Source organism: Drosophila virilis, unplaced genomic scaffold, assembly GCF_030788295.1.
Source record: "Drosophila virilis strain 15010-1051.87 unplaced genomic scaffold, Dvir_AGI_RSII-ME tig00001657, whole genome shotgun sequence".
In the NCBI taxonomy this organism is placed as follows: domain Eukaryota; kingdom Metazoa; phylum Arthropoda; class Insecta; order Diptera; family Drosophilidae; genus Drosophila; species Drosophila virilis.
This window is the reverse complement of record NW_027212852.1, coordinates 703,650-775,738: the sequence shown is the minus strand read 5'-3', so window position 1 is coordinate 775,738 and position 72,089 is coordinate 703,650. Positions and strand designations below refer to the sequence as shown.

The following is a 72,089-nucleotide window of genomic DNA, read 5'->3' as shown; positions in this document are numbered from 1 at the left end:
GGAGGATGCACAGAATGGTCTGACTTCTCGTATATGTTCACCACGGTCATTGATAAGAATCCGTATTTGACCAACATTGAAAAACTTCAGCATCTACGGTCATGCCTCAAAGGAACAGCGCTTGATACAATTCGCTCGTTGGAAATGTGAAACGCTAATTATGCTGCCGCTCTAGAACTGCTTGATAAGCGTTTAAATTAAAAGCGTCTTGTTTTTCACGCACATATTGCTGAAATTTTGGGCTAAGAAAGGTGGATAAGGGTGCGACGACACAACTGCGCGAATTCTCAGATAAGGTCAACTCTCGAATCTCTCAAATCGATGAGCAGTGTGGAACAAATCGCCGCCACGCAAGCTAGCTGGGAGGATGATGCGCCGTTGGACGTCGTGTGAGCGGCTTACAGCTTTCATTGAGAAGCGTTGTCAAAGGCTGGAAAATGCGGATCACGTGAAGGCAATGTACACGCCTGGCTCCCAGGTGGGCCAGAACAACAGTAGTAGAAGAACGTTTGTGGTGACCAAGAATGGAACATATGCATGTGTATTTTGTGAAGCCGCAGGCCACTCTATTTATAAATGTTTGCAATTCGCAAAATTATCGCCTTCGCTGCGCCTTCATGAAGCCAAACGGCTTGCGCTGTGCCTTAATTGCCTGCAAAGGGGACATCAGCTGAGAGTCTGCGGTTCCAGCACTTGCAGAGTCTGTGGAAGCAAACATCATAGCCTGTTGCATCTTGGCAACACAAGCAATCACAGCGTTGCCTCTAGCTCACACAATGTTCAAGAAGTCGAAACTCATACGTCATCTCAAAACATCCTGCGGCAACTTCATCGTCGACACTCCCCATCGACCAGCATCTGAAGCATGATGTCGTCCTACTTGCCACTGCCGTCATCGATGTAAAAAGTCTGGATCTTTGGTGCGCTGCCATGCGTTGCTCGACTCTGGGTCGCAATTGCACATCATCACCTCTCGTCTTGCTCATCAGCTCCAATTGCGCAAATTCAAGTCCACAGCAGTCGTCCCTGGCATTGGTGATGCGGCGTTTTCGTCAGATGGTTTTTCGGTAAACATCAATTTCCAATCTCGAGTGTCTGAATACTCCACATGCATCCCGGCATTAATTGCACCATCCATCACCGATAATCAGCCTGGCTCACTCTTGACCCTGCATCATGGAACAGTCCGTCAAACATACAACTAGCTCTTCCTGAATTCTTCAAATCTCAGGAAAACGATATGTTGATCGGAGCCAGACTGTTTTTCGATCTGCATTGCGTTGGCCAGATCAAACTAGCCTCTGGACTGCCGATACTGCAAAAGACTCGCTTTGGTTGGGTCGCGACTTGAGGTGCTGCACATGCAGGAAAATCATCGCTTGTGGCTAGGCGATTAGTGATGAATCCAGATCTGCTGGTAGACTCGCATCATCTGCAGACGAATGCACAGATTGACGAATTAATTCATCGGTTTTGGGAGCTGGAATCTAGCACCGAGCCTGAGTCATCACCAAACAGTGCGGAGCGTGACTGCGAGGCACACTTTCAGGCCAATTTTTAGAGTCTGCCGACTGGGAAGAATTCAGTTCGCTACCGCTTCGACTAAGCTTGAATCAGCTGGGTGACTCCTATCAACAGGCGCAGGCCGATTCCCTCATTTAGAAAGGAAACTAGACCTCAAACCAACTTTCAAAACCCAGTCACTTTAAATCATATGTCACTTGTTAGCTTAGCTGCACTGGGCCAATGCAAATACTATCTGCAACTACAACTATACTATCTCTGAAGTAAGCTAGTACTACAACCAAGCTAAGGGTCGTGTTTGAAAGATCAGCAGCTACTACCTCTGGACACTCGCTGAATGATGCACTGATGGCAGGTCCTACCATCCAACCGATACTGTTTTCGATACTGATGCGTTTTCGTACATTCGCAGTCGCCCTCACAGGCGACATATGCAAAATGTATCGATGTGTACGAGTCGAACCAGAAGAGAGCTATTTTCAATGTATCCTGTGGCGTGATTCTCAGTATCAGAAGATACAGACTTACAAATTAGATACCGTCACCTACGGCACATAACCAGCATCGTTTCCCTCAGTGCGGGCTATGCACCAACTGGCCATGGATGAGCAGCAGGCATTTCCTATTGGCGCTGACATTATTAAAAGGGATTTCTACGTGGATGATCTCATCTCTGGTGGTAGCTGTGTTCCAGAAGCAGTCGAGATATTGAAGCAAACGTCTGGACTACTTGCCAAGGGCAACTTTAAGTTCATGGCAGCGATATCACGAAAACGTTAGGCCTCGTGCACTCTCATCAGACAGCACAGTTGAGATTTATGGATCTTGTGATGCCAGCCTGAGCGCTTATGGGGCATGCGTCTATACAGTTTCAAGGTGCCATGGCAACACAAGCGTACGTCTCTTGTGTTCCAAGTCGCGTGTCGCGCCTGTGAAAACCATCACTGTACCAAAGCTGGAACTCTGCGAAGCTGCATTATTGGCTGAGCTTCTCAGCGAAATCTGCCAACTGAACGTGTTTAACTGTCGTTATTACTGTTGACCAGACTCTGCTGTAGTTTTGGCTTGGATTCGCAATGATGCTTCCAAATTCAATATTTTCGTTGCCAATCGGGAATGGCATCATATTCCCATTGAATTAAACCCAGCGGATATAATTTCACAAGGAGCGCTGCCCAGTGAGCTTTCCAGGTCCCCGTTATGGGCCCATGGCCCGAGCTTTCTCAGAAAGGAAAAGGAAGAGTGGCTTGCCTCCTGTGTACCTGTCGAATCCTTGCCAGAACTCCGACACAAGGTATTATCGGAACTGAAGCGCAACTTGATCTGTCAATTGGCTGCAAGTTCATCAACTCGTTCTCCAAGCTGCAACGCGTCTTTGCTTACATTGACAAGTTAAAGCGGACGAAAAACTGGGCGGTGACAAGGATAAGGAGGACACAAAAAGGAGACCTACTTCTTCAGCTCAACCACTCGGGAGAGAATACCATAGCATTTGGAAACCTGGTAGGCGAAACGGTAGGCGAAAATGCAGATGTCCGGACGCTGTCCCACCGAGTGACCGTTGACTGCAAGGACCTGGACGAGATGACGACCAGAGAGGATATCTGTGAGGCACTGAGGGGTCAAATCCAAATACTGGACATAGCCCCTGAGAATATCAGCCTCCGAAAGGCGTACGACCAAACACAGACGGCAACGATGACTGCCAGCGGAAAGTGCGTAAAAGGCCCTTTCAGTAGGTTTCCTGAAAGTGGGCTGGGTTAACTCGAGAATCCGCGAACTGATTAACATCACTAGATTTTTTAGATGCCTCGAGGTTGGACATTTAGCAAGACACTGTAAAAGTGATCTAGACAGATCGAATCTGTGCCGACGATGCGGAGGAAAGGACTATCCAAATCCCATCAAAGCCAAGGACTGCAAACAAGAGCCACAGTGCATGCTCTGTAAGGAAAGGAATTCCGATTGCAAACACATTGCCGGCAGCGACAGATCCCCCGTGTTTAGAAGCGCCCTGGCCAACAGAAAATGAAGTGGACACAGCTGAACCTCAACCACTGCGAGGCTGCTCAGGCGCTGCTGACACAATCAATACGGGAAAGAAATACGGACGTCGCAATAATCTGCGAGCCATACAAGCCTATCGGTGGAAGTGGCTGGGTAGCAAGTAAATGTGGAAAAGCGGCCATTTGGTCGGAGCAGCAAACGACGGATTCGTGAGAGCAAAAATTAATGGAATCAACGTTTAGAGTTGCTACGCACCCCCAAGCTGGGAACTGCGGCAATTTCTAACCATGCTGGAAGAAATATCAGAAGACGCTCGCAATAGAGCTCCTCTCGTCATAGCCGGAGACTTTAACGCCGTGGAATGGGGAAGCAAGGAAACTAACGCGAGAGGGATCACCCTGCTAGAAGAATTCGCGGCGCTCGACTTGGGCCCTTGGCCAAACGACGGGCAGAAGCTCACGTACTGCAAGGCCGGTAGAGGCTCTATTATAGACCTAACTACATGGAAAGTCAGTAATGACTTCACATTCAGCGACCATCAAGCAGTGCATTTCGAGATCCACTGGAGAGGACGGAGAAAACAGCAGCCCAACGCAACAGGCCCCTAATGGAAGGACAACAGCCTAGACGAGGAAACCAACACGGACTCCTTACGTCAAGCTCAATGGACTTGGGCCACGGAGTTAGCAGATGACATGGCGCGGCAGCTCATGGGAAATATCTCGGACGCGTGCGACTTATTCATGCCCAGGAGGATGCCAAACAGAAGAGGAGCACCTTGCTACTGGTGGAATGAGCAAATCAGCGACCCTAGGAAGGCCTGCCTGCGCGCTAGAAGACGCTCTCAGCGTGCCCGAGGCCACCCAGACTTAGCATCTAGGCTGAAGCTCCTGCGGGCAGCCAAGCGAGACCTCAAGAGAAGCATTAACCGCAGCCAGGGAACAACCCAAGTGACCTGTCCAACCGCACTTGCCACTATAGTTGAGATACTGTTCCTCCAACACACACGACTGGAAGTAACCAACCGCTCACTGAGCACGGAGCTAGTGCAGCAGGTGTCGGCAGACGACGTGTTAGCGGCAAGCATAAAACTAGGCGAGAAAAAGGCTCCAGGACCAGATGGGGTGCCAAACAAAGCGCCAAATAAGGCGTAAGCAATGCTAAGGAAACCTGACGCCTTCGGCGAGACATATACTAGATGTCTACAGGACGGTGTAAGAGATGGAAGCGACAGAAACTAATCCTTCTATTGAAAGGGGACAAGCCAACAGAGGAACCCTCGGGATACAGGCCAATCTGCCTACTGGACACGGCGGGAAAGGTACTGGAAAAGATTGTGTATGACCGACTACTTAGTGTCATCGAAGAGAAAGAGGCCCTGTCCAAACAGCAATATGGATTTCGCAAGGCAAGGTCTACGGTCGATGCAATTAAGGCGGTGGTAGATATTGCCGCTAAAGCAATAGAGGGAACCAGATGGAGGTGGGGAGACAAGGAGTATTGCGCGGTGATTACGTTGGACATCCGCAATGCCTTTAACTCAGCAAGCTGGTCTCGTATACTAGAAGCCTTAGACCAAATAGGGATACCGTCCTCCCTTTTCCGTATAATATCATACTACCTGTCCGATCGGGTATTGAGTTATGACACGGATGACGGTGCTAGGAGTTACACGGTCTCAGCAGGGGTCCCACAGGGGTCGGTCCTGGGACCACTCCTGTGGAACATAATGTACGACGAGGTGCTCAGAGTGCAATTGCCCCAGGGATGCATAGTCATAGGATTTGCGGATTACCTAGCTCTAGTAGTGGTGGGAAAAAAAAAAGAAGACGTGGAAGCGGCTGCAAATGCAGCTATAAGGATCGTGGCCAGCGGGATGCGTGGCCCTAGCCTGGAGCTGGCAGGCCATAAAACAGAGGCGGTCCTCATCACAAGCCGCAAAATAGTCGAGTTTGCTAGATTTCAGGTAGACAGCGTTAGTATTGAGTCAAAGGCTTCCATTAAGTATCTAGGGGTCATGTTATACAACAGGCTTAGCTTTCGACTGCACGTAGATTACGTTAGCCAGAAAGCAGACAAATTGCAGGCGGCCCTTTCGTGGATGTTACCCAACATAGGAGGACCTAAAGCAGGTAGACGCCTGGTCTTCGCGAGAGTTGTAGCCTCCGTGCTGTTCTATGCTGCACCGATATGGGTTTCAGCGGTTGCAAGCCAGAAAGGCCTCCGAAGGAAGATGTCAATCCCCTATAGGCTCAGTGCTCTGCGCACCATTTCTGGATTTCGGACGGTGTCGAACGAGGTAGCCACAGTATTGGCAGGAATGCTGCCAGTAGATATACTGGCCAAGGAAATGGAGAATATTAATATGGCCCGAATAACCACGGGAAATGCTGTCTCAATGGACGTCATCCGGTCGGAGAGAGCATCATGAATGGCAACTTGGCAGGCGAGATGGAACACGGCGAACAAGGGGAGATGGACACATAAACTGGTCCCCAATATGGAGCAATGGTTTAGGAGACGGAGTGGCGAAATAAACTTCCACCTATCACAAACCCGCAACAAGTGCTGTACCAATGCTCGAGGGACAGAGAGGTAGTGAACTCTGTACCTCCACCGGAGGGACTGGAAGCGTTCATGGTGGAAGGAGAGAACAAGTGGAGAAATATAAGCCAGCTCAAATTGGGTATCCAGAGGGATCTGATACGATGCGAAAAGGAGCGACGACTAATGGATACTACCTAAAATAGCCAACCTTTCCCCGCGAAGTAACACTTTGTGGTGATCCCGCGGGGAATGTGGTGTGTGAGAGGGGGGTGAGTTTAGTACGTAGGGTCTGACGGAGTCAGCAAATCGTGCATACGGTTGGCCCGGGCCATAAGTATCTTACGAAGATTTTCAACTCCGTGCGGTAAGCAAAAAAAAAAAATAAAATATACACACACACACACACAGCCGTGTGGCAAGCGGCCCACAGAATACTACCACAGCTTATCATTGCTTGTCGTACGAGGCGACTGAAATGATACGGGGATGTAATTACTCGGAGAGGTTCCTTTGGCAAAAAGATCGATTCCGTTCCTGGGCAATTAAAGCAACTCGTGACCTCCGGCAGTGGCCAGGTATCCCCTTGGTAGGCGCTGCGCACCCAGGGGACGCACGTAGATAATGCGAGAAGGCGTCTAAAACTGAGACCAGTAACGACTTCAGTTGCAAGCTCTGGACAACCTTACACGACAAAACGACCCCTGGGCTGACGGCTGACAGTATTCTAGCATCTCAGTAAGCGGAGTGAAATCTAGCCGAAATGACTGCTAGGTTAATGCTGTTACCGCCCCCATCCCGTTAAAACATGGCATATCTACTAGCACGCTCCTCGAATCGTCGCCATTTAGTTGGTAGTATAGGTTCAGATGTGATATTCCTGATTAACGCGGACGTGGCTCTGATCCCATGAAGGCGGGTGTCAACCCTCGCATGGCCTCACTGCTTGCAAAGACAACCATAAGATCTAAACGCGACTGTACAGCGACCAAGGAAAACGACTTAGAAGTTAGGACTCAACAAAATTAGTACCAATGAAACCCCACAAATGAAGGAGAGCTGTGATGCTTTTGCAAAGATCAGCAGAATGGCGAGATCACCACTAGGTGTTCCAACAGCCGCCCCGACAGAGACGAACTCAGGACGGGAGCCAACGACGGCAAACCAGAGCAGCTCAGCACTACGAGAACTCGGGCAGGAGATATCAAAGCTGGTAGTCATGCTCGAAGATGGCAAGCAAGGCTCCATCCACCAGCCAATGCGAGAGTCGATAGAGAGCGTCAGAGTGCTCTACGAGCTGGCGGCAATCCAGCTGCAGGACGAAGGAGCCAAGGAGATCATCAGGACGCACCAGTCATCCCAAACATCGCCATTGTTCAGGACGACGATAGATGTCAAGCGGAAGCAAGCCACAGCACGGACATCACAAGCAAAACGAATCCGAGGACCAGCCGGTAGCCAGGCTACCGTATCAACGGCGCAGGAGACACCGAGCCCCAAAGCGGATGGCGACAAGTGGAATAAGGTAACAAGAAAAGGAAGGAGGTCATCAGGAAAAACAGAAGGGATTGCTTAAGGAAAAGGGGTGACCGGATGCTATAGTCATCGGTGACAAGGATAAGGAGGACACAAGAAGGAGGCCTATTCTCCAGCTTAACCACTCGAGAGAGAATACCGTAGCGTTTGGAAACCTGGTAGGCGAAACCACCGGATACTGAGGAAAGTTAAAGCGGACGAAAAACTGGGCGGTGACAAGGATAAGGGGGACACAAAAAGGAGACCTACTTCTCCAGCTTAACCACTCGAGAGAGAATACCATAGCATTTGGAAACCTGGTGGAAGAAACGTTAGTCGAAAATGCAAAGGTCCTGACGCTGTCCCACCGAGTGACCGTTTAGTGCAAAATCACGACCAGAGAGGATATTTGTGAGCCGTTGAGGGGTCAAATCTAAAAACGGGACATAGCCTCTGAGAATATCAGCCTCTGAAAGGCGTACGGCCAAACGCAGACCGCGACGATAAGACTGCCAGCGGGAAGCGCGAAAAAGGCCCTTTCAGTAGGTTTTCTGAAAGTAGGCTGGGTTAACTCAAGAATCCGCGAACGGATTAACATCACCAGATGTTTCAGATGCCTCGAGTTTGGACATCTAGCAAGACACTGTAAGTGATCTAGACAGATCAAATCTGTGCCGACGATGCGGAGGAAAGGACCATCTGGCTAAAGACTGCAAGCAAGAGCCACAAGTCATGCTCCGTAAGGAAAGGAATGCCGACTGCAAACACATTGCCGGCAGCGGCAGATGCCCCGTATTTAGGAGCGCCCTGGCCAACAGAATATGAAGTGGACACAGCTGAACGTCAACCACTGCGAGGCTGCTCAGGCCCTGCTGACACAATCAATACGGGAGAGAAATACGGACGTCGCAATAATCTGCGAGCCACACAAGCCTATCGCAGGATGTGGCTGGGTAGCAAGTAAATGTGAAAAGCGGCCATGGTCTCTCAAATCACCGGTCCAGGAGGTCAGAGCAGCAAACGACGGATTCGTGAGAGAAAAAATTATTGGAATCACCGTTTAGAGTTGCTACGCACCCCCAAGCTGGAAACTGCGGCAATTTCAGATCATGCTGGAAGAAATATCAGAAGACGCTCGCAATAGAGCTCCTCTCGTTATATCCGGAGACTTTAATGCCTAGGCCGTGGAATGGGGAAGCAAGGAAACTAACTAACTAACTAAGAGGGACCACCCTGCTAGAAGAGTTCGCGTCGCTCGACTTGGGCCTTGCAAACGAAGTGCAAGAGCTCACGTACTGCAAGGTCGGTAGAGGCTCTATTATAGACCTTACCCTGCTCAGCAGCTCACCTTATAGGCTAACTACATGGAAAGTCAGTAATGAATTCACATTCAGCGATCACCGTGCAGTGCATTTCGAGATCCACGGGAGATGACGGAGAAAACAGCAGCCCAAAACAACAGGCGCTAAATGGAAGGACAACAGCCTAGACGAGGAAACCTACACGGACTCCTACGTCATGCTCAATGGAGTTGAGCCACGGAGTTAGCAGACGACATGGCCCGGCAGCTCATGGGAAACATCTCGGAAGCGTGCAACTTATCTATGCCCAGGAGGATGCCAAACAGAAGAGGAGCACCTTGCTACTGGTGGAATGAGCAAATCAGCAACCTAAGGAAGGCCTGCCTACTTTCAGAAAATATGCGATGAGGCAGATGTTAACCCATGGGGAACGGCATACAAGGTCGTCACGAAGAAGATCCGCAGCCAGGGAACAACCCAGGGGACCTTCCCTACCGCACTTGCCACTATAGTTGAGACACTGTTCCCCCAACACAGTCGACTGGAAGTAGCCAACCACTCACTGAGCACGGAGCTAGTGCAGCAGGTGTCGGCAGACGACGTGTTAGCGGCAAGCAAAAAACTAGGCGACAAAAAGGCTCCAGGGCCAGAAGGGGTGCCAAAAAGGAAAGGTACTGAAAAGGATTGTGTATGACCGACTACTTAGTGTCGTCGAAGAGAAAGAGGCCCTGTCCAATCAGCAATATGGATTTCGCCAGGCAATGTCTACGGTCGATGCAATTAAGGCGGTGGTAGATATTGCCTGTCCGATCGGGTATTGAGTTATGATACGGATGACGGTGCTAGGAGTTACACGGTGTCAGCAGGGGTCCCACAGGGGTCGGTCTTGGGACCACTCCTGTGGAACATAATGTACGACGAGCTGCTTAGAGTACAATTGCCCCAAGGGTGCAGAACCATAAGGATCGAGGCCAACTGGATGCGTGGTGCTAGCCTGGAGCTGGCGGCCATAAAACAGATGCGGTCCTCATCACAAGCCGCAAAATAGTCGAGTTTGCCAGATTTCAGGTTAGTATTGCGTTAGTATTGAGTCAAAGGCTTCGCATTAAGTATCTGGGAGTCATGTTAGACAACAGGCTTAGCTTTCGACCGCACGTAGATTACGTTAGACAGAAAGCCGTGCTCCTCTATGCTGCAACGATATGGGCTTCCGCGGTTGCAAGCCAGAAAGGCCTCTAAGGAAAGATGTCAATCCCTTATAGGCGCAGTGCTCTGCGCACCATTTCTGGATTTCGGACGGTGTCGGACGAGGTAGCCACAGTATTGGCAGGAATGCTGCCAGTAGATATACTGGCCAAGGAAATGGAGAAAATTTACATGGCCCGAATAGCCACGGGAGACGCTGTCTCAATGGACGTCATCCGGTCGGAGAGAGCAACATCAATGGCAACCTGGCAGGAGAGATGGAACACGGCGAACTCGGGGAGATAGACACATAAGCTGATCCCCAATCTGGAGCAATGGATTAGGAGACGGAATGGCGAAATGAACTACCACCTAACATAGATTTTCACTGGACACGGCGGGTACAGGAAGTATCTGCATAGGCTCAGCCATGAGGACTCTCCAGAGTGCCCGAACTGCCCAAATCTAGACGAAGACCAAATCTAGAGGAGAGGACAAGTGGAGAAATATAAGCCAGCTTAAATTGGGCATCCAGAGGGATCTGAGACGATGCGAAAAGGCAGCGACGACTAATGGATACTGCCTAAAATAGCCAACCTTTCCCCGCGAAGTAACACTTTGAGGTGATCCCGCGGGGAATGTGGTGTGTGAGAGGGGGGTGAGTTTAGTACGTAGGTGCTGACGGAGTCAGCAAATCGTGCATACGGTTGGCCCGGGCCATAAGTAAGATTTTCAACTCCGTGCGGTAAGCAAAAAAAAAATAAAAGATACACAGCCGTGTGGCAAGCGGCCCACAGAATACTACCACAGCTTATCATTGCTTGTCGTACGAGGCGACTGAAATAATACGGGGATGTTATTGCTTGGAGAGGTCCCTCTAGTAGGCGAAAAGATTCTGACTGCCATTAACCTGGCAATGGCCAGATCGATTTCGTTCCTGTGCAATTAAAGCAACTCGTGACCTCCGGCAGTGGCCAGGTACGTCTTAGGTTGCAAATTCTGGACAACCCTACACGACAAGACGACCCCTGGGCTGACGGCTGACAGTATTCTAGTATCTCAGTAAGCGGAGTGAAATCTGGCCATTTAGTTGGTAGTATAGGTTCAGATGTGATATTCCTGATTAACGCGGACCTGGCTCTGACCCCATGAAGGCGGGTGTCAACCCTCGCATGGCCTCACTGCTTGCAAAGACAACCATGAGATCTAAACGCGACTGTACAACGACCAAGGACAACGGCTTAGAAGTTAAGACTCAAGAAACAAAATTAGTACCAATGAGACCCCACAAATGAAGGAGAGCTGTGATGCTTTTGCAAAGATCAGCAGAATGGCGAGATCACCACTAGGTGTTCCAACAGCCGCCCCGACAGAGACGAACTCAGGACGGGAGCCAACGACGGCAAACCAGAGCAGCTCAGCACTTCGAGAACTCGGGCAGGAGATATCAAAGCTGGTAATCATGCTCGAAGATGGCAAGCAAGGCTCCATCCACCAGCCAATGCGAGAGTCGATAGAGAGCATCAGAGTGCTCTACGAGCTGGCGGCAATCCAGCTGCAGGACGAAGGAGCCAAGGTGATCATCAGGACGCAGCAGTCATCCCAAACAACGCAATGGCAACTTGGCAGGCGAGATGGAACACGGCAAACAAGGGGAGATGGACACTTAAACTGATCCTTAATCTGGATCAATGGATTAGGAAACGGAATGGCGAAATGAACTTCCACGTAACACAGTTTTTCACTGGATACGGCGGGTATAGGAAGTATTTCCATAGGTTCAGGCATGAGGACGCTCCAGAGTACCCGAACTGCCCAAATCTGGACGAAGTGGTGCTGTACCAATGCCGGCAAACCAGAGCAGCTCAGCACTACGAGAACTCGGGCAGGAGATCTCAAAGCTGATAGTCATGCTCAAAAATGGCAAGCGACGCTCCATCTCGATAGAGAGCATCAGACTGCTCTACTAGCTGGCGGCAAACCAGCTGCACGACGAAGGAGTCATCCCAAACATCGCCATTGTTCTGGACGGCGACAGACGTCAAGAGAAAGCAAGTCACAGCACGGACACCACAAACAAAACGAATCCGAGGACCAGCCGGTAGCCACGCTACCGTATCAACGGCGCAGGAGACACCGAGCCCCAAAGTGGATGGCGACAAGTGGAAGGAGGTCACTTACAAAAAAGGAAGGATGTAACCAGGAAAAACAGCAAGGGATTGCTCAAGGATAAGGCGCAACCGGATGCTATAGTCATCTCGAACTATTCAGAGATACTGAGGAAAGTTAAAGCGGACGAACAACTGGGCGAGCTCGGAAAAGCGGTGACAAGGAAAAGGAGGACACAAACCACTCGGGAGAGAATACCATAGCATTTGGAAACCTGGTGGGCGAAACGTTAGGCGAAAATGCACGTCCGCTGAGGGGTCAAATCCAAATACTGGACATAGCCCCTGAGAATATCAGCCTTTAAAAGGCGTAGGGCCAAACACAGACGGCGACGATAAGATTGCAAGTGGGAAGCGCGAAGTAGGCCCTTTCAGTAGGTTTCCTGAAAGTAGGCTGGGTTAACTCAAGATTCCGCGAACGGATCGAGATCTTTCAGATGCCTCGAGTTTGGACATCTAAGAAACTGTAGTGATCTAGACAGATCGAATCTGTGCCGACGATGCGGAGGAAAGGACCATCTGGCTAAGGACTGCAAACAAGAGCCACAGTGCATGCTCTGTAAGGAAAGGAGTCCCGACTGCAAGCACATTGCCGGCAGCGGCAGATGCCCCGTGTTTAGGAGCGCCATGGCGAACAGAAAATGAAGTGGACACAACTGAACCTCAACCACTGCGAGGCTGCTCAGGCCCTGCCGACACAATCAATACGGGAGAGAAATGCGGACGTCGCAATAATCTGCGAGTTTACAGTTGCTACGCACCCGCAAGCTGGAAACTGCGGAAATTTCAGACCATGCTAGAAGAAATATCGGAAGACACGCGCAATAGAGCTCCTCTTTTCAAGGCCGGACACTTTAATGCCTGGGCCGTGGAATGGGGAAGCAAGGAAACTAACGCGAGAGGGACCACCCTGCTAGAAAAGTTCGCGGCGCTCGACTTGAGCCTTGCAAACGACGGGCAGGGGCTCACGTACTGCAAGGCCGGTAGAGGCTCTATTATAGACCCTACCTTGCTCAGCAGCTCACTTTATAGGCTAACTACATGGAAAGTCAGTAATGAATTCACATTCAGCGACCACCAGGAAGTGCATTTCGAGATCCACGGGAGAGGACGGAGAAAACAGCAGCCCAAAACAACAGGCCCCAAATGAAAGACAACAGCCTAGACGAGGAAACCTACACGGACTCCTTACGTCATGCTCAATGGACTTGGGCCACGGAGTTAGCAGACGACATGGCGCCGCAGCTCATGGAAAATATCTCGGACGCGTGCGACTTATCCATGCCCAGGAGGATGCCAAACAGAAGAGGAGCACCTTGCTACTGGTGGAATGAGCAAATCAGCGACCTAAGGAAGGCCTGCCTGCGAGCTAGATGGCGCTCTCAGCGTGCCCGAGGCCACCCAGGCTTTGCATCTAGGTTGTAACTCCTGCGGGCAGCCAAGCGAGACCTCAAGAGAAGCATTAAACGAAGCAAATCCAGCTGCTTCCAGAAAATATGCGAAGAGGCCGATGTTAACCCGCGGGGCACGGCATACAAGATCGTCACGAAGAAGATCCGCAGCTAGGGAACAACCCAGGTGACCTGCCCTACCGCACCTGCCACTATAGTTGAGACACTTTTCCCCCAACACCCACGACTGGAAGTAGCCAACCGCTCACTGAGCACGGAGCTAGTGCAGCAGGTGTCGGAAGACGACATGTTAGCGGCAACAAAAAACTAGGCGACAAAAAGGCTCCAGCACCTCATGGGGTGCCAAACAAGGCGCCAAATAAGGCGTTAGCAATGCCAACGAAACGTGACGCCTTCGCTGAGACATATACTAGATGTCTATAGGACGGTGTATTCCCTAAGAGATGGAAGCGACAGAAAATAATCCTTCTACCGAAAGGGGACAAGCCAATAGAGAAAACCTCGGGATACAAGCCAATCTGCCTACTGGACACGGCGGGAAAGGTACTAGAGAGGATTGTGTATGACCGACTACTTAGTGTCGTCGAAGAGAAAGAGGCCCTGTCCAAACAGCAATATGGATTTCGTAAGGCAAGGTCTACGGTCGATCCAATTAAGGCGGTGGTAGATATTGCCGCTAAAGCAATAGAGGGAACCAGATGGAGGTGGGGAGACAAGGAGTATTGCGCGGTGATTACGTTGGACATCCGCAATGCCTTTAACTCAGCAAGCTGGTCTGGTATACTGGAAGCCTTAGACCGAATGATACGGATGACGGTGCTAGGAGTTACACGGTGTCAGCAGGGGTCCCACAGGGATGGGTCCTGAGACCACTCCTGTGGAACTTAATGTACGACGAGGTGCTCAGAGTGCAATTGCCCCAAGGATGCAGAATCATAGGATTCGCGGGCAAAGAAATAGCAGACGTGGAAGCGGCTGCAAATGCAGCTATAATGATCGTGGCCAGCTGGATGCGTGGCGCTAGCCTGGAGCTGGCAGGCCATAAAACAGAGGCGGTGCTCATCACAAGCCTCAAAATAGTCGAGTTTGCAAGATTTCAGGTAGACAGCGTTAGTATTGAGTCAATGGCTTCCATTAAGTATTTGGGGGTCATGTTATACAACAGACTTAGTTTTCGACCGCACGTAAATTAAGTTAGCCAGAAAGCAGCCAAAATGCAGGCGACCCTTTCGAGGATGCTACAACGCTTGCTCCTCGCGCGAGTTGTAGCCTCCGTGCCTAAAGGAGAGAATTTTCCCCACAATATGGAAACTTCAAACGCTGGTTTTATTCCTGGTTAGCCGCCCGACGACCCATCGTCATACAGGCCGATTTGCCTCCTGGACACGTTAGGCAAAGTGCTGGAGAAGCTAATCTGCAATAGGCTTCAGGTAGCTGTCGACAACAATGGTGGCCTGTCCCAAAGACAATTTGGTTTCACCAAGGCAAAGTCAACAATAGACGCTCTGGAGAAAGTGGTCGGCATAGCAACAAACGCCATCCAAGGATCGAGATGGATAAGCTGGATGTTAAAAACGTCCCAGGTGGGACAAAATTTTGGATGCATTGTCAACGTTCCGCGTCTCATATTATCTTCAGGAGACGTCAGGAGACGCAGCTACTTCACTGGAAGACTGCTGCAATATGACACCGCAGATGGCCCCACTACACATCAAGTGTCCGCTGGAGTGCCCCAAGGCTGAATTCTAGGACCCCTCCTCTGGAACATCATGAACGATGGCATCCTTCGACTGGAACTCCCGATCGATACAAGTATCATCGGCTACGCGGAGGACGTGGCCCTTATAGTCGTCGACAAGGAATTGAAGGACGTAGAGGAATCGTGCAACCACAGTATTGACCGTGTGCACCAATGGCTGGCAGCAGCTGGACTCGAGCTGGTTGCTCATAAAACAGAAGCGGTGTTAGTCAGCAGTCGAAAAAGAGTGGAAACAGCGCACATAAGAGTCGGCAGTGCGACAATAGAATCAGCAAGGGCGCTAAAGTACCTGGGTGTCATGCTAGACACAAGAATGTAGTCCAAAGAGCACTTGGAGTACGTGCACAAGAAAGCAGCAGAGTCCTGTCGAGCGCTATCCAGGATTATGTTGAACACACGGGGACCGACACAGCAGAGACGCCGTCTCCTTATGACCGTAAACGGAGCGGTAATAATGTACGCGTCCCCCATCTGGAGCAGAGCTATGGCTGTTCCCAGCTACAGATACAGCTACAGGTGCGTACACTCTTTATATCGCAAAAGCGCTCTACGGGTCAGCTGCGCATTCTGGTCCCGCTAAACGAACTGGCAACAGAAGCTGTAGTTTGCTACAGAGCCCACGATGGAAGCAACACAGCAAACTCGATTCGCACTGAGGCAAGGATGCAGAGCGTAGCACGATGGAAAGCACGCTGGGTTCGCGCATCTAAAGGACGCTGGACGCATAGGCTTATCCCAAACTTGGAAGCCTGGACAAATCGCAAGTATGGCAATACTAATTTTTATTTAACGCAGCTCCTCTCAGGCCACGGATGCTTCAGGAGCTACTTAAAGCGATTCGGCCACGACAATACAGACGAGAATTCTTGGTGCGGCAGAAGAATCATAGAGGACGCCAATCACGTCATATTCGAGTGTGGACGTTTCGCAGCGAACATACAGGAATTGGAGGACATCATGGGCAGACCCATTACGGTGGACAATCTGGTCACGAACATGATAGGGACCGCACAAAAGTGGTGCGCTGCCAGCACCTTCGCAGCAGAAGTAATACGAGAACTCAGGAGAGTTGAGGGCAGCAGACGGAGAACCGCGGATATTTAGGTAGTAAGAACATGCTTGTGAAGCAATGCTTCGTGGCCGTTTCGCAGGCAATCCACGCTACCTAAACAATACCACAACTATAACCTAAAGCTAAATAACTAAGCATAAATAAGCTGAATCCAAAAAAAAACAACACAAACACACCCACACACACACACACACACACACACACACACACACACGTACACACACACACACACACACACACACACACACACACACACAACTGATCGCCAATCTGGAGCAATGGATTAGGAGACGGAATGGCGAAATGAACTTCCACCTAACACAGTTTTTCACTGGACACGGCGGGTATAGGAAGTATTCCATAGGTATGAGCACTCTCCAGAGTGCCCGAACTGCCCAAATCTGGACGAAGACCCGGAACACGTGCTGTACCAATGCTCGAGGTACAGAGAGGTAGTGGGCTCTGTACCTCCACCGGAGGGACTGGTTGCGTTCATGCTGGAAGGAGAGGACAAGTGGAGAAATATAGGCATCCAGAGGGATCTGAGACGATGCGAAAAGGAGCGACGACTAATGGATATTGACTTAAATAGGCCACCCATACTTTGCGCGGGGAATGTGGTGCGTGAGTGGGTGAAGATTTTCACCTCCGTGCCGTAAGCAAAAAAAAAAAAAAACATACACACACACACACAGCCGTGTGGCAAGCGGCCCACAGAACACTACCACAGCTTGTAATTGCTTAACGTACAAGGCGACTGAAATGATACGGGGATGTAATTACTCGGAGAGGTTCCTTTGGCAAAAAGATCGATTCCGTTCCTGGGCAATTAAAGCAACTCGTGACCTCCGGCAGTGGCCAGGTATCCCCTTGGTAGGCGCTGCGCACCCAGGGGACGCACCTAGCTAATGCGAGAAGGCGTCTAAAACTGAGACCAGTAACGACTTCAGTTGCAAGCTCTGGACAACCTTACACGACAAAACGACCCCTCGGCTGACGGCTGACAGTATTCTAGCATCTCAGTAAGCGGAGTAAAATCTGGCCGCAATGACTGCTAGGCTAATGCTGTTACCGCCCCCGTCTCATGGCAAATCTCCTAGCACGCTCCTCGAAGCGTCCCCATTTAGTTGGTAGTATAGGTTCAGATGTTATACTCCTGATTAACGCGGATCTGGCTGTGAACACCCGACCCTATGAAGGCGGGTGTCAACCATCGCATGGCCTCACTGCTTGCAAAGACAACCATGAGATCACCACTAGGTGTTCCAACAGCCACCCCGACAGAGACGAACTCAGGACGGGAAACAACGTCGGCAAACCAGAGCAGCTCAGCAAGCTGGTCTGGTATACTGGAAGCCTTAGACCGAATGATACGGATGACGGTGCTAGGAGTTACACGGTGTCAGCAGGGGTCCCACAGGGATGGGTCCTGAGACCACTCCTGTGGAACTTAATGTACGACGAGGTGCTCAGAGTGCAATTGCCCCAAGGATGCAGAATCATAGGATTCGCGGGCAAAGAAATAGCAGACGTGGAAGCGGCTGCAAATGCAGCTATAATGATCGTGGCCAGCTGGATGCGTGGCGCTAGCCTGGAGCTGGCAGGCCATAAAACAGAGGCGGTGCTCATCACAAGCCTCAAAATAGTCGAGTTTGCAAGATTTCAGGTAGACAGCGTTAGTATTGAGTCAATGGCTTCCATTAAGTATTTGGGGGTCATGTTATACAACAGACTTAGTTTTCGACCGCACGTAAATTAAGTTAGCCAGAAAGCAGCCAAAATGCAGGCGACCCTTTCGAGGATGCTACAACGCTTGCTCCTCGCGCGAGTTGTAGCCTCCGTGCCTAAAGGAGAGAATTTTCCCCACAATATGGAAACTTCAAACGCTGGTTTTATTCCTGGTTAGCCGCCCGACGACCCATCGTCATACAGGCCGATTTGCCTCCTGGACACGTTAGGCAAAGTGCTGGAGAAGCTAATCTGCAATAGGCTTCAGGTAGCTGTCGACAACAATGGTGGCCTGTCCCAAAGACAATTTGGTTTCACCAAGGCAAAGTCAACAATAGACGCTCTGGAGAAAGTGGTCGGCATAGCAACAAACGCCATCCAAGGATCGAGATGGATAAGCTGGATGTTAAAAACGTCCCAGGTGGGACAAAATTTTGGATGCATTGTCAACGTTCCGCGTCTCATATTATCTTCAGGAGACGTCAGGAGACGCAGCTACTTCACTGGAAGACTGCTGCAATATGACACCGCAGATGGCCCCACTACACATCAAGTGTCCGCTGGAGTGCCCCAAGGCTGAATTCTAGGACCCCTCCTCTGGAACATCATGAACGATGGCATCCTTCGACTGGAACTCCCGATCGATACAAGTATCATCGGCTACGCGGAGGACGTGGCCCTTATAGTCGTCGGCAAGGAATTGAAGGACGTAGAGGAATCGTGCAACCACAGTATTGACCGTGTGCACCAATGGCTGGCAGCAGCTGGACTCGAGCTGGTTGCTCATAAAACAGAAGCGGTGTTAGTCAGCAGTCGAAAAAGAGTGGAAACAGCGCACATAAGAGTCGGCAGTGCGACAATAGAATCAGCAAGGGCGCTAAAGTACCTGGGTGTCATGCTAGACACAAGAATGTAGTCCAAAGAGCACTTGGAGTACGTGCACAAGAAAGCAGCAGAGTCCTGTCGAGCGCTATCCAGGATTATGTTGAACACACGGGGACCGACACAGCAGAGACGCCGTCTCCTTATGACCGTAAACGGAGCGGTAATAATGTACGCGTCCCCCATCTGGAGCAGAGCTATGGCTGTTCCCAGCTACAGATACAGCTACAGGTGCGTACACTCTTTATATCGCAAAAGCGCTCTACGGGTCAGCTGCGCATTCTGGTCCCGCTAAACGAACTGGCAACAGAAGCTGTAGTTTGCTACAGAGCCCACGATGGAAGCAACACAGCAAACTCGATTCGCACTGAGGCAAGGATGCAGAGCGTAGCACGATGGAAAGCACGCTGGGTTCGCGCATCTAAAGGACGCTGGACGCATAGGCTTATCCCAAACTTGGAAGCCTGGACAAATCGCAAGTATGGCAATACTAATTTTTATTTAACGCAGCTCCTCTCAGGCCACGGATGCTTCAGGAGCTACTTAAAGCGATTCGGCCACGACAATACAGACGAGAATTCTTGGTGCGGCAGAAGAATCATAGAGGACGCCAATCACGTCATATTCGAGTGTGGACGTTTCGCAGCGAACATACAGGAATTGGAGGACATCATGGGCAGACCCATTACGGTGGACAATCTGGTCACGAACATGATAGGGACCGCACAAAAGTGGTGCGCTGCCAGCACCTTCGCAGCAGAAGTAATACGAGAACTCAGGAGAGTTGAGGGCAGCAGACGGAGAACCGCGGATATTTAGGTAGTAAGAACATGCTTGTGAAGCAATGCTTCGTGGCCGTTTCGCAGGCAATCCACGCTACCTAAACAATACCACAACTATAACCTAAAGCTAAATAACTAAGCATAAATAAGCTGAATCCAAAAAAAAACAACACAAACACACCCACACACACACACACACACACACACACACACACACGTACACACACACACACACACACACACACACACACACACACACAACTGATCGCCAATCTGGAGCAATGGATTAGGAGACGGAATGGCGAAATGAACTTCCACCTAACACAGTTTTTCACTGGACACGGCGGGTATAGGAAGTATTCCATAGGTATGAGCACTCTCCAGAGTGCCCGAACTGCCCAAATCTGGACGAAGACCCGGAACACGTGCTGTACCAATGCTCGAGGTACAGAGAGGTAGTGGGCTCTGTACCTCCACCGGAGGGACTGGTTGCGTTCATGCTGGAAGGAGAGGACAAGTGGAGAAATATAGGCATCCAGAGGGATCTGAGACGATGCGAAAAGGAGCGACGACTAATCGATATTGACTTAAATAGGCCACCCATACTTTGCGCGGGGAATGTGGTGCGTGAGTGGGTGAAGATTTTCACCTCCGTGCCGTAAGCAAAAAAAAAAAAACATACACACACACACACAGCCGTGTGGCAAGCGGCCCACAGAACACTACCACAGCTTGTAATTGCTTAACGTACAAGGCGACTGAAATGATACGGGGATGTAATTACTCGGAGAGGTTCCTTTGGCAAAAAGATCGATTCCGTTCCTGGGCAATTAAAGCAACTCGTGACCTCCGGCAGTGGCCAGGTATCCCCTTGGTAGGCGCTGCGCACCCAGGGGACGCACCTAGCTAATGCGAGAAGGCGTCTAAAACTGAGACCAGTAACGACTTCAGTTGCAAGCTCTGGACAACCTTACACGACAAAACGACCCCTGGGCTGACGGCTGACAGTATTCTAGCATCTCAGTAAGCGGAGTAAAATCTGGCCGAAATGACTGCTAGGCTAATGCTGTTACCGCCCCCGTCTCATGGCAAATCTCCTAGCACGCTCCTCGAATCGTCCCCATTTAGTTGGTAGTATAGGTTCAGATGTTATACTCCTGATTAACGCGGATCTGGCTGTGAACACCCGACCCTATGAAGGCGGGTGTCAACCATCGCATGGCCTCACTGCTTGCAAAGACAACCATGAGATCACCACTAGGTGTTCCAACAGCCACCCCGACAGAGACGAACTCAGGACGGGAAACAACGTCGGCAAACCAGAGCAGCTCAGCACTACGAGAACTCGGGCAGTAGATCTCAAAGCTGGTAGTCATGCTCGAAGATGGCAAGCGACGCAAGCGAGCATCAGTGTGCTCTACGAGCTAGCGGCAATCCAGCTGCACGACGAAGGAGCCAAGGAAATCATCAGAACGCACCTGTCATCCCAAACATCGCCGTTGTTCAGGACGACGATAGACATCAAGCGGAAGCAAGCTACAGCACGGACACCACAAACAAAACGAATCCGAGGACCAGCCGGTAGCCACGCTACCGTATCAACGGCGCAGGAGACACCGAGCCCCAAAGTGGATGGCGACAAGTGGAAGGAGGTCACTTACAAAAAAGGAAGGAGGTAACCAGGAAAAACAGCAAGGGATTGCTCAAGAATAAGGCGCAACCGGATGCTATAGTCATCTCGAACTATTCAGAGATACTGAGGGAAGTTAAAGCGGACGAACAACTGGGCGAGCTCGGAAAAGCGGTGACAAGGAAAAGGAGGACACAAACCACTCGGGAGAGAATACCATAGCATTTGGAAACCTGGTGGGCGAAACGTTAGGCGAAAATGCACGTCCGCTGAGGGGTCAAATCCAAATACTGGACATAGCCCCTGAGAATATAAGCCTTTAAAAGGCGTAGGGCCAAACACAGACGGCGACGATAAGATTGCAAGTGGGAAGCGCGAAATAGGCCCTTTCAGTAGGTTTCCTGAAAGTAGGCTGGGTTAACTCAAGAGTCCGCGAACGGATTGAGATCTTTCAGATGCCTCGAGTTTGGACATCTGCAAGAAACTGTAGTGATCTAGACAGATCGAATCTGTGCCGACGATGCGGAGGAAAGGACCATCTGGCTAAGGACTGCAACCAAGAGCCACAGTGCATGCTCTGTAAGGAAAGGAATCCCGACTGCAAGCACATTGCCGGCAGCGGCAGATGCCCCGTGTTTAGGAGCGCCATGGCCAACAGAAAATGAAGTGGACACAACTGAACCTCAACCACTGCGAGGCTGCTCAGGCCCTGCCGACACAATCAATACGGGAGAGAAATGCGGACGTCGCAATAATCTGCGAGTTTACAGTTGCTACGCACCCACAAGCTGGAAACTGCGGAAATTTCAGACCATGCTAGAAGAAATATCGGAAGACGCGCGCAAGAGAGCTCCTCTTTTCAAGGCCGGACACTTTAATGACTGGGCCGTGGAATGGGGAAGCAAGGAAACTAACGCGAAAGGGACCACCCTGCTAGAAAAGTTCGCGGCGCTCGACTTGAGCCTTGCAAACGACGGGCAGGGGCTCACGTACTGCAAGGCCGGTAGAGGCTCTATTATAGACCTTACCCTGCTCAGCAGCTCACCTTATAGGCTAACTACATGGAAAGTCAGTAATGAATTCACATTCAGCGACCACCAGGAAGTGCATTTCGAGATCCACGGGAGAGGACGGAGAAAACAGCAGCCCAAAACAACAGGCCCCAAATGAAAGACAACAGCCTAGACGAGGAAACCTACACGGATTCCTTACGTCATGCTCTATGGACTTGGGCCACGGAGTTAGCAGACGACATGGCGCCGCAGCTCATGGAAAACATCTCGGACGCGTGCGACTTATCCATGCCCAGGAGGATGCCAAACAGAAGAGGAGCACCTTGCTACTGGTGGAATGAGCAAATCAGCGACCTAAGGAAGGCCTGCCTGCGAGCTAGATGGCGCTCTCAGCGTGCCCGAGGCCACCCAGGCTTTGCATCTAGGCTGTAACTCCTGCGGGCAGCCAAGCGAGACCTCAAGAGAAGCATTAAACGAAGCAAATCCAGCTGCTTCCAGAAAATATGCGAAGAGGCCGATGTTAACCCGCGGGGCACGGCATACAAGATCGTCACGAAGAAGATCCGCAGCCAGGGAAAAACCCAGGTGACCTGCCCTACCGCACCTGCCACTATAGTTGAGACACTGTTCCCCCAACACCCACGACTGGAAGTAGCCAACCGCTCACGGAGCTAGTGCAGCAGGTGTCGGAAGACGACATGTTAGCGGCAACAAAAAACTAGGCGTCAAAAAGGCTCCAGCACCTCATGGGGTGCCAAACAAGGCGCCAAATAAGGCGTTAGCAATGCTAACGAAACGTGACGCCTTCGCTGAGACATATACTAGATGTCTATAGGACGGTGTATTCCCTAAGAGATGGAAGCGACAGAAAATAATCCTTCTACCGAAAGGGGACAAGCCAATAGAGAAAACCTCGGGATACAGGACAATCTGCCTACTGGACACGGCGAGAAAGGTACTAGAGAGGATTGTGTATGACCGACTACTTAGTGTCGTCGAAGAGAAAGAGGCCCTGTCCAAACAGCAATATGGATTTCGTAAGGCAAGGTCTACGGTCGATGTAATTAAGGCGGTGGTAGATATTGCCGCTAAAGCAATAGAGGGAACCAGATGGAGGTGGGGAGACAAGGAGTATTGCGCGGTGATTACGTTGGACATCCGACGGTGTCGGACGAGGCAGCCACAGTATTGGCAGGAATGCTGCCAGTAGATATACTGGCCAAGGAAATGGAGAAAATTTACATCGCCCCAATAGCCACGGGAGACGCTGTCTCAATGGACGTCATCCGGTCGGAGAGAGCAACATCAATGGCAACCTGGCAGGAGAGATGGAACACGGCGAACTCGGGGAGATAGACACATAAACTGATCCCCAATCTGGAGCAATGGATTAGGAGACGGAATGGCGAAATGAACTTCCACGTAACACAGATTTTCACTGGACACGACGGGTATAGAACGTATCTCCATAGGTTCAGGCATGAGGAATCTTCAGAGTGCCCGAACTGCCCAAATCTGGACGAAGACCCGGAACACGGGCTGTACCAATGCTCGAGGTACAGAGAGGTAGTTGGCTCTGTTTCTCCACCGGAAGGACTGGTAGCGTTCATGCTGGAAGGAGAGGACAAGTGTAGAAAGCCAGCTCATAATAGGCATCCAGAGGGATCTGAGACGATGCGAGATGGAGCGACGACTAATGGATACTGCCTGGAATAGGCCGCGCATCCCCGCGAATACTTTGCGGTAATCACGCGGGGAATGTGGTGTGTTAGTGGGGGGTTACTTTAGTACGTAGGTGCTGACGGAGTCAGCAAATCGTGCATACGGTTGGCCCGGGCTATCAGTATCTTACAAAGATTTTCGCCTCCGTGCCGTAAGCAAAAAAAAAAAAAAAAACACACACACAGCCGTGTGGCAAGCGCCCCACAGAATACTACCACAGCTTGTCATTGCTTGTCGTACGAGGCGACTGAAATGATACGGGGATGTAATTGCTCGGAATGGACCCTCTAGGCGAAAAGATTCTTACTGCCATTAACCTGGCAATGGCCAGATCGATTCCGTTCCTGGGCAATTAAAGCAACTCGTGACCTCCAGCAGTGGCCAGGTATCCCCTGGGAGAATAGGAGAAGGCGACTAAGACTGAGACCAGTAACGTCTTAGGTTGCAAACTCTGGACAACCCTACACGACAAGACGACCCCTGGACTGACGGCTGACAGTATTCTAGCATCTCGGTAAGCGGAGTGAAATCTGGCCGAAATGACTTCTAGGTTAATGCTGTTACCGCCCCCGTCCCGTTAAAACATGGCAAATCTCCTAGCACGCTCCTCGCATCGTCGCCATTCAGTTGGCAGTATAGGTTCAGATGTGATATTCCTGATTACAGCGGATCTGGCTCTGAACACTCTACCCCATGAAAGCGGGTGTCGCATGGCCTCACTGCTTGCAAAGACAACCATGAGATCTAAACGTGACTGTACAAAAACCAAGAACAACGGCCTAGGAGTTGGGACCCAATAAAATGAGTACCAATAAAACCCCACAAATGCTGTGATGCGTTTGCAAAGAGAAGCAGAATGGCGAGATCACCACTAGGTGTTCCAACAGCCGCCCCGACAGAGACGAACTCAGAACGGGACCCAATGACTGCAAACCAGAGCAGCTTACCACTACGAGAAGGAGATCTCACAGCTTGCAGTCAAGATGGCAAGCGACGCCTCATCCACTGGCGGCAATCCACCTGCACGACGAAGGAGCCAAGGAGAAAGGAAAAAGAATGAGGTCACCCGGAAAAACAGCAAGGGATTGCTCAAGGAAAAGGCGCGACCGGATGGTATAGTCATCTCGGCAAAAGGCGAAATGAGCTATTCAGAGATACTGAGGAAAATTAAAGCGTACGAAAAACTGGGCGAGTTCGGAAAAGCGGTGACAATGATAAGGAGGAAACAAAAAGGAGACCTTCTACTCCAGCTTAGTCAACTTGGAAGAGAATACCATAGCATTTGGAAATCTTGCGGGCAAAACGTTAGGCGAAAATGCAGAGGTATACACGCTGTCCCACCGATTGACAGTTGAGTGCTAGGACTTTGACGAGATCACGACCAGGGAGGATATCTGTCAGGCGCTGAGGGGTCAAATCCAAATACTGGACACAGACTGCGACGATAAAACTGCCAGCGGGAAGAGTGAAAAAGGCCCTTTCAGTAGGTTTCCTGAAAATAGGCTGATAGGCAGATGTTTCAAATGCCTTGAGTTTGGACATCTAGCAACCCACTGCAAAAGTGAGCTAGACAGATCGAATCTGTGCCGACGATGCGGAGGAAAGGACCATCTGGCTAAGGACTGCAAACAAGAACCACAGTGAATGCTCGTTAAGGTAAGCTGTTTAGGAGCGCCCCGGCCAACAGAAAATGAGCTGGACACAGCTGAACCTCAACCACTGCGAGGCTGCTCAGGCCCTGCAGACACAATCAATACGGGAGAGAAATACGGACGTCGCAATAATCTGCGAGCCATACAAGCCTATCGCTGGAAGTGCCTGGGTGGCAAGTAAATGTGAAAAAGCGGCCATTTGGTCTCTCAAAGATGGAAGCGACAGAATCTAATCCTTCTACTGAAAGGGGACAAGCCAATAGAGGAACCCCCGGGATACAGGCTGTAACGAGCACGACGGCTACGCTGGGCGCGTCTCGCCTAACACTCGTGTTGTGCATTGGGAGCGTACTCCGTCTACGGGATCCGACCGTGCTCAGAGAAGTGGCGTGGGATCTTTTGCTCCCTAACACACTCGACGCGTCAAGTATAATAAAGAAAAAAAAAGGTAGGCAGAGTTAAGGTATGACGGAATACAACGATATATAAGGAGCGACTACGATCTGCCAGCAGAATATTTATTTATTTATTTATTTATTTATTAATGGTCGAAGAAGAGGGACATTGCTTGGAGAAGGCGATAAAGACAACAGATACATCCAAGTTGCTAGGACAAGAAAGTCGTAGGTGTCTGAACAGACGTAGAGGGCAATTGCAAAAGTTGAAGCTCCAACCGGCGATTGGTTGCGGACTCAAATTTATATTTGCCAAGCAACTCAAAACTCGAGTCAAAATTACTCAAGAGCTGCTTAGCCGCATTATTCAATTTTAAGAATTGATTTCTCACAGAATTATACATTCTGGAGAAATCATTTTGCTTGTCGATGCATTCTAGGCACGACCAACGCAAGCCACCGCAGCCATTCTTGGCAATAGCAGCGATCTTGTCGCAATCACGCCTGCACATTTAGCATGCATCATATTCTCACACAGCCTGCAATTTAAAAATTGCGGCAGTTCAGAATCGTCAGCTTGCTTGAACGTGCACGATTTATTACAGCACGACATAATTATTAAATGCGTATGCAAGTTGATAGAGCGCAGAGCAAAACGAAAACGGTGCACAAGACAGAGCAAGTAAACAATCAAAAAAAAAAATAAGTACACAAACAAATTGTTTGGAGCGAAAATCAATAGAAAAAATTTGAGAGAGCGCGATGCACAAGAAGAAAGTATGCAGCGAGCACACGCACAAACAAGTGTATGCACAGGGGAGCACCAAAGCAAAAGAATAAAAACAGGCAATAAGAACAACAAGGAATTGACGCCGCGTTTTATAAATGCAATAACTAACAGACTTACGCTGCATAGCAGATAACACTTTGCACAGTTTTTAAAAGCTTTTTAAATAAAGCACCGAAAAATGCAAAATTTTGAAATAAAAATCTGGATTAAAGCGCAAAAATATATAAAAACTTGGAGCACAAGTAAAACACTCTCAACTGAGGACTCTCTCTCTACACATACATGAATGAGATTACACTTCGAAACTAATATGAAGTTAAATCACTGCTGATCTGAATGATCCACAAAATTTATCTGTAATTACGAATGCTGATTAGGGGTACACCCGCTGACTATAACCGCGATTCAAACAATACGTACAATTCGATATGTTGGCTTATTACCTTTTGTTCTTTCACACAGTACTCACTTCTTTAGTATGATCCAACAATGTCAGCAGGCCTGTTGACGACGATGATGTGGTGTGGACTCTTAATTGAACTGTGTAACGTAGAAATATAGTAGTCAGCGACCTATACATGCTGAATCAGGATCGAAAGACAGCGTCAGCGATATAAAACGGAAAGAATTGCAATTTAAATTTTATGTGTACTTATGCCCTTCGCTTATACCTACGGCCAGTATGCCGTTTAGCAATTATATCAGATGTTGTAAATCCGAGTGAGGGTGCGCACTGGTTAGCTATCCAGCAGGTCTGCGCTCAAGAATGTTCAGGAATCAATGGGTCCAACACGTGGTCACGTTGGTCTACCTGTGCGTGCAGCAAGAGCTATTGGTTAGCGAGGTTCAAAGCTTATCTGCAGAAAATGAGACGATGCTGAAATCTTGGTTCGGCCTTAGGAAATTCGCTCCCTGCTACCAGTGTAGATTGTCGCTTTTTGGTGCTTTGGGCTTTGGCTTTGGTAAGGACTACGCGTTATGCGTAATTTTTCTTTTTGGAACGCAATAACGCAGCCCCGCGCTTTAGCCTGCACCTTCCTACGACTACCACACACAGGAAAGGCACCCCACGACTCCAGTAACGATCCCTTAGTGAAGATTTGCCAGTGTCCGAATTCTAAAAATTTGCTTTATTCCGGTGAATGGTTATAGCCAAGCTCTCGGGAGCGCATGATGTCTATATTACCCCTTTTCTTTCCGGGGACCCTGGACATTTTTTCCTTCCCTTTTATTTATTTACATTTTTTGTTTTTCCGAGCCCACGTGAAAAATTGAATTTTATAATTTTTAAAGCAATCTAAACCGACTTTACTCGTTAGCGATTAAAATGGAAAAGAACGACGCCACGCCACAACTAAAAGAGGCAATCAAGCATTCACCCGACACACGATATTTTCATTCGCAACGGCGTCATTAACATAGGTCATGGTCACTTTGGTTATGCTATTAACCTCCGCTGATCATATGTAATTGCATAAATGTTATGGGGCAGTGCTGCCCATTGAAGTTGATTGCGATCAGCTGATCATACCAATGGCAATGTATGTTTATGTTTACAGAAATAAAACTTATCACCCCATCACAACGCAGGTTTAATCGAAAGGATTAACTAATACTGAGAAAAAAGCTGAAAAAGGGGTGGTTACTTACATTCCCAAATGTCTTTAGCATGGTAATGACCAAGTTCTTTTGCCTTGAGGTCTTCTTACAAATATATAAAATTACCAATTTTTCGTTTGATACGTGCCTTAGTTCCAACTGGTGCATGTTTTGCGTTTAAATGCTTAGCCAAATTGCTTAAAACGAAGTTGCATTTATTACTATTTGACCGACTTCAAAAGAACGAAGGCATGTGCGTAAGTTATACGTTCGCAAATTCTTCTCATATGCCTTATCCATGTGTTTTTGAATATTAGAACGTATTAAGGGAAATTCGTTTGCTCCATCGAGTCTTAATTGCCCTTTATTCAGCATGTTCAGGGTTTTGAGCAGCTTGTAATCATTGCCGTGCTTAATCATATTATGCCCAAACACAAAAAAAATATGGAGAAATCCCAATAGACTAGTGTATGGTGTTTCGTTACGTTATACTACTAATGTATACATCGCATAGGCTTTGGTCGGACCGAATATATGTGCGCAAAGCAGCATTAATCGAACGATTAACTCTTTCCACCACGTTTGCCTGTGGCGAGTATACACCGGTACACCTATGCTGTATGCCTTTCTTCGACAAGAGTGAGGAGAATTCAAGGCTTTTAAATTGTGTGCCTTTGTCACTCACTAATATCTCGGGTACTCCAAAACAGTCAAAAATATTTTCTTGCAGTATATCTACCACTACTTTGGCATTGAGCCTTTTTATGGGCTTGAGAAATGTAAACTTTGAGTAGTGATCCAGAATGACGAATATACCAATGTTTCCTTTTTTTGATGGTGGGTACGGACCAACAAAGTCGACATATAGCCTTTGGAAAGGCCTTTCGCTGACCACTTGGTTTGCCATGGTTGGCTTGAGGCATCGATTAGGACTCGCGTACGTCAACCACCATGTTCGGCCAGTACAAATGTCTGCGAATACATTCCAAACATTTGGCCATCCCACAATGCGCGGATGTTGGTTGATCATGTGCTGCTTTCATAACATTTAAGCGTAATTCAGATGGCACAAATAATTTCCAACCCTTCATGTTCTGAGCATAATTTTCTTTTGATTTCTTCAAACGAAATTTGAGCATTATCATTCCAAGCAAATGACGTGCTCCTTAACAATTCTGTGAGGTGAAAAATAATTGACGAATACTGAGAGATAAACCGTTGATACCAACCGGTCATTCCTAGGAATCGCCACAGCTGTCTTTCTGTTGACGGCACTGGAAAATCTGCGACTGCTTGAACTTTAGCCGGATTAGGCTGCAAGGTGCCTTCACCTACGATGTAACCAAGATATTCGACTTTTGTTAGACAAAAATTACTTTTACGGATATTAATGGTCAAACCTGCCCTACGCAATCGTGTTACGATCTCAGCCAAATGAATTAAATGTTCATCAAAACTTTGCGTTAATACAAGTAAATCATCCAAATAAACCATAACATGACCTTTCATGTCGTAAGGAATTACTTGATCCATCAATCGGCTCATGGTCTGCGGTGCATTGCACAACCCGAATAGCATCCGCTTAAATTGATATAGCGACCTGTTCGGGATAGTGAATGCTCCTTTTGCCCGCGATGATTCATTCAAGCAGATTTGCCAAAAGGCATCTTTAAAATTGATTTTCGACACACAATGTACAGGAGGAAGTCTACTTATCAAGCCATCTAAATTTGGTATAGGATAAGCATCCTTACTGGTCACTTCATTTACCTTGCGGCAGTCTAAATAAAATCGGACTTTTCCAGGCTTAACAATCAATATCGCGGGAGATGAACATGCGGAATATGGAGCTTCTTCAATGACTCCAAGCTTGATCATCCTATCTACTTCTTCGCACAACAATTTTTCCCATGCTGGTGATAACGGATAAAACCTCTGTTTTATGGGTTTGGCATCCCCAGTATCGATGATATGTTCTACTGGAGTAGTCTTTCCTAAGCCATCACTTTCAAACGAAGGAAAAGAAGTGATTACTGATTTTCGATCTGCTCGGCGTTGACCAGATCAAACTAGCTGCTGAACTGCCGATAATGCAAAAGACTCACTTTGGTTAGGTCGCGACTGCAGGTTCTCCATATGCAGGAAAATTATCGCTCGTGGCTAGGCGATTAGTGATGAATCCAGGTCTGCTGGTAGACTCGCATCTGCAGACGAATGCACAGATTGACGAATTAATCCGTCGGTTTGGGAGCTGGAATCTTGTACCGAACCTGAGTCATCACCAAACAGGGAGGAGCGTGACTGCGAGGCACACTTTCAGGCCAATTTTTAGCGTCTGCCGACTGGGAAGAATTCAGTTCGCTTACCGCTTCGACTAAGCCTGGATCAGCTGGGTGACTCCTATCAACAGGCGCTTCGCCGATTCCTTAATTTAGAAAGGAAATTAGACCGCAATCCAACTTTGAAAACCCCGTATACAGCATTTATCAAGGTATATCTTGACTTAAATCATATGTCACTTGTTGGCTTAACTGCACTGGGCCAATGCAAATACTATCTGCCACATCACTGCGTGCTGAAGGAGGATAGTACTACAACCAAGCTAAGGGTCGTGTTTGATGGATGTGGACACACGCTGAATAATGCACTGATGGCAGGTCCTACCATCCAACTGAAACTGTTTTCGATACTGATGTGTTTTTGTACATTCGCAATCGCCCTAACAGGCGGCATATGCGAAATGTGTTGTATTGCGTACGATTCGAACCAGCAGACAGATATCTTCAATGTATTCTGTGGCGTGATTCTCAACATCAGAAGATACATACTTACAAATTAGACACCGTCACCTACGGCACAAAACCAGCATCGTTTTTCTCAGTGCGGGCTATGCACAAACTGGCCATGGATGAGCAGAAGGCATTTCCTATTGGCGCTGACATTATTAAAAGGGACTTCTGCGTGGATGATCTCATCTCTGATGGTAGCTCATATATATGCAAAATCCTATTAAGATGGGACCACTATATCATTTAGCTGCCATATGAATGATCGGTCGAAAATTAGGTTGTAGGAAAAACATTTTTGTTTATTAGGATATCTTGACCAAACTCGGTATTTATTAGTTTCACCATGCACAATCCTAATAAGATCGGTACACTATATCATATAGCAGGCACAGGAACGATCGGTCAAAAATTAAGTACATGTATGGAAAACGTTTTTGTTATTCAAGATATTTTAATTAAACAAGGCATTCAAAGATTTCACTACGCTTAGTTCATTTTTGAACTACTACGCACTACTTAGTTCATTTTTGAACTACTACGGACTACTATATCATATATATTTGCCATAGGAACGATCGGTCGAAAACTAGGTTTTTGATTATGAACTTTTTGTTTATTAAGATATTTTGATCAAACTCGGCATTAACTATATCCCCTTTTCATCTTAGAGACGGGCAAAGCACTATAAGAATTATGAAAAGGTTCGGTCTGCAAGGGTATTAGATCTTCGGAGTGCCGAAGATAGCCTTTTTTTTCGTTTTTGTTGTAAAATATCATTCTCGAGGTCTCGAATGTAAATGAAGAGTTACTTCTACTACACGGAAGTTAATAAAGTCACTGTCTTCATGAATTATTCGTATCGTTTATGTGTTTATCTCTCTAGTGTTTAATGGCAAGTAAGTAAGGTTGTGTGGGATCTCATTTATTTTATATCACGGCGCAACGTTGAGCGCAAATTCATGAAGCGTCTGCGATAAGATATTATTACATATGATCCGTTAATAAATTTACACTCAATCGAATCGTAACGTTCGGTACTGATGTGTTTTTGTACATTCGCAATCGCCCTAACAGGCGGCATATGCAAAATGTATTGTATTGCGTACGAGTCGAACAGACAAATACCTTCAATGTATTCTGTGGCGTGATTCTCAACATCAGAAGATACATACTTGCAAATAAGACACCGTCACCTACGGCACAAAATCAGCATCGTTTCTCTCGGTGCGGGCTATGCACCAACTGGCCATGGATGAGCAGAAGGCATTTCCTATTGGCGCTGACATTATTAAAAGGGACTTCTGCGTGGATGATCTCATCTCTGATGGTAGCTGTGTTCAGGAAGCAGTTGAGATATTGAAGGAAACGTCTGGACTACTCGCCAAGGGCAACTTTATGCTGCGAAAATGGTGTTCTAGCGCCGCTACTGTTCTCCAAAGCATATCGGAAGAGGATAGAGAATCGCTGCTTAAGTTCAACGATGGCAGCGATATCACGAGACTGACAAGACGATCAATTCTCTCCTCAATTGCTCGTTTTTACGACCCCTTTGATCTTGTTGGTCCTGTAATAACAAAATCTAAAATTTTTATGCAGGATCTCTGGAGAGAAAAACTGGACTAGGATGAGAGCTTGCCTGTACCCTTAAGCACAGCCTGGGTTAACTTCTGCGCTGTTTTTGAGCAGACTCAGCAATTCCAGTATCCCCGTCGTGCACACTCTTCAGACAGCACAGATGAGATTCACGGATTTTGTGATTCCAGCCTGAGCGCTTATGGGGCATGCGTCTATACAGTTTCAAAGTGCCATGACAACACAAGCGTACGTGTCTTGTGTTCCAAGACGAGTGTCGCGCCTGTGAAAACCATCACTGTACCAAGCTGGAACTCTGCGGAGCTGCATTATTGGCTGAACATCTCAGCGAAATCTGACAACTGAAAGTGTTTAACTGTCGTTATTACTGTTGGTCAGACTCTGCTGTAGTTTTGACTTGGATTCGCAATGATGCTTCCAAATTCAATATTTTCGTTGACTATCGGGTGACAAACATCCAAGAGCTCACCACTGGCATGGAACGGCACTAAATTAAACCCGGCGGATGTAATTTCACAAGGAGCCCTGCCAGTGAGCTTTCCAGGTCTCCGTTATGGGCCCATGGCCCGAATTTTTTTCAGAAAAGAAAAGAAAGAGTGGCGTGCCTCCTGCGTACCTGTCGAATCCTTGCCAGAACTCCGACACAAGTTATTCATCGAAAGTGCAGCGCAACTTAATCTCTCAATTGGCTGCAACATATATATATATTATATTGCCTCGCCAGTATCTTGTGACTAGAGCAATAATAATCCACTTCCATAAACGGAATTTGACTGCTGGACCTCGCGCTGTATTGGTTTCTATTCGGCTCCAATACTGGCCCATTGGCGGTCGTAAAACAGTCTCTAATATTGTTGCCAAATTCACAATCTGTTTTCGTGCCAAGCAACGATTGGCAGAGCACATAATGACAGATCTACCAGCTGATCGTCTCGACACATCATATCCTTTTATGGTCACTGGCGTTGATTATTGTAGACCATTCTTCTACAAGAGCGAAGTCCGCCCTAAAACGGTTCATCCTGACTGGCACTCGACCTTCAAGGATCTGGTCTGACAATGGCAGATCTGAGCGGCCTGTTCCTGAGTGTCGAGCATGTCAAGGCTGTTCACGAGTTTTGCCTATCCGACTCAATTGAATGGTCGTTCATCCCTCCTCGCTCTCCACCCTTTGGCGGGCTATGGGAAGCCGCTGTGAAGACTGCGAAGCACCATTTTAATCGCTCTGTCGGCTCGCTCGTCTGCCACATCACGGCAATTATTAATTCTCGTCCATTACTTCCACTTTCAGAGCATCCCGATGATCTTGACATCTTGACACCCGAAAACTTCCTGGGTACAGCGCCATCTTCGTCATACATTGAGCTCAGGCTCAGGCTTAGATCAGCTAAGTTGTCTACTTAAGGAGTGTAGTTCTTCCCTTTTCTATCCATTGCTAAAGCTTTTTAATCTATCCCTTGAAAGTTCTGTCTTTCCATCTCTTTGGAAAGAATCTTATATCATTCCTCTTCACAAGAAAGGTGGGAAGTCTGATATACAAAATTACAGGGGCATTGCAAAACTGTCTGCTATTCCTAAATTATTTGAAAAATAATCACTTCGAATTTGCAGCATTTCTGCAAATCAGTTGTTTCCCCTGTTCAACATGGATTCGTAAAGAATCGGTCAACTACGACCAATCTGCTTGAGTTTACTTCCTTGGTAAATGATGCTTTCCTTTCGAAAATGCAAACTGATGTCATTTACACTGACTTCAGTAAGGCGTTTGACTCTGTGCACCATGACATTTTACTTTTTAAACTTGACCGAATAGGTTTCCCTCTGTCCCTTTTACTTTGGATTAATTCTTATTTAAATGGTAGGACCCAAAGAGTAATACTGAGGTTGACTACCTCTAAAAGGGTTCACGTTACTTCTGGTGTTCCTCAAGGTAGTCATCTTGGACCTTTACTCTTTACACTTTTTATAAATGATCTTCCCTCTGTTATATCACATGCCCGTGTACTCATGTATGCGGACGATGTCAAACTTTTTCTATCATACACTAACCCCCTACATCATTCTCGTCTACAAGACGATTTGAACGCTATGCAACTTTGGAGTTCGGCCAATCAATTGCATTTAAATTGTTCAAAGTGTATGTTTATGACTTTTAATCGTACTACACCTTATCTTGTCAGTTATACAATCGACAATATCCCTTTGCAACGTATACTGACAGTTAAGGATCTAGGCGTTATTTTTGATTCTAAACTCTGTTTCAATCTTCATATAGATACCATTGTTAATGAGGCAAAAGGTGTACTTGGATTCATTAAACGATGGTCTAAAGAGTTTAGCGATCCTTTTATAACAAAACTTCTGTACATGTCTCTTGTTCGCCCTATCCTTGAATACTGCTCTTGCATCTGGTCTCCACAGTATATCAACAGCCAGGATCGTATTGAATCTGTTCAGAAGCAATTTCTGCTTTTTGCCTTACGAGGTTTAAATTGGGACCCTAATCTTCGGTTGCCGTTCTACTCCAGCAGACTGGTTCTTCTCAACCTTCCGTCGTTAATCAACCGTAGGACAATTCTCGGTGTTGTCTTCTACATAAGTTGATTATTGGCGACATAGATTCTCCTTTTCTGCTAGGGCGTCTTCAATTCTCTGTTCCGGCTAGACCAACCAGAAATTATCGCCCCTTATTACTATCTATGTGCACAACTGATTACGCTATGCACAATTCTTTTCGCGTGCTATGTAAAAATTATAATAGTATGCATCACGTTTTCTCTACCGAACTGTCTCTACCCCTAATAAAATCGTTGCTTTCAGGATACCTTCGGGAAGTCGCTGACCATTCCCAGCTATGAGCAGGGGCATAGCTAGCCGGACAGGCTGAAAAATTTTCCCCCACCGTGTCGGTGATTTCCCATTACTTTTCTCTTTGTCCTATCCACTTAACACTCTTTATCTAACTTACATTGCTTTACTTTATTAACAATTTTCTTACTTTCTTTTTTCCTATTTATTGTATTTTCTTTATTAATATAGCAAATTAAGATTATTTTTAATTTCACTTGAGATCACTTTTTTCCTACTTACAACCTTCTGCTTAGATGTAGGCTCTAATAGCGTCACTGACAAAATTAGCTGTGAAAAGGGGCACAGCTGGCCGGACTGTCAAATAAAACACCTCCATCGGTCGGTGATGCTATTTAGAAAATTGTATCCTTTAACTAGGCTTCCGTCGTTAACCAACCGTATGACAATTCTCGGTGTTGTCCTTCTACATAAGTTGATTATTGGCGACATAGATTCTCCTTTTCTGCTAGGGTGTCTTCAATTCTCTATTCCGGCTAGACCAACCAGAAATTATCGCCCTTTATTCCTATCTACGTGCACAACAGACAACGCTATGCACAATCCTTTTCACGTGCTATGTTAAAATTATAATAGTTTGCATCACGCTCTCCACCGAACTTAATCTACCCTAAAAAATTTGTTGCTTTCAGGATACCTGCGGAGTCACTGACCATTCCCAGCTATGAGCAGGGGCATGGCTTACAGGACAGGCTGAAAAAATGTTCCCCCATCGGTGATTTCCCATTACTTTTCTTTTTGTCCTATTTACTTAACAGTCTTTATCTAACTTACGTTTTTTACTTTTCTCTTTGTCCTATCCACTTAACACTCTTTATCTAACTTACATTGCTTTACTTTATTAACAATTTTCTTACTTTTTTTCCTATTTATTGTATTTTCTTTATTAATATAGCAAATTAAGATTATTTTTAATTTTACTTGAGAACACTTTTTACCTACTTACAACCTTCTGCTTAGATGTAGGCTCTAATAGCGTCACTGACAAAATTAGCTGTGAAAAGGGGCACAGCTGGCCGGACTGGCAAATAAAACACCTCCATCGGTCGGTGATGCTATTTAAAAAATTGTGTCCTTTAACTAGGCTTTTAGAATATAATTCTATTGTACAATCTTTTGAATAATGAGAAAGACACTCGTTTTGTCGACCATTAATAAATAAATAAAATAAAATGAAATAAAATAAAATAAGGAAGCTTAATTTCAATCGGCTTAGCTATTTTCAGCGCGTCAAATACCTCCAAGTATTTTGGGCCCGTTGGCGCGAAGAGTATTAAACGCTTCTTCAACGGCAGTCCCAATGGTGCACTCCTCAGCCAGGATTCTCCATCAACGATGTCGTCCATGTAAAGGATGAGAATCTACCGCCGCTGAAGTGGCCATTAGCTAGAGTTCAAGAGCTGATCTCGGGATCTGATGGGTATCTAGAGTTGCAGTGCTTCAGACTGCGAATGGAGTCATACGCAGAGCAGAAGTAACAGCAGAAGACAAAAAACATAATAACAGTTTAAAAGCAAATGATGTTTGCTCTTTTTTGTAAGTTGCTGCCTACTCTCTTCATCAGCCCTTTGCCTCCTGCATTGACACCCGCTGACCATCATTCTGAGCGGAGCTCATTTCGTTAGTTTTGCATATAGTTTAGTTTTTCGTTTGATCGCAAGCAAGGCATAACTATTTCGAGTTGACTGCCGAGCAATATTATGTGCGGTAAAATCAATAAATTTGAAACAAAACATAAAACTTCGAATTTCGTTGCATACAAAACAGTGCTAATTAATTGGTTGCAAAAAGGCTTGTAACTACACAGTTAACAAACTACTTATATGTTAGTCGCTGTACGAATACGTTATTGGTACACAGAACTTGCAAAATCACAAGATCGGACCATTATATCATATAACTGTCATAGGAACGAAAAACATTTTTGTTTATAACGATATCTTGACCAAACTCGGCATTTATTAGTATAACTTCTCCTCATATATATGCAAAATCCTATTAAGATGGGACCACTATATCATATAGCTGCCATATGAATGATTGGTCGAAAATTAGGTTGTAGGAAAAACATTTTTGTTTATTAGGATATCTTGACCAAACTCGGTATTTATTAGTTTCACCATGCTCTTTATATATGCACAATCCTAATAAGATCGGTACACTATATCATATAGCTCTACAGGAACGATCGGTCAAAAATTAAGTACATGTATAGAAAACGTTTTTGTTATTCAAGATATTTTGATTAAACAAGGCATTCAAAGATTTCACTACGCTTAGTTCATTTTTGAACTACTACGCACTACTTAGTTCATTTTTGAACTACTACGGACTACTATATCATATATATTTGCCATAGGAACGATCGGTCGAAAACTAGGTTTTTGATTATGAACTTTTTTGTTTATTAAGATATTTTGATCAAACTCGGCATTAACTATATTCCCTTTTCATCTTTGATACGGGCAAAGCACTATTAGCTTTATGAAAAGGTTCGGTCTGCAAGGGTATTAGATCTTCGGAGTGCCGAAGATAGCCTTTTTTTCGTTTTTGTTGTAAAATATCATTCTCGAGGTCTCGAATGTAAATGAAGAGTTACTTCTACTTCACGGAAGCTAATAAAGTCACCGTCTTCATGAATTATTCGTATCGTTTATGTGTTTATCTCTCTAGTGTTTAATGGCAAATAAGTAAGGTTGTGTGGGATCTCATTTATTTTATATCACGGCGCAACGTTGAGAGCAAATTCATGAAGCGTATATCGCATACGATATAGATATTATTACATATGATCCGTTAATAAATTTACACTCAATCGAATCGTAACGTTATTATTGCTTTCAATTGTGAGATCAGAGTGATGAGTAATAAGTTTTCGTTTTATGAAATTATCTATGATGAAATCAACAATGTCCTCAAGCTACAGGTATTTCAATTGTATGTTCCCCAAAATGAAATAGATAATTAGTCCGATCCACATTTGGAATTTAATTGTACATATGAAAATCAACCAGACAGCATTCGTATTCTGTTGACAATTCAATGGGAGAAAAGTAATTTGCCAAACTCGGCATTAACTATTTTCTTAGATACGGGCAAAGCACTATAAACATTATGAAATGGTTGGGTCTGCAAGGTTATTAGATCTTCGGTGGGAGAATATATCCCTTCTTTCTCGTTTTTTATACCCTGAATCCATTTAAAATGGGAAAAAGGGTATATTGTATTTATGAAAAATGCAAATGCATGTAACAGGCAGAAGGAAGCTTCACAGACACCAAAAATATATATATTCTTGATCAGCATCAATAGCAGAGTCGATCTAGCTATGTCCGTCGTCTGTCTGTCCGTCCGTATGTCAAAACCAGCTGGATCGGATATCTATATCAATATAGCTTCCATAGGAACGATTGGTCGTTCCTGAAAAATGAAAAAACATTTTGCTTTTCAAGATATCCTGACCAAAGTCGGCATTTATAAGTTTTACTCTACTCCTCATATATAGCCAAAATCCTATTAAGATCGGAACACTATATCATACAGCTCTGGCTGCTGAGCTAAAGCCGCATCTGCACCAGATGGACGTATCTACATCATACCTAAATTGTGACCTAGGAGACACCATTTACTTGAAACAACCATTGGGCTTCACTGATAATGGGCAGCAAAACAAGGTCCTAATGCAGGAAGGGAGTGGAACAGCTATCTCGATGGAGTCTTGCGACAAATTGGATTTGTCCCTTGGGAACATGAAACTTGCTTGTACCAAAAAAAGGACAGTCTTGCTATGATACTGGTTTACGTAGATGATCTTATCATAGCATGTCAAAATAAAGATGATCTGTATAGCATAAAGGCAAAAATATCAGAATCTTTTGAATATGTGGACAAAAGACCCTTGCAGCTGTTCCTAGACATGAAAGTTCAACGGGAAGGAGAATTGGGTGAAATCTCCTTATGTCAGACGCAATACATACGCGATTTCCTGCATCGGCAAAGCATGGCAAACTGCAGATCAACCGCCACGCCTTTGAAGGCCGAATACCAAAATGTGTGCGAAAGTAAGGAGTGTCGCAAAGTGGATGCGCACACATACCAATCACTTACTGGCAAACTGATATGGCTGGCGTTGCCTACTACAGCGAACATCTGGCAGGTGTTAAACATGTTCTAAGGTATTAAGCAGCATATTAAGCATGTAACTTGAAGCTGCACTACAAAGACTGCCAGCAGGCTTTGTGGGCTACGTGGATGCCCACGTGGATGCCGACTGGGGTGGTGAAAGGACGGATCGTCGGTCGTATGCTAAATATATGTTTTTCTTAGCTGAGGGTCCTATCTCATGGAAGTCGGAGGAACAAAAAAGTGTTGCGCTCAGTAGCACAGAATCCGAGTACATAGCATTATCCACCGCATGCAAGGAGGTAATAGCATTGCGACGACTAGGATGTGGCGATACAAGCACGCCAACTTCCGTATAGTGCGATAATTTCGGTGCGCAACAGCTCGCTTAAAATCCTGTTCATCATGGGAGGACAAAACATATTGATACGGTACGGGATATTTTTAAAGAAGGGCTTATTAACCTGAAATAGGTGTCAACAGATTTAATGATAGCTGATATTTTGACCAAAAATCTGGCAAAGCAGAAGCATAATGAAATTGTTAAGAGAATAGTTTTAAAATAGACATGCCAACATGCTTGCATTGAGGAAGAGTATTGAAAACTATCTGTATCAGAGCAACCATATCATATTACTAATCGATGAATCGATATCTGAATACAGCTGCTAACAGCAGAAGCTTTGTCAATCTTGTTCTATTGCGAATACTACGAACTACGAAACTGAACAGACGTGTTTTGATCCGGTCCAAACCTTCTTCTGTGAGTTGTTTGGGATACCTCCCCTCAATAATGATCATGGAAAAAATTAATTGTTCCATAAAAGGGGAAGCTCTCTCTTGAAGACCTGAATTAGCTCACATTTATTTTATAATAAGAGTAAAAATCCTATATGTATGGATCTTAAATCCATTGCACCAATCTGGCATATTAGAAGTTAATTAGTTAATAGTAAAGGTAATTCAGAATAACTGTTCAGCAGGTTGAGTATTTTGGTATCATTTTGAAGAATTTAGTTGAATTGGGTAAATAAATTCACGTTGAGTGACTAAACTTTCACAAAAAATGTTGAAAATAAAATAAATTTCCTGGAAAAGAAATAGAAAAAAAAATAATTTACTCCAACATATATAACAATAATTTGACTTTTTAGTCATTTGTCATTTATAATTAATACTGTAAATAAAGGGTATCAATGAATAAATCCGGCTATGATAGAAAATACTGCTCCTATTAATAAAACATAGTGAAAATGAGTAACAATATATTAACAGATAAATTAAAAGATGAATTTGTTAATTCAAGTAAAGCTCACAAGATAGCTGGTGCATAAGAAACTTGTATACCGTGAAGTGCAGCAAATTTTAATACCTTTAGGTACAACAATAATTATTGTTGTTGATGTAAAATAAGCTCAAGTATCTACGTCTATTCCTTCTGTAAATACACGTTGAGCTCATACAATTAACCCTAATTACCCAATTGCTAATATTGCATAGATGATTCCAAAAGATCCAAAAGTTTCCTTTTAACCTTATTCATGACTAATAATATGAGAAATTATTCCGAATCCAGGTAAAATTAAAATATAAACTTCTGGGTGGCAAAAAAATCAGAATAGGTATTGAGATAAAATTGGGTATCCCCCACCTGCAGGTCAAAAATTTATGTATAAAGATTTCGGTCTGTTAATAGTATAGTAATAGCTCCTGCTAAGACAGGAAGAGATAAATGAAGTTATAAGGCTATAATTACAACAAATCAAACAAATAAAGGTATTCGGTCAAATAGAATTCCTGATGATCGTATATTAATGAAAGTTATAATAAAATGTACAGCGCCTAAAGTTGAGGAAATTTAGCTAAGTGTAAAGAAACGTAAGAGCTCCCGACTAGGGAATACCCTGAACGCTCTTATTCCAACACCAAATGCAGTTGTTGCATTAATGTTTACACTAGTTGCCCATCCAATATGTAGGATTTTTCTTAACCGATCTCTATAAGATTTCCTACAGCATATTTAATTGTAGCATAGAATTTTTGGGTATTCTCACAAACTTGAATGCATTTAAATTGTGGCTTAAGTTGGTTTGTAGTATAAGTTGGGTACCAAAAAAGGACAGTCTTGCTATGATATTGGTTTACGTAGATGACCTTATCATGGCATGTCAAAATAAAGATGATCTGTATAGCATAAAGGCAAAAATATCAGAATCTTTTGAATATGTGGACAAATGACCCTTGCAGCTGTTCCTAGACATGAAAGTTCAACGGGAAGGAGAATTGGGTGAAATCTCCTTATGTCAGACGCAATACATACGCGATTTCCTGCATCGGCAAAGCATGGCAAACTGCAGATCAACCGCCACGCCTTTGAAGGCCGAATACCAAAATGTGTGCGAAAGTAAGGAGTGTCGCAAAGTGGATGCGCACACATACCAATCACTTACTGGCAAACTGATATGGCTGGCGTTGCCTACTACAGCGAACATCTGGCAGGTGTTAAACATGTTCTAAGGTATTATTGGGTATTCTCACAAACTTGAATGCATTTAAATTGTGGCTTAAGTTGGTTTGTAGTATAAGTTGGGTTATTAACTTGAATTATAGCTCTGCGGTGGTAGCGGGGTACAAAGAGTGCCAGCAGGTTTTGTGGGCTACGTGGATGCCGACTGGGGTGGTGAAAGGACGGATCGTCGGTCGTATGCTGGATATGTGTTATTCTTAGCTGGAGGTCCTATCTCATGGAAGTCGGAGAAACAGAAAAGTGTTGCGCTCAGTAGCACAGAATCCGAGTACATAGCATTATCCACCGCATGCAAGGAGGTAATAGCATTGCGACGACTAGGATGTGGCGATACAAGCACGCCAACTTCCGTATATTGATACGGTACGGGATATTAATGATAGCTGATGGTTTGCCCAAAAATCTGGCAAAGCAGAAGCATAATAATTGTTAAGAGAATAGTTTTAAAATAGACATGCCAACATGCTTGCATTGAGGAAGAGTATTGAAAACTATCTGTATCAGAGCAACCATATCATATTACTAATCGATGAATCGATATCTGAATACAGCTGCTAACAGCAGAAGCTTTGTCAATCTTGTTCTCTTGCGAATACTACGAACTACGAAACTGAACAGATGTGTTTTGATCCGGTCCAAACCTTCTTCTGTGAGTTGTTTGGGATACCTCCCCTCAATAATGATCATGGAAAAAATTAATTGTTCCATAAAAGGGGAAGCTCTCTCTTGAAGACCTGAATTAGCTCACATTTATTTTATAATAAGAGTAAAAATCCTATATGTATGGATCTTAAATCCATTGCACCAATCTGGCATATTAGAAGTTAATTAGTTAATAATAAAGGTAATTCAGAATAACTGTTCAGCAGGTTGAGTATTTTGGTATCATTTTGAAGAATTTAGTTGAATTGGGTAAATAAATTCACGTTGAGTGACTAAACTTTCACAAATAATGTTGAAAATAAAATAAATTTCCTGGAAAAGAAATAGAAAAAAAAGAATTTACTCCAACATATATAATAATAATTTGACTTTTTAGTCATTTGTCATTTATAGTTAATACTGTAAATAAAGGGTATCAATGAACAAATCCGGCTATGATAGAAAATACTGCTCCTATTAATAAAACATAGTGAAAATGAGTAACAATATATTAACAGATAAATTAAAAGATGAATTTGTTAATTCAAGTAAAGCTCACAAGATAGCTGGTGCATAAGAAACTTGTATACCGTGAAGTGCAGCAAATTTTAATACCTTTAGGTACAACAATAATTATTGTTGTTGATGTAAAATAAGCTCAAGTATCTACGTCTATACCTTCTGTAAATACACGTTGAGCTCATACAATTAACCCTAATTACCCAATTGCTAATATTGCATAGATGATTCCAAAAGATCCAAAAGTTTCCTTTTAACCTGATTCATGACTAATAATATGAGAAATTATTCCGAATCCAGGTAAAATTAAAATATAAACTTCTGGGTGGCAAAAAAATCAGAATAGGTATTGAGATAAAATTGGGTATCCCCCACCTGCAGGTCAAAAATTTATGTATAAAGATTTCGGTCTGTTAATAGTATAGTAATAGCTCCTGCTAAGACAGGAAGAGATAAATGAAGTAATAAGGCTATAATTACAACAAATCAACCAAATAATTCCGCAAATGTTGTGCCCAGCAATTATGAGCCACCGTTATGGTAAACGGTGCCAATGCCATTCTTTGCTGGTCTTGACGACTTTTTTCTTTGCTGTTGTTGTCTGTTGACTTTGTCAGCTTAAAACTTTCAGATAACTAAATAAATTTATGTATAAAGATTTCGGTCTGTTAATAGTATAGTAATAGCTCCTGCTAAGACAGGAAGAGATGAATGAAGTAATACGGCTATAATTACAACAAATCAAACAAATAAAGGTATTCGGTCAAATATAATTCCTGATGATCGTATATTAATGAAAGTTATAATAAAATGTACAGCGCCTAAAGTTGAGGAAATTTAGCTAAGTGTAAAGAAACGTAAGAGCTCCCGACTAGGGAATACCCTGAACGCTCTTATTCCAACACCAAATGCAGTTGTTGCATTAATGTTTACACTAGTTGCCCATCCAATATGTTGGATTTTTCTTAACCGATCTATATAAGATTTCCTACAGCATATTTAATTGTAGCATAGAATTTTTGGGTATTCTCACAAACTTGAATGCATTTAAATTGTGGCTTAAGTTGGTTTGCAGCATAAGTTGGGTTATTAACTTTTATTATAGCTCTGCTGTGTTAAAGGGGAGGTGGCGACAGGTATAAAATAAAAGATACTTGATATATATAATATTCTAGAAGCAAAATATCAAGTTTGGTGACTCTAACTCATAATACTTACCAAAATTACTCAAAAAAAAGAATGGTCGATATCGATTCTTATCGATTGCTTGGAAACGGAGTAAGTTATCGATTATCGGAAACAAAGTCGATCTGCGCAGGCACTAGGAGGACCTACATCTTTCAGGTCTCTAGCACATACGTTCTGAGATCCTTGCGTTCATATGATGCTTCCTTTTGCCTGTTATATACATTTGCATATTGCGCAAATACAATATACTCTGTTTACCTATTTTAAATGGGTTCTGGGTATAAAAAAAAGATGAGTTTTGCATTAAGTGGGCTTTAATACCAGCCCTAAGGAACTGTAATACCAGCCCTAAGGAACTGTAACATATTTCTGATAGGTGTGCCCCAAATAAAACGATATAATGGTTCCAGTTATTGAAATCGATGAGATATTCTCACCTTAATTTCATTGTATGGAGATTTCATTAAAGCTCAAAGATATTAAATTGTTTGATCATCCAAATACTTAAAACCAAAAACCAAATAATTCCGCAAATGTTGTGCCCAGCAATTATGAGCCACCGTTATGGTAAACGGTGCCAATGCCATTCTTTGCTGGTCTTGACGACTTTTTTCTTTGCTGTTGTTGTCTGTTGACTTTGTCAGTTTAAAAATTTCAGATAACTAAATAAATTTATATAAAAATAAAATTCACTTCATTTCAGTTTCTAAGCCACATTAGAGATCGGTGATAACAAAGCAGCGGACTCCTCCTATCTCTTCGTTCCTTCGCATCCAATTACATCCATCGTAAACAAACGTGATCTTGCTCCCCCCACACAAATGGAAATATTATACACCGTCCCTTTCCTCATGTTCACCCAATTCCACTTGCACCAGCCATCCCGTCTTGCATACGCGAGACCACCGCACTCCTCCCCCCTATGTGATTTTGCTTCCCACACAGAAATGGAAACATAAGATCCCCCTTCGTAATGAGCGTCTGCTTACGCGCGCGCATAAGAATATAAACATAGCATCCCCGTTCCCGCACGCGCACAATAAGATGAACCTAGCACCCCGCGCTCCCTTTACCCATGAGCGTCCACATATGCGCGCTCCATAACATAACACCCCCGCCACCCCCTTTCCATTGAATAAAAACACTTGATCCTTAACACCCCCCGCCATCACCACCTTTCCCAATTATAAAAATATTTAACCTTGATAATAAAGAGCGTTACAGATTAAACTAACTAACTAATGCACAGATAGCATATTGGCTATCAGCTTCAACCCCTAGAGGGGACATTTCTCGCATACTTTTTGTATAGGCATTAATAAAAAAGAACATAACCAAGCAAAAATGTGGGAGATATAGGTCATTTAACATAGCTTATGGTAATTGCTTTATCGCACTTATTTATCAGTGTAAGCAAAGCAAACTAGGTTTCTCGGCATGGTATCCATCTGCAAAAGCTAGACAATTCCAGTCTTTACAACATCTCCAGGTGTGAAATCAGGCGTACTTTAACTAAATACTCTTCGCTTGGGGATATGTGGCAACTAACCTTTAATGAAATTCATAAGCACTAAATTTACTTGCTCTCAGTGAACCCTTTTTGTAAGTGCAAATATTCATAAAAGATTATTGCCTCAAGTAAATAAAAGTAAGCGGTTAAATGGCCCACGTTGAGCGCCAAAATGTGAATGGTACTCCAAGTTTAAACAGGAAGTAAGGTTCGGTATCCTTACCGAGGCTGTTCCCTGCTATTCGTTGATGTAGGGACGAGGTCTGCTGGTTCCGGGCTCATTCAGTGAGTTATGGGCGGGTTGTTGCCAGCCTAGATATACAGACGCACACATATTTAAAATAAGACTTCTTTCTGCTACTGGGAGCTATACTCCATGAAACAACGAATCTACCGAGAACTGGTAGTAGGGGACGACATGTAAAATGTTATCTTAAATGTTGATCTAACCATACCCTACCAAACTTAGCATGCATGGTAATTTCCTAATTTATCTCACAATTTATTAAATTCAAAATGTGTTAATTTTCTTATTTAACTAACTAACTAACTAACCAAGTAACTACAAGGAACTTGGAACATGCTGATTAATTTTTATTTATCGTTATAGGATTATTTTCTTTTCCTTTTGCCAGAAACTTCTTTTACGCTAAACATTATTTTAAGGTGTCTTTTTATTCGATGTATTCAAAAGTAAATTCATTGCCACAATGCAATCGATTGTTCTACATGGAGGTGGACATGTTTTATGGTCCACGACTGTGCAGTGGATCAATGCGCATGCTTCAGCAGCGCGACAGCTGAGCAGAGGCTCACTAACGGAGTGTTGGTAATTATGAGTCTTTGGTGTTGAAAAAAAGAACCTTCTGATTAATAATGTACATGTTCCATGGTCAACGACTGTTCTCTGGATTAACATTCAGTGCGCATGCCTTGACAGCGCGACTTATGACTTATTTGGTTTTGTTTCTAATTTATGACATCTTGCCAGGGATGCCATTGGGATAATTGCTGTTTAAAGGGGTACGGTTATTTGAGCGAGCTCCATATTGTAGCGGAAATTCTTATCGCATTTGTATATGCTACGCGTGTGGATATGTGCTTGCACTGACATATGTTCAAAGATAAGGCAAAGTTAGATGGATCATACATATAACTTTGCCTACAAATTTTGAACTCCCTGCAAAATGAAAAAAAAAAAAACAAAAACTTTAAAACAATTGTAGCACTTCGATACATATTCCGCTGATTGTAGAAAGACCTCCCCACGGAGGTGTTAAAATGTTGGGCTATTTGTATGTTGTATATTAGAAGCTTTCGATTTAGCTTTCTGTATTATATTACCACTATTATCCAGCAAGAACGAATTATTTCCTATAATTATTTAGCGGCAATATAATTATGTGAGACCGTAAACAGCAAACATGAGCTACGCAAAAATAAATTAAATATAAGGTTTCCAAATGAAAAATTAACAAATTTTAAGTAACATTGGTAACATTAACTAAACTAAAATCTAACTTAACAGCCAAAAAAAATATATTTTCCTCGGCTCGAATACGCGACACCACTATGATTTTACTGCACAGTCACACAATAAACAATCAAGTATTATTGAAGAAAAAAAATCAAATAGCAGCAAAGAAAAAATTACAATGCAAATACAATACTATTGGAATGCGATATAGATTGCGATACAGATACGCATTACTGTGTGTGTATACATGTATACAGAAATTCGTAAAGCTGCTGCCCCATCCAATTGTGCAGTTACCGATTGAGCAGTTATTGATTATAGGAAATTTGCGCAGGTACTAGGAGGACCTACATCTGAAATTATAAGTCTCTAGCTTTTATAGGTTCTGAGATTATTGCGTTCATACATACGGTCGGATGAACGAACGGACGGGCAGACGGACGGACAGGTAAACGGAGATGGCTAGATCGGCTCGGCTATTAATGCTTATCAAGAATAAATTTTTGGGGTTCGTTGATGCTTACTTCTGCCTGTTACATGCATTTGCATTTTGCACAAATGCAATTATTTATTTAACCAACATATAGAAATAAGATGACAACAAAAACAGCGGTATCTCCGAGGATATACGCACTACCCAAAATATATAAGGAAGGGACACTACTGAGACAGATACGATCCTCCATCACATTTCTATCTTACGGGATGTGCGGAAATAAGCTGACAAATTGAAAGGAAACCCTTAACAGAACTTGACAAATTATACAGATCCCTAATATATTTACCGCGACTATCAGAACGCCTCACGGAAATAAAAGTAGCACACAATCCTACGAATACAATTTAGAAAATAAAATCTAAAATCACTATGATTAACAAAATCAACGTCATTTACCAAGCATTTATCAAGCGTAGAAGCAATCAAACAGAAAATTTTGCTAAAACAACAATCCAACAATAAGAACAACACATTGAAAATGCTAAACATTATTAGCCCCCCTTACCATAAAACGACTAATCTTCAAGACAAGTACAAAAAATTGTCCTCACTTGTCTCTCTCAAACAGTCAAACAGTTTCAGTCTCAATGTTTGTAAAATGTTCACATTAATGTTTTATCTTAATATAATCTAATTATTAAAGGCGATTTGCCAAAACCAACCGAAATATATTGGAAGCAAACAATTATATAAAATTGTTTCAATGTTTGTTTTTACAAACTCAGACCTCGAACCACCCAACAAATATTTTAAATATGGAACGGTCGCCAAGAGAGAGTTTGAGAGTGATTGACGTGTTTTACTTGTGCTCCAAGATTTTTATATTTTTTGCGCTTTAATCTTGCTTATTATATGAAAATTTTACATTTTGCGGTGCTTTATTTAAAAAGCTTTTATAAAATGTGCAAAGTGTTATCTGTTGGGCAGCGTAAGTCTGTTAATTCTTGCATTTATAAAACGCGCCTGTTTTGATTCTCTTGCTTTGGTGCTTCACTGTGCATACACTTGTGCGTGTGTTCGGTGCTGCATATTTCTGCTTGTGCAAAGCGCTCTCGCAATATTTTTCTATTGCTTTTCGCTCGAAAAAATTTGTGTACGAATAGTTATTTTTTGAGTGTTTACTTGCTCTATCTCGTGTACCGTTTTCGTTTTGCTCTGCGCTCTCGCAACTTGCATATGCAAATAATAATGATGTCGTTTTGTAAGAAACCGTGGACGTTAAGCAGGCTGATGATTCTGCACCGCCGCAATTTGTTAATTACTGGCTGTGTGAGAATATGATGCATGCTAAATGTGCAGGTCTCACTGGGCGTGATTGCGACAAGATCGCTACAACTGCCTAAAGGAGATGCAATAAATAATAAAATAATGGCTGGTAAAATTGTTCAAATATTTTTCATTTAATTGCCCATGCAGAAGAAATTGGTTAATATAATTATTAAAATATAATACAAATATTAAGTATCCAACTAAAACAGTTATTATTACTTAAATCAGTAGGGCATGATTATTGAAAACTATATGTATCAGTGCAACCATATCATATTACTAATCGATGAATCGATATCTGAATACAGCTGCTAACAGCAGAAGCTTTGTCAATCTTGTTCTCTTGCGAATAAACTATGAAACTGAACAGACTTGTTTTTATCCGCTCCAATCCTTCTGTGCGTTGATTTGGATACCTCCCCTCCACAGGTTACGGGCCAGACAAATGATTGGGAAGCGGGCATACAGAGCTATGGGGATTGGCATCGGGTGCTCTCAAGGAGGAAGATGCTGGCAAAGGAGCCAGTTGGCGTGGCAAATATAGCAAGGCCCTGGCTATAATTACTCTAAGCGTCAAGCAATCGCAATTGGGCTATATAAAAAATTGTGAGAAATCATTTGCAGCTTGGACAAAGCTTAAGGCGGTGCACCGGCCAACGGGACCGGTGCGTAAGGTGTCTATACAAAATGTCGCAATTTGAAATTCTGTATATCAAAGTTAAGGAAGAGGGAGAGAGAAGATCAAATGCTGACAGACAAAATGGAGAAACGCATGCGTTTACAGTTAAGATAAAAAGCAGTGGAAAAAAGACACATACAAAAAAAATCGTGTGGCAGGCGAGGCCACATAAAAGCAGAGTGCCGAAGCTTAAGTGAACAAAAGGATAAGAAGAGAAGTAGAAGCAAAGAAGAAACACAAAAGGAATTAAGTTTGCTAGGTTCTTTAGACCCAAATGGATTTGATCGCTCAAAGTGGTGCTTAGATAGTGGCGCTACAAGCCACATGGGTTGTAATCGGGCAATGTTTAACAAGATGAAAAAACACACAGAGATGATCGGCTTGGCAGGAGACAGCTTTTTACAGGCGAAGGGAAATGGCGAGGTCAAGTTACAAACAGATCGCTATACAATTGTTATCAACAATGTATGTTCCGGATCTAAAAGGAAATTTCTTCTCGGTTAGTCAAATTGTGGCAAAAGGCTATGTTGTGCACTTCAGAAACAAACAAGCAAAAATTATTCAGGATGGCGACTGCATTTTGAAATTTATAAACTTTTGAAGGTAAAACCAACAACTGCTTTGCTGCGGCATGTGTGGACGGAGCACTTTGGCATAAGCTCTATGGCCACTTAAAATTTTCGGAGCCTGACTGAATTGACCATAAATAAAATGGTGCGTGGGATGGAACTGATTTTTTATCCAAGGTGTGATGTAAGACATGTATGCTGAGTAAAATACACGTACAACCATTTTCCCTTTCAACGGAAAGTAGAGCGACTGAACTTTTGGCACTTGTTCATTCTGATGTGTGCGGACCATTTGAGACCAAATCACTTGGAGGCAATCGATATTTTCTATCATTCATCGATGATAAGTCTCGGCGCATCTTTATTAATTTTCTAAAAGGAAAAGATGAAGAATTTCTCAAAGTTTGTCGAATTTAAGCATTTGGTGGAAAAACAAACTGGTAGACGGATAAAGTGTATTCGCAGCGACAACGGGCGCGAATACGTGAACAAAACATTCGACAAGTATCTCAAAGCTAACGGTATAGCACGTCAATTGATGATACCATATACGCCTCAGCAGAACGGCGTAACCGTACCTTGGTTGAAATGTCAGGATGCCTGCTAGTCCATTATAGTTTAAAGGAGTCTTTATAGGCAGAAGCGATATCTACAGTATTTTACTTGCGCAACCGATCACCCACTAGTGCACTTACAAATATGACGCCCATGGAAGCATGAAATGGTTAAAAACCTTTAATTTGTCATTTTAAAGTTTTTGATTCCATTGTAGTGGCTTTGGAAAAGGGTAAGCGGCTAAGCAAATTCAGTGCCAAGGGACACGAATACCGTATGGTCGGATATGCCATAGATTTAAAAGGATATCGTCTATATAATCCGAACACTGAGCAAGTCGTCGAGAAGAGAGATGTGCTGTTCGATGAGCAATGAGGCATTTGATTTGCCAACGTGTGCAAAGAAAAATGAATGTCAATCGAGCGCAAGCATCGACAGGGATAGCTCACACGACTTAGCCAACGTCGGCTTAAATAATGGAAGTGATTCAGACGACGAAGCCATCGGCGGCATAAATAATGGAAATGAGTCAGATGACGAAGTCAACGTCGGCAAAAAAATTAAAATAGTAGCGACAGTTTCGTCAGTGCCAGGTAGACCAAAAATTATTCGCACTGGAAAGCGTGGAAGATATCTTGACCAACCTCGGCATTAATTAGTTTTAGACTACTCCTCATATATAAGCAAAATCAGATTAAGATCGGACCACTATATTTTAAAGCTGACATAGGAAGAATCGGTCGAAAGTAAAGTTGTTGAAAGAAAAAACAATTTGTTTCTCAAGATATCTTGATAAAATTCGGAATTTATTAGTTTTACACTACTCTTAGCAAAATCAGCTTAAGATCGGACCACTATATTTTAAAGCTGCTATAGGAAGGATCGGTCGAAAATTGGTTTTTATGAAAAAACATTGGTTTTCAAGATATCTTGGCAATATCATATTAAGATCGGACCACTATATCGTATAGCTACCATAGGAACGATCGGTCGAAAGTAAAGTTGTTGAATGAAAAAACATTTTGTTTTTCAAGATATCTTGACCAAAGTCGGCATTTATAAGTTTAACCTTACTCCTCATATATATGTAAAATCATATTAAGATCGGACCACTATATCATATAGCTGCTATAGGAACGATCTCTAACCAAACTCGGTATTTATTAGTTTAACTTCTCCTCATATATATGCAAAATCCTAGTAAGATGGGACCACTATATCATATAGCTGCCATAGGAACGATCGGTCGAACATTAAGTTGTTGCGTGTAAAACATTTTGCTTTTCAAGGTTACTTGACCAAATTCGGCATTTATTAGTTTAACCTTACTCCTCACATATGCAAAAGGCTATGGAGATGGCACCTGTATGGACCAACTGGCACAAAAATTCATCATTTCATCCCATTATACCAGAAAATACACTATTTGTTTGTGCACGATGCTGCATGATTTCGCTATCTCAGCTACGGCGCGTTTCTTCGGTCGAGTTACCTTATCAGTCACACCACCCACGAAACCACCAAGAAGAAGCAAATAAATACGTAGCAACTAAACCTATATTTAAACCACCAAATAATTACAGAGACACATATGTAAGTCTTGTAGTATACATATATATAGAATATCTACTGTACCAAGAGTAATCCCGGTCATAAACCAAGTGGTCGTAATATGAGTCGATAAGCGCGCTCACAGAATGTGCAAGTGTCAGCATTCTGTTAGACGCGCTGACCACTTGACCGAAGTGAAGGGCATGCATATACCCTATCGCTCCAGCTTAAGAGAGCATAATTACATACATATAACATATAGAATATACATAACCGTCTCTCTGCTGTCCAACTATGGGCAGCGCAGCCATGAGATTTAGGCTTACTTATGGCTTACTTACTTAAAAATGTAAAAATCAGATTCAACTGAACGTTGGAAGCGGCACCTTCGCTGCTCCCAAATAAATAAAAAGATTATTCAAAAGTATATCTTTCTTAACAGTACATATGTATCTACATACCAAGAAGACGATGACCACATGGACCACGGTACATTGTCCCACATTGTATAAGCACCAATTTCAGCAGTTTAACAGGATGCAGAAACATCAATATCAGCGACCACTTGAGAAATCAACTCAGCAGTCTGAACCCACACCAACGATAACCACACATTCATACATACATACATACACTCATATATTGTAATACTTAAGCTTCTTAACACACTACACTTGGTCGAATAAATCATATCGATCGCATTTACTATTCAAACTGGAGAGACGTACATGTTTTTATTTTCAAATTCATAATTAATATCTACATAACCAACGGTGGACAAGGGAACTTAAACCCTTTCACCTACAACTTGTTACCATCGACAATGGCCGCGAAGGTAACTGGCGCTGCCGTCAACGAAGAATAGCCTTTAAGGAATTCGCACCCCCGGAAGATGTGAAGGATTATATTATCAATAACGTGAGTCTGGTTAAAATGTAAGCGTGGAGTGAAAATGAAGAACACAGTTATATTATAAAACAAGTTCAGTGCAACCTTTTTTTCATAAAAAACAAATGCATTAAACAAAAAAAAAACACGCTAAGATAAACAAATAATATATATGTGGGCAAAAGCAGGCCGCTGCTAACACAAAAAAGAAAAAAACAAATAAGATATTCTAGTCGGGAGCTCCCGACTAGGGGATACCCTGAACCATCTTCTTCCAACATCAAATGCATATATATTCTATTTCAGAAGCTATATGTCAAGTTTGGTGACTCTAGCTCTTATTATTTACCAAAATTGCTCAAAAACAGGATATCGATATCGATTTTTATCGATTGCTTGCTATAGTATATACAGTTATACTATTTCTTCCGTTAGTTTTATACCTCCTCCCATTATTTCACACTCCTCTCTCCTATTAGCTATAAACTCTTTAAAACCTTCTTACTCTCCTGGGCCGGACAATATTCCCAGTTGTCTACTCAAGGAGTATAGCTCTTCCCTTCTTTATACATTGCTATAGCTTTTTAATCAATCTCTTGAAACTTCTGTCTTTCCATCCATTTGGCAAGAACCTTATATCATTCCTCTTCACAAGAAAGGTGGAAGTCTGATATACAAAATTACAGGGGCATTGCAAAACTGTCCGTTATTCCCAAATTATTTGAATAAATAATCACTTCGAAATTGCAGCATTTCTGCAAATCAGTTGTTTCCCCTGTTCAACATGGATTCGTGTAGAATCTGTCAACTACGACCAATCTGCTAGAGTTTACTTCCTTGGTAAATGATGCTTTCCTTTCCTTTTGAAAATGCAAACTGATGTCATTTGTACTGACTTCAGTAAGCCGTTTGACTCTGTGTACCATGACATTTTACCTTTTAAACTTGACCGAATAAGTTTACTTCCGTCTCTTTTGCTTTGGATTAAATCTTATTTAAAAGGTAGGACTCAAAGAGTAATGCTGAGGCTGAGTACCTCTAAACGGGTTCACGTTACTTCTGGTGTTGTTCAAGGTAGTCATCTTGGACATTGTGATGGGGTGATAATTTTTGTTTCTGTAAACATAAACATACATTGCCATTGGCATGAACAGCTGATCTCAATCAACTTCAATGGGCAGCACTGCACCATAACATTTATGCAATTACATATGATCAGCGTAGGTTAATAACATAACCATGACAGAAACAATAACCATGAATAACATAACCATGACCATGACCATGACCTATGTTAATGACGCCGTTGCGAATGAAAATATCGTTTGTCGGGTGAATGCTTAATTGCGTCAATTAGTTTAGCCGTGGCGTCATTCTTTTTCATTTTAATCGCCAACGAGTACAGTCGGTTTAGATTGCTTTAAGAATTATAAAATTCAATTTTTCACGTGGGCGTAGTAAACCCACGTGTATCGGTACTCAAGCTCGGAGTAAAAAAAAAAGGATGGAAAAAATGTCCAAAGTCCCCGAAAAAAAGGGGGTAATATAGACATCATACGCTCCCGAGAGCTTGGCTATAACCTTTCACTAAGGGATCGCTACTGGAGTCGTGGGCTGCCTTTCCGTGGGAAGGTGCAGGCTAAAGCGCGGAGCTGCGTAATTGCGTGCCAAAAATAAAAATTACGCATAACGCTTAGGCCTTATCGGAGCCAAAGCCAAATTCCGAACCAAGAGTTCAGCCCCGTCTCAGTTTCTGCAGATAAGCTTTGAACACGAGTGTTAAGCGAAACGCGCCCAGCGTAGCCGTCGTATTCGTTACAACCTTTACTCTTTACTCTTTTTATAAATGATCTCCCCTCTTTTATATCAAATGCCCGTGTACTCATCTTTGCGGACGATGTCAAACTTTTTCTATCATGCACTGATCCCCTACATCATTGTCGTCTACAAGACAATTTGAACGCTATGCAACTTTGGTGTTCGGCCAATCAATTGCATCTAAATGGTTCAAAGTGTATGTTTATGACATTTAATCGTTATACACCTTATCTTGTCAGTTATACAATCGACAATATCCCTTTGCAACGGATACTTACAGTTAAGGATCTAGGCGTTATTTTTGATTCTTAACTCTGTTTCAATCTTCACATAGATACCTTCGTTAATGAGGCAAAAGGTATACTTGGATTCATTATACGAAGGTCTAAAGAGTTTAACGATTCTTTTATAACATAACTTCTGTACACCTCTCTTGTTCCCCCTATCCTTGAATACTGCTCTTGCATCTGGTCTCCACAGTATAACAAAAGCCAGGATCGAATCTGAATCTGTTCAGAAGCAATTTCTGCTTTTTGCCTTACGAGGTTTAGATTGGGACCCAAATCTTCGGTTGCCATCTTACTCCAGCAGACTGCTTCTTCTCAACCTTCCGTCGTTAACCAACCGTATGACAATTCTCGGTGTTGTCCTTCTACATAAGTTGATTATTGGCGACATAGATGCTCCTTTTCTGCTAGGGTGTCTTCAATTCTCTATTCCGGCTAGACCAACCAGAAATTATCGCCCTTTATTCCTATCTATGTGCACAACAGACTACGCTATGCACAATCCTTTTCACGTGCTATGTTAAAATTATAATAGTTTGCATCACGCTCTCCACCGAACTTAATCTACCCTAATAAATTTGTTGCTTTCAGGATACCTGCGGAGTCACTGACCATTCCCAGCTATGAGCAGGGGCATGGCTTACAGGACAGGCTGAAAAAATTTTCCCCCATCGGTGATTTCCCATAACTTTCCTTTTTGTCCTATTTACTTAACAGTCTTTATCTAACTTACATTTTTTACTCTAACAATTTTCTTACTTTTTTTTCCTATTTATTGTATTTTCTTTATTAATATAGCAATTAATATTTTTTTTAAATTTACTTAAGAACACTATTTTCCTACTTACAACCTTCTGCTTAGATGTAGGCTCTAATAGCGTCACTGGCAAAATTAGCTGTGAAAAGGGGCACAGCTGGCCGGACTGGCAAATAAAACACCTCCATCGGTCGGTGATGCTGTTTAGAAAATTGTATTTTTTAACTAGGATTTTAGCATATAATTCCATTATATATTATCTTATCTTTTAAATAATGGGGAAGGCATTAGTTTTTCAATCATTAATAAATAAATAAATTAAAAAATTCAGCTTTAGCCATAGCTTCACGAAATCCATCAAGACAATCAGTGGGTTCCCAGCCAATGCAAGCTTCCAGACTGTACAATCTTAGCAACAAGTACTGCTGCAACAATTGACGGCCTTGATTCAAACGCAGGTATCCGCTATTAAGTTAGGAGCTCGGTCTCTAATGACTCAACGGCCAAGCTGAACCGTCCGGCCAATTGGCCAGAGCTCAAGCAGTAGGCCAAACTAGTGGTACTTCTCGCAGTAGTCAAATCACCACCAGTCACAGTCCAATCCCAAGTGAGAAAAATCTTAATATGTTTTAAGGCTGGCGTATAATATTTGGTAGTTCCAAGGAAGGTCTTCTGACCGAAGAATTCCTTTACAGGATTCGCGCATTGACGAAGCAAAATTTGCAAGGTGATTATAGCCTTTTGTGGGACCATTTGCATCTCCTCTTTGGAGGCAATGCAAACGACTTATATTGGAAATTCTACCAATCCAATCCCAGCTTCACATGGGAACAGTTTTGTGTTGATTTCCGTAAGAAATTTGAAGACAACGATACGGCATGGATATCTGGGAATTAACAATCTCTAGACGGCAAGGAGAGAGGGAACCGTTTGAAGAATATTAATTCGCTAAGGAGAAATTAGAAGGGCGGTTGCGTAATCCAATTTACGAGCTTTCGATTGTCCTACTTTTAATTCGTAATGCGAAAACTTCGATCAGTTACGAGCTTATGCACCTTAGCATTAGCAAATCACCCCGATTAAGAGAGGAGATCAAAAGAGATCAAAAGAATAGTTTTCCGTATCGCACAGGCGTTTCAGTATTGGATGATTCAGCAGAGATGTCTGCTATTCAGCGAAAGCCTCTAAAGTGCTGGAATTGTGGCCAGCCAGGTCACCGGTTTGATGATTGCCTGGAGCCAAGGACACTTTTACATCAAAATAATCAGTTTGTAACCCTTCGGGAAACGGGTTGAAGGATGCACAGAAGAAAGATCCTCTGTCGCAATTGACGCAATTGAAGCAGTAAGCCCGATGGTTCTTGATGTCTGGAGTCGATGCCGATTCAGATAATAGCCGGCAGGGCGTTCATACCAAGATTGTCAGTCAAACTAAGCCAACTACTAATTTTTGTCAACCTTATCACCTTCGGCTCGCGCAGTACATGGCTGTTCGAAACCGAATCTTTGGAGATATTAGTCAAGTGAAGCAATCCGAGCCACCTAGACGTTCTACTCTGCGACTGCGTTCATTCTCGAAAGCGATCCGTTCCAGTCGCGAGAAACTTGTGTCTTCTATACTGCACTTTTCTGACAATCGTATTTTTACCCAGATTTGTGTGGAAGGTCATGGACATTTCTCTTTACTCGATTCTGGCGCTATGATTAGTTGCATAGGCGCTAAGGCTGTGCAACAGTTGATGATGCATCCAAAAGTTAAGAGATGTTCAGGTCGTATACGAATAGTAAACAATTTGGAGTATCTAGTAGTGGGTCGTCTTCTGTCAAACCTTACTTATCGAGGCACAACCAAAGTAATTGTAGAGATCGAGCACATGTTGGCATTAGGAGTCACTGAGAAGTCCAAAAGTTCGTGGAGTAGCAACTGTCTTCTGGTTAAGAAAAGATCCAAAGTTCGTCTATGTTTAGATTCTATGGAAGTCAATAAAGTCACCCCTTTCATTAGGGGGCTAGATATGAAGTATGCCTTTTGGCAGATGACCTTAGAGCAAAAGTCTCGCGAATGTACGGCGTTCACTATCCCGAATCGTTCTCTGTGTCAGTAAAAAGGGATTCCGTTCGGATTGTGTAACGCCGCGCAGACGCTATGTCGTTATAAGGATCGTTTGATTCCACCCCACCTCAGAACGAGAGAATTTTTGTCTACTTAGATGATCTGCTTCTCCTTTCAGATGATTTCGAGACTCACATTATTCTTTCAGCCAAAGTGGCGCAGTGTTTCAGAAAAGCTAACCTGACCATCAACATTGCTAAATCGAAATTTTGCATGAAAGATATTAAATATCTGGGTTTCATTATCGGCGATGGCAAGTTGCGTACTCACCCTGATAAAGTCAGCGCTAATCAGAGCTTTTCGGTTTCATTGGCAGTGGAACAGCTGAGAAGATTTTTGGGATTTTCGGGATGGTACCGACGGTTCGTAGGAAACTCTGCTATCGTTAGCGAGCCGCTGACTGATTTATTGAGAAAAAGCAAGACTTGCGTCTGGAATAGTTGAGTTCTGGCTGCATTCGACCACCTTAAGGCAAAGTTAACATCAGCTTCTGTCTCAGTTCCTCAAAGTTTTCTAAACCATTTTTGCTATGTGATGCCAGTCTGCATGGGCTTGGTTGCGTCTAAGCTTAAGAAGGCGAAGACGGCACGGAAATGCTATAGAATATGTCGAAAGCGCAGCGAAACTATATGGTAACAGAGCTAGCGTGCTTACCAACGATCAAAGGCATCCAAAAATTTCGAGCGTACATAGAAGGTCATTACCGATCATGCTTCGTTGTTATGGTTAATGAGACAGAAAGATCTTTCTGGCCGACTAGCGCGATGGTCCATTCGTATACAAGGATTTTCGTTTTTGATTAAACACCGTATGGGCTCGCAAAACATCGTCGCTGACACACTTTCGAGATGCGATGAAGATGCAGTCAATGAGCTTTCAGATCTTGGTCCCATCGTAGATTTATCGTCTGCAGAATTCAAGTCGTTGGAGTACAGTAAGTTGATAGTGAAAATTGAGTAAAATAAATCAAGATTACCAGCTCTAAAAATAGTAGACAAATTCGTTTATAAACGAAAAGAACATGCGAAAGGAGCTGAAGCTCAAGAATCGGGTTCATGGAAACTTTGGATACCCTCTGAACTAGTGGTCTACGTTTTACAGCGTACACATGATCCTCCAGTCGCGGCGCACCACGGACCTGGGAAAACGATTGAAAGTCTCAAATGATTTCTCTTTTGGTCTGGAATGGTGGCGCAAATCAGAAGTTATTTGTCAAATTGTACAGTTTGTCGTTCAACTAAAAACCCAAATAGTATTTTGAGACCACTAGGGAAACCAATATCATCGAAGCTGTCAGGCCGTACTGCCCTCCAAGAACTGAAATATCGAGCTCCGGATTCTGGTTGATCACCACACTAAATTTCACTTGTTGCACCCTTTGAAGAAGTGTATTGCTCCTTACATTTGTACCGCTTATAGTCTGTTAGACGCGCCGACCACTTGACCGAAATCAAGGGCATGCATATACCCTATCGCTCCAGCTTAAGAGAGCATAATTACATACATATAACATATAGAATATACATAACCGTCTCTCTGCTGTCCAACTATGGGCAGCGCAGCGATGAGATTTAGGCTTACTTATGGCTTACTTACTTAAAAATGTAAAAATCAGATTCAACTGAACGTTGGAAGCGGCACCTTCGCTGCTCCCAAATAAATAAACAGATTATTCAAAAGTATATCTTTCTCAACAGTACATATGTATCTACATACCAAGAAGACGATGACCACATGAACCACAGTACATTGCCCCACATTATATAAGCCCCAGTGCCAGCAGTTTAACAGGATGCAAAAAACATCAATATCAGCGACCACTTGAGACATCAACTCAACAGTCTTGAACCCACCAACGATAACCACACATTCATACATACATACACTCTTATACATTGTAATACTAAGGTTACTTAAGAACGACACTTGGTCGAATAAATCAGATCGCATTTACTATTCAAACTGGACAGACGTCTTGTTACCAGCGACTACGGCCACGAAGGTAACTGGCGCAGCCGTCAACTCGGAGGACACGAAGAAGAGAAACTCGCACCCCCGAAAGATGTGGACGATTATATTATCAATAACGTGAGTCTGGTTAAAATGTAAACGTGAAGTGAAAGTAAAGAACACACAGTCATATTAAGAAACAAGTTCAGTGCAACCTTTTTTTCATAAAAAACAAATGCATTAAACAAAAAAAAAAACACGATAAGATAAACAAATAATATATATGTGGGCAAAAGCAGGCCGCTGCTAACACAAAAAAAAAAACAAGTAAGAAGATCTAATCGGGAGCTCCCAACTAGGGGATACCTTGAACTCTCTTCTTCCAACATTAAATGCCTTTATATTCTATTTTAAAAGCTATGTATCAAGGTTGGTGACGCTCTTATTATTTACCAAAATTGCCGAAAAAAACAAGATATCGATATGGATTTTTATCGATTGCATGAAAACGAAGTAAGTTATCGATTATCGGAAGCAAGCTTGATCTGCGCAGGCACTAGAAGCACCTACATCTAAAATTTCAAGACGCTAGCTCTTATAGGCTCTGAGATAAACGTAAGTTCATAGATACGGACGGACGGACGGACGGACGGACAGACGGACAGACGGACGGACGGACAGACAGACAGACGGACATAGCTAAATCGACTCGGCTATTGATGCTGATCAGGAATATATGTACTTTATGGGGTCGGAGATACTTCCTTCTGCCTGTTTACCTTTACCCTTATATCCATCTTTAATGTGTTCAGGGTATAAAAACGAGGAAGCATTCGGATGCTGTGTTGGTTTTGTTGTTTTTTCCTACTCAGACCGTTTTCTGGGGGTTGAAAAATTCCATTGTTCTCTTTTCTATTGTCCGCCGAATTTTCATTTCTATAGAGAGGTAAGTAATTAATAAGTGTAAACTAATAACTAAACTAATTCCTTTCAGAGTAGAATTAAATATTTTTGGGACCAATTATTAAATTTAAAAAAAATTATCATTAAACATATCAGATGGAAAGTTGAAAAATGCAATATAAAAGAAATAGCAGACAAAATATTTGCGTGGCTCGTCATGTGAAACGAGTCGAAGAAAATATTGAGATAGCTAAAGAAAATGAAGTAGAAATTAAATAATATTTAAATTTATTATTTTCAGATAGCAATGATTTGTTATCTACAGAACATTCCAGTTCAACCGAGGTTTATACTCGCTAAGCCCAGTGGCTGTCCGCTAATAACATAAGTAAAAGGACAGGCAATTATTTGCTTTTGCTGTTAGGCAAAAAAATTCCTGGCTTACCACGGGATTTACGTACATTTTTTTATTTTATTTTTACTTTTATTTTATTTATTTATTAATGGTCAACAAAACTAGTGTCTTCCTCATTATTCAATAGATTATACAATAGAATTATATGCTAAAAGCCTAGTTAAAGAATATAATTTTCCAAATAGCATCACCGACCGATGGAGGTGTTTTATTTGACAGTCCGGCCAGCTGTGCCCCTTTTCACAGCTAAGTTTGTCAGTGACGCTATTAGAGCCTACAGAAGGTTGTAAGTAAAAAAAAAGTGTTCTCAAGTAAAATTAAAAATAATATTAATTTGCTATATTAATAAAGATAATACAATAAACAGGAAAAAATAATGTAAGAAGATTGTTAATAAAGTAAAGCAATGTGTTAGATAAAGAGTGTTAAGTAGATAGGGCAAAGAGAAAAGTAATGGGAAATCACCGACCCAGTGGGTGAAAATTTTTCAGCCTGTCCGGCAAGCTATGCCCCTGCTCATTGCTGGGAATGGTCAGCGACTTCCCGAAGGTATCCTGAAAGCAACGATTTTATTAGGGGTAGAGACAGTTCGGTATAAAAAACGTGATGCAAACTATTATAATTTTTACATAGCACGCGAAAAGGATTGTGCATAGCGTAGTCTGTTGTGCACGTAGATAGTAATAAGGGGCTATAATTTCTGGTTGGTGTAGCCGGAATAGAGAATTGAAGACGCCCTAGCAGAAAAGGAGAATCTATGTCGCCAATAATCAACTTATGTAGAAGGACAACACCGAGAATTGTCCTACGGTTGGTTACCGACGGAAGGTTGAGAAGAAGCAGTCTGCTGGAGTAGTACGGCAACCGAAGATTAGGGTCCCAATTTAAACCTCGCAAGGCTAAAATGTACTCCACGTGGCATTGTGAAACGAATCGCTGTTCCAGGCGAGTACGTTCACTAAGGGTTAAAAGACACGTTAACGGACATCCTTTCCAATTTCACTTATCTTTCTCCCAATATAAGCTTAAATATAAATGTAGACGGGATTCCATTGTGTTAAAGCACAAACGAACAAACATGGCCAATTTTGATTAACGTCAATGTATTTGCAGTTGGAATATAGTAGGTCATTCCAAACCCCGTGATCGTAATGTTTCTTTGGAAGAATTTCTCTGTGAATCATCAGATGTTTCAAGATACGCAATTCAAAATATCTATTAGAGCATTTATTTGAGATGCGCCGGCCCGCGCCTTCATTTTGGATGAGAAATACCACTCTGGGTTTTACTCATGCAATTATTCAGAAGGGAGAAACTTTTAATAGGCGAGTAATTTTTAGAGGATCTTGTAATCCTCCACGAACCAATTATACCTTCCTAAACCGTCTTCAATCAGAGCACCACAACATACAAAGCAAACTCATTCTTGAAAATTTGCCGATTGATTTAGTAAATCAGTTTCCACTAGACTATATGCACGTAGTTATTTTTGCCGTCAAAAAATTTTTTCCAAGAGAATTCAATATAGAAGTTTGATTTTTAGACAATCTCGACAGATTTAAGGCAACGGAGTTTCGTATTTTTTTATTGTAGACTCATTGTTTTGAAGCAGATTATAGATTCAAATCTATACAACAATTTTTTATTACTTTGCTTAGGAATTAGACTTCTCCACAAGGAGTATTGTGTCACACAAAACTCTTGCATCCAGTTTGCTAAATGACTATGTAAGCCAAGTGCTTAATTAATATATGATTCTGATGCTTACATTTTATTTTCATTGCTTAACACATTTAAGCAAACAATGTTAACAGTATGCTTCTCTGCAGACTGTAAAGATGCTTCTGGCCGGGGTATAACTCTCAGTCTTACCAGGTCTAGCGAGTTACAAGATATTTATAAGGCTTAGGGGGAGGGGGGTGAGTATCCTGACCGGACCAAGCCTAGCTCTATTTCTACATGCCTACACTACCGGGCCGTGGCCTCGTACCAACTCCACTAGCGGGCCGTGGCCTCGCACCAACTACTCTAGCGGGCCGTGGCCCCACTCCACTACCTAAACTCTCTATCGGGCCGTGGCCTCGTACCACTACTCTATCGGGTCGGAGCCTCGAACCAACTGTGCTACCCAAACCCTCTATCGGGCCGTGGCCTCGTACCACTACTCTATTGAGACACCAACCGGTAATGCTCACCCCGGGGCCACAATCTCGTACCACATGCGCCTGATCGAGGTTAAGTCAAACATTGGTTAATTCCGATGTTAAGGCAAGCCAGGAAACAAAGAATTATCCGGTTTCTTCTCGATAATTATAACACATGTGCCTTATTTACTACTCGCTTATTACAACCTTATAGTACCTCACGAACTAAACCCTGCCGCACTGTTTTCTAGAGCCCTAGCGCTCCGCTGTACACTCTATGACCTTCTCGTCTCACAATGCACATCCAGTCACCCTAAGCGTTCGTTCCAAAGTGCCGGCGCGACCGCCCGCAAGCCATGCGCTTGCCTCGGCATTTCGCCGCCGACTTGGAGTTACGCTCTCGAATGCAGTGTTGAGCAACCGGTCACCAACGCACGGTTGCAGCGGCGGCCGGCGGTTAAATTCGAATTCGCTCTTATAACATTGGCGGCTTCTTGCCTCTTATATAACTAATAATTAATACAATTGTTACATGTAACATTGGCGGCTTCTTGCCGTGATGTCTCCGCCGCTTGTGTCTTCGTCTGACGAGATGCTTATAATTTCGGGTTCCATCTGTAAATTCAGCTTATTGGTTAACTTTCTCGTTACTTATTTGCTAATGCCCTATCCTCTCAGTGCGGCTCACATTTTACTAGGCCTATTCTCAATTATGTTAATAGTGTTAGTCTTATCTAAACTTTATTATAATGGTTTCGGTGGGCGACGGGTGTCGCTCTCATCCTTTGGGGGACATGAACTTGACGACCCTGTAGGGGCCGTCAAATTTGGGTGTCAACTTTGCGGCGAGACCTTCGGTTGCGTTGGACAAATGATGCTGCCTCAACAGGACCATCGAATCCAGCGAAGGCCGGCACTCTCGTCTTCGCAAGTTGTAATACCGTCCCTGGTCCTTTGATGAGCGCTGGAGGTTGCTGTGGACGATATTAAAAATTTCTTTTAGCCTATCCGGACCCCGGAGTCACCTGTTCGTACAGAGCTGCGGGAAACCGAGGTTCCCTGGCCTGCATCAGGAAAGCGGGACTAAAGCCCGTTGAATCTGCCATGCTCGTGTTGACCGCCAGCGAGATCTCGGGCAGAAGTTCGTCCCATGAACTCTGGTGGCCCTCAATAAATTGCGCTATCATGGTCTTTACAGTCCTGTTGGTCCTCTCAGTGGGATTCTCTTGCGGACAGTACGGGGCGGTATACTGGATCTCTACACCCAGGGACCCCAAAAAAGACTTGAAGCTCCGGGTCGTAAACTATACTCCTTTGTCGCACACAAACTTTTTAGGTACCCCGAACCTACTAAGAATCCTCTCTGGAAACGCGGTCTGCAGGTGTGCTGTTGTGGCTCTCCTGAGAGGGACCAATTCCAGCCACTTCGAGAAAGCGTCATGGAACACCAGTACCGCCATCGGCTCTGCCACCTGCCTCGTCAGCATGCGACCGACCAGCCGGTTTGAGTTGCTAACTCATGAATTTTTGATAGTCTTCGCAACATCTCACGTATCTGGCGGCATCGCGGAACATACCCAGCCAGTAGTACCGCTGGGCTAACCTCGACACCGTTCTCCTGACACCTTGATGTCCGGCCGTGGGAGCATCATGACATTCCCTCAGTACCCTCTGGGGATGTAGTCCTCATCGTCTATCCGGTGACCCAAATGCCTATATAGCTGTCCGTTTTCCTCGATCTTATCCGAGAACTTGGCTAGCTCTTCGGCGATTCTGGCACGCATACTCGCGACCCATTTGCAGGGGGCCTCGGACCACTGCTTGCTGACAAGTCTTTAGAGGAAGCCTCGATAGCGCATCGGCCACGACGTTGAGCTTCCCTCGTCGATAACGGACGTTAAGTTGGAACTGTTGCAGTTCTAACGCCCATCGCGCGATTCTTTCGGACGGACTCTCAATCGTCTGCGTCAGCACTGCGCCGAGGCCATACTCGCTCGGGTCAGTCTGCAAGACGAAGTTGGCGGAAAAGTCGGGGCAAGCCAAGACAGGGGCAGTCGTCAAGCTATCCTTCAATTGACGCAATACCTTCTCCTGTTCTTCCTCCCATGCCCATTTCTGCCCTTTCCTTAAGAGCGCTGTGAGTGGCTGTACTTGCGTCCCGAAGTTAGGGACGCAGCGCCTGTACCATGACGCCATCCCGAGACACTACCGCAGTTCTTTGCAATTTGTCGGGGCTCTTAGGCTACGTATCGCCTCCACTTTCTCTGAATCAGTACGTATTCCTTCCCCGCTAATCACATGTCCTAGGTAGACTAACCTCTCCCGGAAGAAGCTGCATTTTTTTCTATTTAACCTGAGCTTGGCCGCCCTTAGCCGGCGGAATACCTCGCTCAAAACTTTGTGAGGCGGCTAATGAGACCAGCCACCCCACAGTTTTCACGACAAGGAGCCGTCATCCCTTTGGCCAAATTACGGCAAGGAGCCGCTGGCGGGACAACGCATTAATTTTCTTTAGTTATAAGTATTAATTATATTAGGTTAAGATCTTAGTGAAATAAGAGGCACGAAGCCATCAGTAATATGAGCAGTTCGATTAGTAGCAAAGAGGCAAGGAGCCGCGAATATTATAATTGATTTAAATAGTGAGTTTGAATTTAACCGCCGGCCGCCGCTGCAACCTTGAGTTGTCGATCGGTTGCTCAACACCGTCTTTGAGAGCGCAACTTCAATTCGGCGGCGAAGAGCGAAAGCTCCGAGGTGAAGTTGCGAAAGCTTGCGGCGAAGTTGAGCAGCCGAAGCGAGCGCATGGCTTGCCGGCGAGCGTGCCGGCACTTGTGATTGAACGTTAAGAGTGAGTAGAAGTGCCGCGCGAGATAAACGAAATCATAGATGGTATAGTGGAGCGGTAGGGCTCCAGAAAACAGTGCGGCAGGGTTTAGCATAGGATTTACGATAAGGTCGGAATGAATAATAGTGAATAATGGGCCAACGTTGTAATTATCTAGAAAGTATTGGATTATTCCCTGTTTCCTGGTAACCTGGCTTACCTTAACCTCGGAACTAACCGGTGTTCGACCTAACCTCGAACGAGGGGCATGCGGTACGAGATTGTGGCTCCGGGGTGGGCATTGCCGGTTGGTGTTTAGGTAGTGGAGTTGGTGCGAGGCCACGGCCCGCCAGTGTAGTTGGTGCGAGGCCACGGCCCGCAAGGGTGGTTGGAGCGAGGCCACGGCCCGGCAGAAAGATAGAGTGTTAAGGTAGTGGAGTTGGTGCGAGGCCACGGACCGCTAGTGTAGTTGGTGCGAGGCCACGGCCCGCCAGTGTAGTTGGAGCGAGGCCACGGCCCGCTAGCATAGATGGTACGAGGCCACGGCCCGATGGTGTAGGTGTGTAGAGGTGGATCTGGGTTTGGTTTGGTCAGGATACTGGCGGACGAACGATGCCCGCCACGATCGATACCGGAGCCACTCGTAGCTTCATGAGTGAGGCCTGCGTACGCAAATGGAAGATCCGGGGAAGAGCGAAGGAAATACAGGCACGTATCCACCTGGCAGATGGGTCCACCCTAGAGGTAGAAAAGGCTTTGAGAGTAGACGTCAGCTTAGGGGGAAAAACGATCAGCATGACGATGCTCATCATGCCCGCAATGCTGGACCATGTAATCCTGGGTATGGATTTTTTGGGGGCGATGAATACCACAATAAGTTGCGGCGAGGCGGAACTGGTCCTAGAAGCAGCGACGACACCGGGCGTTAGGCCAGGAACGAGCGAGGAGTCGGAGGAAGGCCGCCCAAGGCATGAAAAGGGAGCACCTGCTCGGCTACAGAGGGAGCCGGAGCAAGGCCTCCCAAGGCATGGAAAGGGAGCACCTGCTCGGCAACAGAGGGAGCCGGAGGAAGGCCTCCCAAGGCATGGAAAGGGAGCACCTGCTCGGCTACAGAGGGAGCCGGAGAAAGGCCTCCCAAGGCATGGAAAGGGAGCACCTGCTCGGCTACAGAGGGAGCCGGAAAAAAGCCTCCCAAGTCATGATGGGGGAGCACCTGCTCGACTACAGTGGGAGCCGGAGGAAGGCCTCCCAAGGCATGGAAAGGGAGCACCTGCTCGGCTACAGAGGGAGCTGGAGGAAGGCCTCCCAAGACATGGAAAGGGAGCACCTGCTCGGCTACAGAGGGAGCCGGAGGAAGGCCTCCCAAGGCATGGAAAGGGAGCACCTGCTCGGCTACAGAGGGAGCCGGAGGAAGGCCTCCCTAGGCATGGAAAGGGAGCACCTGCTCGGCTACAGAAGGAGCCGGAGGAAGGCCTCCCAAGTCATGATGGGGGCACCTGCTCGGCTTCACAGGGAGCCAAAGGCAGGCCTCCCAAGTCAGGAGAAGGGAGTACCTGCTCGGCCTTCGACGGAAAAGCCTGCATCTCCGCCCCTCGCATCCCACTCGGCACTATCATCAGAGCCGGCAGCCCCAACCGCTGCCGGCGAGATGGACGAGGAAGAGTCCGCACCGTTCGGAACGGAGGAGCACATACCACCCGCGCAGGACGTGGAGGCGGTAGAAGAAAAGATATCCGCTCAGAGACCGAGAAGCCCGAAGGATCGCAATCCACCGAGAAGCCCGAAGGATTGCGTGCAGCGTTCGCCACGCGAGCGCCAGGAGGTTCCTCCCCAGCTCGGGAAGGATAACCGCCGCTACCAGATCGCTTCTCGAGGAGAGCATCCCGAACCCTGGTCAGTACCGATTGCGGTCTGCTCCTCCAGATGGTCGTGGAGGAGCACAATCTCAGCACCAAGGACGCGGCGAACTCGGCCGTTTCCCCAACCCGCGCCGAGGCGCCAGACGAAACCTTTCCTAAGGAATCGGAGGAGGAGTGGCTCGACGACGAGGACGACTACTCGCGCTCGTGCCTATTGCCCGCGCCGAGACACCCGACACCATCGCCCGGCGGGAGTTAGAAGACGCCTGGTTCAGCCAAGAAGGCAAGGCGCCATCCCGAAAAGGTACCTTCACGGTTCGCCAAGAAGGCCGGGATGAAGTCTGGTCCAAGGAAGAGGACGCGGAGAGCCGTCACCCAAGCTTTCGAGTCCAACCCAGGATTCCTCCCCAATGGCTCTAAAGATTCCCACGGAGAGCGAGTTGTGGGACGACATAGTGGACCTTTTCGACGGCATCGACGGGTGGGACACTAGCCTCGACTCAGTGCTGGAGGAGGAACCCGACACCGAGGTCGACACGGTCGCCCACAGTGCCGACGTGAGGGTCACACCGGGGAGCCACCCCAAGAAACCCGACACCGAGGTCGAGGCGATCGCCCACAGTGCTGACGTTGGGGTAAAACCGGAGGGCCCTGTCGAGGAACCCGTGCTCGATTCCACCCCCTCAGGCTGGAAGGTGTTTCCCCTTGGAACACCGTTGTCGTCGGGCGTGGTGGACCTAATCGCCAGAGAGGCGCGAATCCGCCGCTTCCGGTGCCGACATACTCGGTTCCACGTGTCCGACGGGGAGAGCGAGTACAGCGTTACGCCGAACGCGAAAGGCGACGTGACCGTCACCTGTCCGAAGTGAGGAGGGGGTGTTTTCACGGCAAGGAGCCGTCATCCCTTTGGCCAAATTACGGCAAGGAGCCGCTGGCGGGACAACGCGTTAATTTTCTTTAGTTATAAGTATTAATTATATTAGGTTAAGATCTTAGGAAATAAGAGGCAAGGAGCCATCAGTAATATAATCAGTTCGATTAGTAGCAAAGAGGCAAGGAGCCGCGAATATTATAATTAATTTAAATAGAATTAATTTAAATAGTTTGAATTTAACCGCCGGCCGCCGCTGCGACCGTGCGTTGTCGATCGGTTGCTCAACACCGTCTTTGAGAGCGCAACTTCAATTCGTCGGCGAAGAGCGAAAGCTCCGAGGCGAAGTTGCGAAAGCTCGCGGCGAAGTTGAGCAGCCGAAGCGAGCGCATGGCTTGCCGGCGAGCGTGCCGGCACTTGTGATCGAACGTTAAGGGTGAGTAGAAGTGCCGCGTGAGATAAACGAGATCATAGATGGTATAGTGGAGCGCTAGGGCTCCAGAAAACAGTGCGGCAGGGTTTAGCTTAGGATTTACGATAAGGTCGGAATGAATAATAATGAATAAGGTGCCAACGTTGTAATTATCTTCTAAAGTATTGGATTATTCCCTGTTTCCTGGTAACCCGGCTTACCTTAACCTCGGAACTAACCGGTGTTCGACCTAACCTCGAACGATGGGCATGCGGTACGAGATTGTGGCTCCGGGGTGGGCATTGCCGGTTGGTGTTTAGGTAGTGGAGTTGGTGCGAGGCCACGGCCCGCCAGTGTAGTTGGTGCGAGGCCACGGCCCGCTAGCATAGTGGTACGAGGCCACGGCCCGGCAGAAAGATAGAGTGTTTAGGTAGTGGAGTTGGTGCGGGGCCACGGCCCGCAGTGTAGTTGGTGCGAGGCCACGGCCCGCTAGCATAGTGGTACGAGGCCACGGCCCGGCAGAAAGATATAGCGTTTAGGTAGTGGAGTTGGTGCGAGGCCACGGCCCGCTAGGGTGGTTGGAGCGAGGCTACGGCCCGCTAGCATAGATGGTACGAGGCCACGGGCCGATGTTGTAGGTGTGTAGAGGTGGATCTGGGTTTGGTATGGTCAGGATACTCCCGACTATCGGCTGCCATCGGTATCTGCCAGTACCCGTGTTTAAAATCCAGAGTGGAGATGAACCGGGCGCTGTGCGGAGTACGCGACGGCCGGATTCTTGGGATAGTATCTTTGTTTCAACGGCTTGTCATCCTTCAGCCGGATTCTGTGCTACGCGACTCCCCGCAACCCTCGAAGAGAGCCAGCTCTGACTCCAGAAACTCCCTCAGTTCTGGATCCAGATCTGCTGGCCACTCCCCCTTTTCGATGCCGTTTTCGCTCCCTCCTGGCACCACTTCGTCTCCAGACAGAGCTCCAGGACCGCTCCTATTGCTCCTACTCCGTCCTTTCCCTGGCACGTTTCCGAAGTGCCGCTTCCGTAGCCAACATAAGTCTGCCTTTGTAGCTCTACGCGCCGCCTCTTGGGTTCTTCGAGCTCTCGATTTAAGCTGGATTTTACTTCCCTTTTCCTGACCTTTTCCATCGGGTGCCGAGCAGGTGCTCCCCTGTCATGACCTGGGAGGCCTTTCTCCGACTCCTCGCTCGTTCCTGGCCCCACGCCCGGTGTTATCACTGCTTCTAGGACCCGTTCTGCCTCGCCGCAGCGTATTGTAGTGCCCATTGCACCCAAGAAATGCATACCCACGATTACATGGTCTACGTCTACTCTCAAGGCTTTCTCCACCTCTATGGTGAACCCATTCGCCGGGCGGATGCGTGCCTATATTTTCTCCACTCTTCCCCGAATCGTCCACTTGCGTACGCAGTCTTCACTCATGAAGCTACGAGTGGCTCCAGTATCGATCGCGGCAGGCATCGTTCGCCCGCCGATCTCTACCGTAGCGACGATCCGACCACCGTTCACCTTCAGCGGGTGTCCTACTACTGCGTTCCGTGTATATCGGCGCCGACCCGATCCTGGTCCGGGCGACGCCGTTGCCCGTTTCCCGCCCCCGCGCGGGGGCAACACTCCTGACTACTTTGGCCCCGGCTTCCACATATTCAACAAAATAAGACGGGAGCGTTGGAACATTCTCTGGCGAAGTGCCCCTCCTGTGCGCACCTACGACACGCGCGTCGCGGATCATATCCGTTCCTGGCCTCTAGACTCATCATCCGATGGGCCACCTCTGCGCGAGTTGCAGCGGG

The 72,089-nt window shown here is 44.9% G+C and overlaps 3 protein-coding genes and 1 pseudogene across 3 annotated transcripts; 3 read left to right on the top strand and 1 right to left on the bottom strand.

Annotated features, from left to right (window-relative positions):
* The first annotated feature begins 3,552 nt into the window (after positions 1 to 3,552).
* Positions 3,553 to 4,158, top strand: LOC138911608 (uncharacterized). The gene is made up of 3 exons (XM_070210985.1): positions 3,553 to 3,740; positions 3,794 to 4,005; positions 4,064 to 4,158. Exons 1-3 carry the CDS (start codon positions 3,553 to 3,555, stop codon positions 4,156 to 4,158), a joined length of 495 nt encoding a protein of 164 aa, XP_070067086.1.
* A 5,643-nt stretch (positions 4,159 to 9,801) lies between these two features.
* Positions 9,802 to 10,382, top strand: LOC138911607 (uncharacterized). Its single transcript, XM_070210984.1, has 2 exons — positions 9,802 to 9,914; positions 10,154 to 10,382. The coding sequence occupies exons 1-2, from the start codon at positions 9,802 to 9,804 to the stop codon at positions 10,380 to 10,382; spliced, it is 342 nt and encodes a 113-aa protein (XP_070067085.1).
* Positions 10,383 to 11,406: 1,024 nt separating this feature from the next.
* Positions 11,407 to 11,981, top strand: LOC138911606 (uncharacterized). The gene is made up of 2 exons (XM_070210983.1): positions 11,407 to 11,652; positions 11,706 to 11,981. The coding sequence occupies exons 1-2, from the start codon at positions 11,407 to 11,409 to the stop codon at positions 11,979 to 11,981; spliced, it is 522 nt and encodes a 173-aa protein (XP_070067084.1).
* A 31,898-nt stretch (positions 11,982 to 43,879) lies between these two features.
* On the bottom strand, positions 43,880 to 64,415 carry LOC138911605 (cytochrome c oxidase subunit 1-like; annotated as a pseudogene).
* Between the last annotated feature and the right edge of the window lie 7,674 nt (positions 64,416 to 72,089).

What these genes read in the sequence shown, in the direction of transcription:
- LOC138911608 (XM_070210985.1), top strand. Translation starts at nt 3,553, where the DNA reads ATGAAGTGGACACAGCTGAACCTCAACCACTGCGAGGCTGCTCAGGCG. An exon ending in GAGCAGCAAACGACGGATTC is followed by an intron (nt 3,741 to 3,793) that starts GTGAGAGCAAAA and finishes CGCACCCCCAAG; the next exon opens with CTGGGAACTGCGGCAATTTC. An exon ending in GCTCACGTACTGCAAGGCCG is followed by an intron (nt 4,006 to 4,063) that starts GTAGAGGCTCTA and finishes CTTCACATTCAG; the next exon opens with CGACCATCAAGCAGTGCATT.
- LOC138911607 (XM_070210984.1), top strand. Translation starts at nt 9,802, where the DNA reads ATGTACGACGAGCTGCTTAGAGTACAATTGCCCCAAGGGTGCAGAACC. An exon ending in GCGGCCATAAAACAGATGCG is followed by an intron (nt 9,915 to 10,153) that starts GTCCTCATCACA and finishes AATCCCTTATAG; the next exon opens with GCGCAGTGCTCTGCGCACCA.
- LOC138911606 (XM_070210983.1), top strand. Translation starts at nt 11,407, where the DNA reads ATGGCGAGATCACCACTAGGTGTTCCAACAGCCGCCCCGACAGAGACG. An exon ending in TGCAGGACGAAGGAGCCAAG is followed by an intron (nt 11,653 to 11,705) that starts GTGATCATCAGG and finishes GCAACTTGGCAG; the next exon opens with GCGAGATGGAACACGGCAAA.